Raw genomic sequence first — 72089 nt, forward strand, 5'->3', positions numbered from 1 at the left:
GACCCCAGGGAGACGACTGGGGTTGGCTACATGAAGACAGCCTGAGGGGGCTAGTGTGCCACAGCTGAGGGAGTCCGGGAAGAAATCTGAGCCCACCAGATAGGCAAGGGACCATTGTTGTGGGGTGCTCAAGGAGAAGGGTGGGCTCGCCATAGGATCTTCTTTCTCCATGCACTCACAGACAGCAGACCACCACCTACATGAGCTTTAGGGGCGGATGCAAGCTGTGACTGATATCTCAGTCCCCAGAGGTGGGCATGAGGGCTACCACTGCTGCTGCTGCCACCAAGGGTCTTGTGAAAAAGCACAGGTCACTGCCCACACCTTCCTGGGAGCCTGTGCAGCCTGCCACTGCTGAGGGTCCTGCGATCTGGGGCCAACTTCCCTGGGAGAGTGAACAGCATGCTTCAGGCTGTGGCAACTTCTCACAGACCTCTGCCTCTGAAGGCACTCCATGCATATCCCAATTATAACTGTCATATCCCTCCCTCTCCCCGGCCTGAGTGAGCAAGTGGGCCCTAATCAGAAGCTGCTTTTGCCCCCTCTTGCTGGGGTGGGGAACAGATGCCTGAGGGTGGTCCACATGCAGAGGTGGGGCCAAAACCAAATCTGAACCCCAGGGGTGGTGCAACCAAGGAAGAGAAAGGGAACTCTCTCCATGCAGCCACAGGAGCAACAGATTAAATCCCAATGATCGGCTTGGTGAACCCTGCATCTGTGGAATACCTGAATAGAAAATGAGTGTTCCCACAATTGAGTCTGTGGACTTTGGGGGCAACTGTGGACTTTGGGGGCAAGTACACACAAGAGTTGGGCCAGGTCAGAGTCTGAGCTGGCTCCACAGTGCCCACAGCAGGTCCAGAGACCTACCTAGTGTTTGCTTTCTGCTTTTGGTTTGTTTTGGGTTTTGTTTTTGTTAGTCTAGTTTTTAGTGTTTCTTTTCATTGTTGGGTTCGTTTATTTGTTGGTTGCTCTCTTCTTTTTTGTTTTCTCTCTTTTTTGGGGTGTGTGTGTGTGTGTGATTCTTTGTGTGTTTTTGTCTGTTTTGTTTTGCTTTTACCATTTGTCTTGGGTTTTGTTTGCTCATTTTATTTTTGTTTTGTTTTGTTTTGTGTGTGCATCTGTGTACGTGTATGTGTTTCTTTATATGTGTCTTTCTTTTTTTTCTTTTCTTCCACACTGTGTGAATTGCAGGGTCTTTCAGCTCCAGACAGGGGTCAGACCTAAGCCTGAGGTGTGAGAGCCGAGTCCAGGACATTGGACCACCAGAGAACTCCCAGCCACAGGGGATAATTGGTGAGAGCTCTCCCAGAGGTCTCCATCTCAACACTAAGACCTGGTTCCACCCAACAGCCAGCAAGCCCCAGTGCTGGATGCCTCATGCCAAACAACTAGCAAGAGAGGAACACAAAACTATCCATAAGCAGGCAGGCTGTCTAAAGTCATACTAAGCTCACAGACACCACAAAACACATCATTGGACGTGGCCCTGCCCATCAGAGGGACAATTCCAAGCTCTACCCACCAGAACACAAGCACCAGTCCCCCTCACCAAGAAGCCTACACAAACCACTGGACCAACCTCACCAACTGTGAGGAGACAACAAAAAGAGCAGCAGGAATTATGAACCAGCAGCCTACAGAAAGGAGACCCCCCAAAAATTAAACAAAATGAGAAGACAGAGAAATATGGTGCAGATGAAGGAGCAAGGTAAAAACCCGCAAGACCAAATAAATGAAGAGGAAATAGGCAGTCTACCTGAAAAATAATTCAGAATAATGATAATAAAGATGATCCAAAATCTCAGAAATAGAATAGAGAAAATACAAGAAATGTTTAGCAAGAACCTCTAAGAAAAAAACAAATAGTAATGAACTACGCAGTCACAGAAATTTACTCTAGAAGGAATCAATAGCAGAATAACTGAGGCAGAAGAACGGATAAGTGACCTGGAAGATAAAATAGTGGAAATAACTACTACAGAGCAGAATAAAGAAAGAAGAATGAAAAAAATTCAGGAAAGTCTCAAAGACCTCTGGAACAACATTAAATGCACCAACATTCGAATTATAGGGGTCCCAGAAGAAGAAGAGGAAAAAAAAAATCAACTGAGAAAATATTTGAAGAGAATATAGTTGAAAAGTTCCCTAACATGAGAAAGGAAATAGACAAAAGTCCAGGAAACACAGAGAGTCCCATACAGGATAAATCCAAGGAGAAACATGCCAAGACACATATTAATCAAATTATCAAAAATTAAATACAAAGAAAAAATATTAAAAGCAGCAAGAGAAAAGCAACAAATAACATACAAGGGAATCCCCATAGGGTTCTCAGCTGATATTTCAGCAGAAACTGCAGGCCAGAAGGGAGTGGCAGGATATATTTAAAGTGATAAAACGGGAAAAAACCTGCAACAAAGATTACTCTACCCAACAAGGATCTCATTCAGATTCGATAGAGAAATTAAAAGCTTTACAGATAAGCAAAAGTTAAGAGAATTCAGCACCACCAAACCAGCTTTACAACAAATGCTAAAGGAACTTCTCTAAGTGGGAAACAAAAGAGAAGAAAAAGACCTACAAAAAGAAACCCAAAACAATTAAGAAAATGGTAATAGGAACATACATACTGATAATTACACTAATGTGAATGGGTTAAATGCTCCAACCAAAAGACACAGACTGGCTGAATGGATACAAAAACAAGGCCCATATATATGCTGTCTATAAGAGACCCACATCAGACCTAGGGACACATTCAGGCTGAAAGTGAGGGGCTGGAAAAAGATATTCCATGCAAATGAAAATCAAAACCTGGAGTATCAATACTCATATCAGATAAAATAGACTTTAAAATAAAGGCTGTTACAAGAGATAAGGAAAGATACTACATAATGACCAAGGGATCAATCCAAGAAGAAAAGATAGCAATTATAAATATTTAAGCACCCAACATAGGAGCACCTCAATACATAAGACAAAGGCTAACAGCCATAAAAGGGGAAACTGACAGTAACAATAATAGTGGGGGATTCTAACACCTCACTTAAACCAATGGACAGATCAACCAGACAGAAAATAAATAAGTAAACACAGCTTTAAATGACACAATAGACCAGATAAATTTAATTGCTATTTATAGGACATTCCACTCGAAAGTGGAAGAATACACTTTCTCTCAAGTGCACATGGAACATTCTCCAGGATAGATCACATCTTGGGTCACAAATCAAGCCTCAGTAAATTTAAGAAAATTGAAATCATATCAAGCATCTTTTCTGACCATAATGCTATGAGATTAGAAATCAATTACAGGAAAAAAAAAACTGTAGAAAACACAAACACATGGAGGCTAAACAATATGCTACTAAATAACCAAGAGATCACTAAAGAAATCAGAGGAAATAAAAAAAATACCTAGAAGCAAATGACAATGAAAACACAACAACCCAAATCCAATGGGATTCAGCAAAAGCAGTTCTAAGAGGAAAGTTTATAGCAATACAATTCTCCCTCAAGAAACATGAAAAATCTCAAACAATCTAACCTTACACCTAAAGGAACTAGAGAAAAAGGAACAAAATAAAACCCAAAGTTAGCAGAAGAAAAGAAATCATAAAGATCAGATCAGAAATAAATGAAAAAGAAGTGAAGGAAATGATAGCAAAGATCAATAAAACTAAAAGCTGGCTCTTTCAAAAGATAAACAAAACTGATAAACCTTTAGCCAGACTCATCAAGAAAAAGAGAGAGAGGACTCAAATTAATTAAATTAGAAATGAAAAAGAAGTTACAATGGACACTGCAGAAATACAAAGGATCATAAGAGACTACTACAAGCAATTGATGCAGAAAAAGCTTTTGACAAAATTCAACACCCGTTTATGATAAACATTCTCCAGAAACTGGGCATAGAGGGAACCTATCTCAACATAATAAAGGCCATATATGACAAACCCACAGCAAACATCATTCTCAATGGTGAAAAACTGAAACCATTTCCTCTAAGATCAGGAACAAGACAAGGGCGTCCACTCTCACCAGTATTATGCAACATAATATTTGAAGTTTTAGCCACAGAAATCAGAGAAGGAAAAGAAATAAAAGGAATCCAAATCAGAAAAGAAGAAGTAAAGCTGTCACTGTTTACAGATGACATGATACTATACATAGAAAATCTTAAAGATGCCACCAGAAAACTACCAGAGTTAATCAATGAATTTAGTAAAGTTGCAGGATACAAAATTAATGCACAGAAATCTCTTGCAGTCCTATGCACTATCAATGAAAGATCAGAAAGAGAAATTAAGGAAACAATCCCATTCACCACTGTAGCAAAAATAATGAAATACCTAGGAATAAACCTACCTAAGGAGGCAAAAGATCTGTACTCAGAAAACTATAAGACACTGATGAAAGAAATCAAACATGACACAAACAGATGAAGAGATATACCATGTTTGTGGATTGGGAGAATCAATATTGTGAAAATGACTATACTACCCAAGGTAATCTACAGATTCAATGCAATCCCTATTAAATAACCAATGGCATTTTTCACAGAACTAGAAAAAAAATCTTAAAATTTGTATGGAGACACAAAAGACCCCCAAATAGCCGAAGCAATCATGAGAAAAAACCCCCAAAAAACACAAAACTAAAAAAATGGAGCTGAAGGAATCAGGCTCCCTGACCTCAGACTATACTACAAAGCTACAGTAATCAAGACTGTATGGTACTGGCACAAAAACAGAAATAGAGATCAATGGAACAGGATAGAAAGCCCAGAGATAAACCCATGCACCTATGGTCACCTAATCTATGACAAAGGAGGCAAGAATATACAATGGAGAAAAGACAGTCTCTTCATTAAGTGGTGCTGGGAAAACCGGACAATTACATGTAAAAGAATGAAATTAGAACACTCCGTAACACCATACACAATAACAGACTTAAAATGGATTAAAGACCTAAATTTAAGACCTGACACAATAAAACTCTTAGAGGACAACATAGGCAGAACACTCTTTTACATAAATCACAGCAAGATCTTTTCTGACCCACCTTCTAAAGTAACGGAAATAAAAACAAAAGTAAACAAATAGGACCTAATTAAAGTTAAAGCTTCTGCACAACAAAGGAAACCATAAACAATATGAAAAGACAACCCTCAGAATGGGAGAAAATAATTGCTAATGGATCAAGGGATAAAGGATTAGTGTCCAAAATATCCAAGCCACTCATGCAGCTCAATATCAAAAAAACAAACAACCCAATCAAAAAATGGGCCGAAGACCTAAACAGACATTTTTCCAAAGAAGACAGACAGATGGCCAAAAATGTACATGAAAAGATGCTCAACGTCACTAATTATTAGAGAAATGCAAATCAAAACTACAATGAGGCATCAACTCACACCGGTCAGAATGGCCAACATCAAAAAATCTACAAACAGTAAATGCTGGAGAGGGTATGGAGGTAAGGGAATCCTCTTGCACTGTTGGTGGGAAAGTAAATTGATACAGCCACTATGGACAACAGTATGGAGGTTCCTTAAGAATCTAAAAATAGAATTACCATATGACCCAGCAATCCCACTACTGGGCATATACCCTAAGAAAACCATAACTCAAAAAGACACATGCACCCCAATGTTCATTGCAGCACTATTTACAGTAACAAGGTCATGGAATCAACCTAAGTGTCCATTGACAGATAAATGGATAAAGAAGATGTGGTACATATATACAATGGAATATTACTCAGCCATGAAAGGAATGAAATTGGGTCAATTGTAGAGATGTGGATGGACCTAGAGACTGTTACACAGAGTGAAGTAAGTCAGAAAGAGAAAAACAAATATTGTATATTAACTCATATATGAAGAATCTAGAAAAATGGTACAGATTAACCTGTTTGCAAGGCAGAAATAGAGACATAGACATAGAGAACAAATGTATGGACACCAAGGGGGGAAAGGGGGCTTGGGCTGAATTGAGAGATTGGGATTGACATACATACACTAACATGTATAAAATAGATAATTAATGAGAACCTGCTCTATAGCACAGGAAACTCCACCTCGTTGTAGAGTAAAACTAACATAACATTGTAAAACATCTATACATCAGTTAAAAATATATATAAAGACAACAAATAATTTTTTCAGTAAAACAATTTCTAACTATTAAAGCAGAAACACATCAATGTAATCGTTGTTCCACCTAGAAATAAAGAGATATCTTTTATTGGGTAGTGAATTAGAAACGTTAGCCAAGTCTTCCTCTAGTATATCTCTTTAAAGAAATCTTTTCATCCTTAGAATAATGTAAGCGTCAAGTAACTTTTTCTCAGCCTTCATTATCATTTATAAACATCTCTATGAAGAAACCCTGTGGAGAGGGGGATGGGGAGAATGTACAGAGAAGAGGAGGTAAAGAGCTAAAAAACCTGTTTTCAGCTGAAAACCAACATGCTTGATGAAATGGAACCCAAACTGATAGGAGTGTATTGTCACCCATACAATTTCTTATCCAGTCACATGAAAGATGAAGATGGGAACCACACTTCATGAAAGATAAATACCTCTGAACTATTTGATTTGTTGAACTCAATGGAGAAAATTTTCCACATGCTTGCATGGTTTTCATTTTTTTTCCCCTCTGGTTATGTAGAATGCTGTCTTCCCTTATCCAAGCTGCTGATTGCTTATTAAAGACATAAGGTGGAACAGATCTCTCCATGTGAGACACACCAACCTAACCCTCAGAGGGTTCTCATCAGTACTGGGAGAAAGATGCTCCACGACAGTGCATTGCCCTGACATTTGGTTGAAAGACATTTGTGGTTCTGTACAACACCCAAAGGTACTATTGTGCTGCACAGAGTTGAGGCTGAGTGGTTTTCTTCAGACAAAGAGAGAAGAGGGGATTTCAGACAAAGTTTAGGCTTTGGTACAAACTAATTAAAAAGTAACCATAAGGAAGAGAGGGTGAAATCCTAATCATTATAACTATAATGGAATTCACTCTTTTTAATTGTGTCCCAATGTGGCTGGTTTTCTAGAACAAATCATTTTTCATAGTTTAAATATCATGAAATTTTATCAAATACTCATGTGCATTTTTATGGGCAAAGAAAGTCATTTTAATAGTATATTTTAATGATGGAATTAAATAATGGCTCTGACTCCAAAATTCAATCGCGTTAGGTTATCATAAGAAAGATGATAAAATATTCATTTCTTTGTAATTAGTCTGAGTTAGAGGTAAAATGAGAAAAAGACCTGTAACCGTTTTCTGGTTTAAGAAGGATGCTTTCTACCAAAGTGGAAGAGTAAATGCACTGTGTTTAATAAAGAACACAAGGTCATAAAACATAGCTGCTTCCCTAATCTGCTGTCCAAGTGTCAATTTGTCTGCAAGCAAATATCACCAGTTAGGGCCCACACTGTTTCATCACATATTTTATTACTATCCCATGTTTATTTTAGTTTTCACATAGCCTGCAGTTCAAAAGCAGAAATTCTTTGAAACCTAACCTATCCTCCCACCCACTGCCATAATTATGGGGAATTTGAGATTATGGCTTAGTTGTTGACTTTTTATCCACTATAAAGTTAAAGTTCTTTGTGTTTTCTGTGTCATAAACCCCTTTGAGAATTTGAAAAAAAGACATAGATGTCTCCTTTGAAAGAAACCTCCACACATTTGCAGACTGACACTAAATTTGCATATACTATCCAGGGATTCATGGGCTCCTCAGCGTGCATCTTTGGACTCCAGAATGAGAGCAACCGATTCAAAAAGTAGATGGTTATTTCCAACTTGGAGTAGATTCGGGGAGTTGAGTGGAAATTCAAGATGAGGGAGAAATAAAAAGACTTCTTAGTTTTTCTGGATTTAAATATTTATAGATTGGTTTTAAAATGAAGTTCTAGGATCCTAAACATACCCATACCCAAATATAATTTTAAAGTGATGATTTCTTGGTACCATGTCTCTAAAGGGCAAATTGGTGATATGTATCAACAGCCTTAACAATGTTCATAGATTTTGATGCAGCGATTCCAATTTCAGAAATCTATCCTGAAGAAATATTCAGAGATGGAGACAAAGGTCTATGTCCAAGGAAGTTTATGACAGTATTATTTATGAAAACAAGAATTTGAAACAACTTAGATGTTTAGGGGAAAAAAGTGATGGGCAATTAAATTAATTGCACCTATGCAATAAATTATTTGCAGCTATCAAAATTTATGTTTTACAAACAAACAAACTCATAGAAAAAGAGGTCTGATTTGTGGTTACCAGAGGCAGGGGATAGAGGGGTGGGGGGTTGGGGTAATTGGATGAAGGCAAAAAAAATTGAGAAAGAAAAGAAGCTATGTAAAAAATGAAACTTTGCAATCTCTGTTTATAGATATACTATTATTTTTGAAAAATAAAACTACTGAAAACAAACAAAAATTTATGTTTTAATAAGAACATTTAATGGCATGGGCAACTACTTAATATCTAAAGTCTGGTTAAAATGGATAAAACTTATTTACATTATCTAAAGTATAGAATTAAAAATTGATGGGAGTGGGTTTTAAAAACTGTACAAGGACCTAATGAAACTTAAAAGCTTTTGCACAACAAAGGAAACCATAAACAAGATGAAAAGACAACCTTCAGAATGGGAGAAAATTTTTGCAAATGAAGCAACTGACAAAGGATTAATCTCCAAAATTTACAAGCAGCTCATGCAGCTGAATAACAAAATAACAAACAACCCAATCCAAAAATGGGCAGAAGACCTAAATAGATATTTTTTTCAAAGAAGATATACAGATTGCCAACAAACACATGAAAGATTGCCCAACATCACTAATAATCAGAGAAATTCAAATCAAAACTACAATGAGGTATCACCTCATACTGGTCAGAATGGCCATCATCAAAAAATCTACAAACAATAAATGCTGGAGAGGGTGTGGAGAAAAGGAACACTCTTGCACTGTTGGTGGGAATGTGAATTGATACAGCCACTATGGAGAACAGTATGAAGGTTCCTTAAAAAACTAAAAATAGAACTACCATACGACACAGCAATCCTACTACTGGACACATATCCTGAGAAAACCATAATTCAAAAAGAGTCATGTACCAAAATGTTCACTGAAGCTCTATTTACAATAGCCAGGACACGGAAGCAACCTAAGTGTCCATCGACAGATGAATGGATAAAGAAGATGTGGCACATATATACAATGGAATATTACTCAGCCATAAAAAGAAACGAAACTGAGTTATTTGTAGTGAGGTGGATAGACTTAGAATCTGTCTTACAGAGTGAAGTAAGTCAGAAAGAGAAAAATACCGTATGCTAACACATATATATAGAATCTAAAAAAAAATTAAAAAGTGGTTCTGAAGAACCTAGGGGTAGGACAGGAATAAAGACGCAGATGTAGAGAATGGACTTGAGGACATGGGGACGGAAGTGTAAGCTGGGACGAAGTGAGAGCGTGGCATGGACATATATACACTACCAAATGTAAAATAGGTAGCTAGTGGGAAGCAGCCGCATAGAACAGAGAGATCAGCTTGGTGATTTGTGACCACCTAGAGGGGTGGGATAGGGAGGGTGGGAGGGAGACACAAGAAGGAGGAGATATGGAGATATATGTATATGTATAGCTGATTCACTTTGTTATAAAGCAGAAACACACAACTGTAAAGCAGTTATACTCCAATAAAGATGTTAAAAAAAAAGCTATACATGTGTAAATGGTGGGATTGCACATTATTTAAAATTTTTTCGTCTCTATATTTCCATATTTTTCAAGTAGTTTTACAATGAATTGTTTTATTTCATTAATTGAATAAATGAATATTCATTGTATGCCTATTATGTGCTAGATACTATGCTCTGCATATATCTAAGTAATGTTAGCATTGTTAGGAGAAAATAAAACAAATGAAACCTGTATGTTTCATCTAAAACACCCATAAGACACCTGAAATTTCTCTTGTACTGATTCCTGTGTATGTTTTACCTATCCATTATGATGTAACTTCTTGTAGGGTAGAGGATTGCATTTAACCCACATTTATTGGGTATTTTTTTGTATTGGGCACTGTTCTAGGCACTGAACTTGTTCAGCACTTTTTAAAGTTCTCAGCACTACTCAAAGTCCTGTAGAGAACTTTGTAAATTCCTGTTGAATTATATTCTAATGGCAAAGAGAAATACATTTGGACTTTGGTATCAACTGAATAAGATCAACCCTAGCTCTTGCTCTTAATGATTTTGAGATAATGATATCTTACCTCAGTAAGAGTGTTTCTTCTTTTTAAAAATGGAGCTAGTATTACCTACCTCAAAGTGCTGCTGGGAAAATTAAATGAAATAATGCACATAAAATATCCATCATAGTATCAAGCAAGTAGCTGACCTTAATAAGGGTTTCTTTCCCATTCTTTAGCTACAGGTTGAACCATGTGTACCTAGTGCTAGTCAACCATTTTTAATCTACAAAAATGGCAGTTTCATATAGTTCAATCTAATAATAACTGATAGATATGCTATATAGTAGGGCCCTTGATGAATTATATAGAGAAGGTATAACTACAGATTGGAACACAGAGGAAGAGCTTGATATAACTATGATGAAATAATTCAATGAAATTCTGAGAACTCAAGATGTTGCCTAATTTTAATCTGGGGATATCATTCATACCAGCTATGTTTTTAAAACAAAAAGAGCAGTGATATCCAGGAAACCATATGCACTACTGAGGGGTGGGGAATGTCTTCTTAACTAAGACTGGAAACCTGTAATAAAAGTCAGATCTATTTGACCACATAAAACTTTTAAAAATCATATTAAAATACTATGAATAATATTAATTGATTGATTGATTGACTGTGCTTCATCCCTAGAATGTGAGGTTCTAGAGGGAAGGGATTTTTGTCTAATTTGTTCACTGTTAAATCCTCAGTAAATAGAATAATGAATGTCGGGCACATAGTAGGTATCATTACCAACAAAATACTATAAGCAAAGTCAACAAGTAAATAATAGATGTGGAACAAATATTTACAATGAGGGAACAAAGGATTAATATTTCAAATGCAAAAGAATCCTGAAAAATTAACAAGATGGGGATAGGAAAATAGGAGTTCCAATATCCAGGGGGTATATGAAAATATTCTCAAACTAATACATAGCATTACTACTTCAGACTTGCAAAAATTAAAAAGACTGACAATTTGTATTGTTGATAGGAATGTGGGGGCAAGTGTACTACCATACAGGGCTGGTGAGAAGATGAATTGCCTCAGCTACTGTTGGGATGCAATCTGATGAATTCTGTTAAAATTTAAAACGCATATACATTTTGATCCACAAAAGTTTCTTCTGGGCATCTGTTCCATAGCAATGAAAGCAAAAATACCATTATAACTTACATACAGAGATGTTTATTGCAGCATTATTTTAGAGACATAAAAGAAAAAAGTAGAAACAAAGAGATTGCCTGCCCATCAATAATGGAATATTTGAATAAATTACGACACATTACAATATAAAATTCTATGCAGCCATTAGAAAGAAAGTCATTGTTGAGAAAATACAAGATTCAAAAATACAGATTCCAATTTTTGCAAAATAATGACAAACCTCTCTATGCGTATGTGTATTTCTATATAGTATGAATATGTATGTAGTTATTTACTTATGAATACATGACCATAAAGGGTAATATGAAAGCATAGACAGTAGGTTGTTAACATGTGTAACTTCATGTCTATGAGGAGATAATGTGGATTGAGAGAGGGGTACATGGGAAAGGAAAAGCTAAAGCAAAATAAAAACTGCATTAAAAAAACAGGATGTATGATATGATCACACATCTTGAGTTTATGTAAAATTATATGTGACTGTTTACATGTACAAGTAATTTAAAAGAAAAAAGTAACAGAGCAAGGGAAATTAGTTTCACTGAGCCTCTGGCCGTTTCAGCGCAGCCTACATGTCTTGGTACGGCCATAAAGAGCACTGTAATTCGACATTGACATGGAAAATAACACAAGGCAGCACTGCCACGCCCACTGTGAGGGGTGGAGAGGGATGCAGTCATGAGATGAATCAAAATGAGTTAAGAAAACCCAAAGAACAAGCTTCTGCAGACCATAGAAAAAGTCAACTAGCAGAAAAAAACCAAAGTAGAAGATAATAAAGACCTCCTCTGTGAAGCACATTTGTTAGAGGCCGATGCTAGACTCTAGTTAAACTCCATGACAGAGAGAAGCCCTGGAGAGAAGAGGAAGACTTGAACTCTATCTCCCACTGGCTGATTCCTAAGGTATATTCAAGCTTGAAAAGTCCGTGATTGCAGAATTGCAATGGGAATGCTCTAACATTTAGGATACATACATAGAATTTTGGAGCCGGATGGGCTTTGGAGGATAGTCTAGTAGTAGGTCCAAAAGGTTCTTTAATTTAAATTTTTTTATTGTTGTGAAATGTATCTAACATAAAATTTACCATTTTAACCATTTTTTTTTTTTTGTGGTACGTGGGCCTCTCACTGTTGTGGCCTCTCCCATTGCGGAGCACAGGCTCTGGACGCGCAGGCTTCACAGCATGTGGGATCTTCCCCAACCGGGGCACGAACCCGTGTCCCCTGCATCGGCAGGCGGACTCTCAACCACTGCGCCACCAGGGAAGCCCCATTTTAACCATTTTTAAGCGTACATCTGAGTGGCGTTAAGTACATTCACGGTGTTGTGTCAAATGTCTCATTTCAGTGGGCCCACTGGGGGACACTGGGTGAGGGTATACAAGACCTTTCTGTGTTTTTTTTGCAACTTCCCATAAATTTATAATTACTTCAAGTTAAAAAAACTTTTTTTTTTTAATGGGGTGCTTGTGTGTGCTTCAGGAGCTTCCCTGCTGGTGCAGGAGAGGCAGCATGAGGAAGATTCCAGGCGTAACCTCTACTGCCCAGCTTCACTCGGAGCGACTTCGCTTCATCTCCTTTACATGCTGTGGTGCTACAGGAGATTTCTGAAGTTTCATGTTAAGAAACAGGTCCATTATAAAAAATAGTTTTGAAAACTGCTGACTCTATTATTTTACTGGTAAAGAAAGATTAGTTTTCCAATGTTGCTAAGCTAATAAATGACAGCTAGGATGCAATTTCAGGTCTGCTTACTCCTGGTCTGGTCCTCCCTACACTATACAATTGCCTCCATTGAAAAATGAAGCTTTTTTCCCTTCCCAGCTCTGCCACCATTTATCACAAGCTAAAGTGAACATCTTCAGATAGCAACACAGGTAATGTGTGTATTATAGACATGGAAGAAACTGTAGTTGAGAACAAATCTAGATGCTCAGAAACCTAGGATATCAGATACCAGTATCTCCAAGTTTGTAACCTCAATCAAGTATGCCTTAGTCCTGAAAGTATATGCAGTGAAAGATAATATATCTGACTCGGGTCTCAGAGGAATTTAAGAGAAAAATAAATGAATGCCTGTTTTTCAGTTCAATTAGCAAATATTTAATAAGTGTCCACGAAGTGCCAGGGACCATGACAGACACTTGGGATGCGATGGTAAGAAAACAAGACACGGCCTTTTCTCTCATGAGCTCACTGCCCGCGAGGATGGAATACACAGTTATTAATCCAGTAATCAAACTAATGAATAGATATTTCCACTGAGTTAGAGGAGAAAAAGGGATGAAACCTAGTACAATTAACATGTTGTAAACAGAAAATGACCTAAAAATGGTCAGAGCAAGCTTCCCTGAAGTGGTTTGAACTGAATCCACAAGATAAGTGTGCATTAACAGGATGTGTTTGTGAAAAGCTACTTGTAAATAAAATTATAACTTAATTATTTATTAGGGAGGCTTTACTTTTTTTTTAACATCTTCATTGGAGTTTAATTTCTTTACAATGGTGTGTTAGTTTCTGCTGTATAACAAAGTGAATCAGCTATACATATACATATATCTCCATATCTCCTCCCTCTTGCATCTCCCTCCCACAGCCCCTATCCCAGGGAGGCTTTATTGAAAAGATAACTTTTGTAGAGAAGACAGTATTGTTTAGGTTGAGCAAATATACTACCTTCCTACTGTCATGCTCCCTATTAGTCAACCAATCAAATTCACCCTTCTTTTCTGATAAATACTGATACACCATCATGATAGAGGTTTTAGACAGCCCTTGCCAAGCAATCATATTTGGCACTCAAAATGAAATGTATTTTCCATCTTAGGTATAGTGAAAAAATATCTCTGGTCTCAAATTTGGAAGTTCTGATTTGTAGCTGCATGGCTTCAACTAATGATATAAGGGGACCGGCCAACATACAGGACATTCACCTCAGTCTCTGTGGGGGTTACTTTTATGTGTCAACTTATTTGGGCTAAGGGATACCCAGATAGCTGGTAAAATGTTATGTGTCTGTGTCTGTGAGGGTGCCTCTAGAAGAGATTAGTATTTGAATCAGTAGATTGAGCAAAGAGGATAACCTTCACCATGGTGGATCGGCATTCTACCTAAAGCCTGAGTAAAACAAAAAGATGGAGGAAGGGTGAACTTGCTCTGTCTGCTTGAGCTGAGACATACATCTTCTCTTGCCCTCAAACATCAGCACTTCTGGCTCTTGCACTCAGACTGGGACTTAGACCATCAGCCCCCAATTCTCAGGTGTTTGGACTTGAATTCAATTACATCACCAGCTTTCCCGGTTCTCCAGCTTGCAGACTGCAGCTTGTGGGACTTCATGGTCTCTAAAACCATGTGAACCAATTTCTATAATGAATACACATATCTTATTGGTTCTATTTCTTTGAAGAACCCTGATGAATACAGTCCCCAAAGAAACAACAAATACTGCTACCCAATCTTATAAACTGCATGAGGGAGTCTATGGGGGTGAGCCCTCTTTGAATACTACCCTCAATTTATGGGTGGGAGGGTTAGCCCAGAAAATGTGTCCTTGGGCAGTACCATTTGTGAATTTGCCTGGGGAATTACAAAAGTATTTTGCTGAGACTTGCAAAACTAAAACTAAGAAGACTGCAAGTATCAAAGGCGTTAAATTTCAAGACAGAAGGTCTGATATTAAAACTTTACAGAGATATTGTTGGCACATAACTTAAAATTTGTGGGTACTCCCTCCTCTTCAGATCACAGCGCCGTGGCAATCTTCTCGGAACAGTAAAAAACCGATTATACCTCAAACTTTGGCTGATTTGGAATATGGCTGCTTTCAAGAACTTCTGTTTATTTTGGGCTTGAAAATGAATATTAACACCATTTTTATAGTTTTTCTCCTAACCTCTACTATCTGTAAGAATGTGTGCTTGCCAACTGAAGTTTTGCCAATCATAATACTCCAGCAGCTGGTAGAGGAATACTGGATTTCAAAAAATTTTTTCTTTTTAAAATTTTTATCTCAACACATGGTAATATCTTTAACACTGGCTGTTTACAATTGAATAAGATGTTCTTCATATCCCATGTTCTCTTTAGAGCCGCCCTGGTACTCTTTCACTTTAATACCTTTGTTACCATCAGCACAGCCCTAGTAAGATGGTCCATGGGCTCCAGTGTGAACTTGTCCTCAGTCTGTCTAGTTGAAGAGACAGACACTTGATTCAGGATGAAATTTTTGTGCTTTTCACTTCTATAATCTTATGATGGATAATTGTCATTATGCTAATAATAATAATTGTCATTAGCATTTGATTACGTACCTTACCCAGCTACACATTCATCAACTGCAGTCTTTCATATCAGTGTAAAATTGTATGAGTACAGAGGGGATTTCAATTTAATAGGTGTAAAGGATGCTAATAGTAAGTTCACTAAGTGTGTTGGCAAATGAGTCAAAATGACACAAGTAACTCTGGATATTGGCACAATTTCATTTACTCCAAAGAAAAATGAAGGTTGTATCTTCTGTTTATCTATTGTTTTTACCTTCCTCTCCTCCCTTAAGCTCTCAGTTTGAGAGGTGTAGAGGGGTGGAAAGGCAAAAGTTAGATAGTGGTGCTCATCGGCGTTTAGGATGTGAATATAGTATTGCTTTGGGTGCATATATCAAGAGTGTCAATGCACAGAGGCAGAGCAGAGCTTCTCCTGTGGCCTACACACTTAGGAAGCTGCATTTGCATATCTGAGTGTGTGTGTATGAGTGTGGTGTGTGGTGAGTATGTGTGAGTGTGTGTGTGTGGTATGTGTGTGTGTGGTATGTGTGAGTGTGTGTGGTGGATATGTGTATGTGTGTGTGGTGAGTATGTGTGAGTGTGTGTGGTGGATATTTGTATGTGTGTGTGGTGAGTATGTGTGAGTGTGTGTGCAGTGATTATCTGTGAGTGTGTGTGTGATGGGTATGTGTATGTCATGTGATGAGTATGTGTATGTTGTGAGTGAGTGTGTGTGTGTGGTGGCTAGTGATGCTCATCAATCTGATCACTCTTGCTTGCTGATCCACCTGTTGGTGTTTGCTGCTTTGTTGTCACTTCCCTGCAGAGTTGTCTCTTCTTTTTTGTCCATTGCTTCTCCCATCAGCTGACTACTGATCAAACCTTAGGAAAACAAAAACACGCACTCAGCTCCCTGTGGTAAAATGTTGAAATGCAAGACTTATGTAATTAAAACCCAGACAACTCTGCACCTGTGAGAGGCAGCCCACCCAGAGTTCACACAGGTGTCTTTTTTTAACATCTTTATTGGGGTATAATTGCTTTACAATGGTGTGTTAGTTTCTGCTTTATAACAAAGTGAATCAGTTATACATATACATATGTTCCAATATCTCTTCCCTCTTGCATCTCCCTCCCTCCCACCCTCCCTATCCCACCCCTCCAGGCGGTCACAAAGCACCGAGCTGATCTCCCTGTGCTATGCGGCTGCTTCCCACTAGCTATCTACCTTAAGTTTGGTAGTGTATATATGTCCATGCCACTCTCTCGCTTTGTCACAGCTTACCCTTCCCCCTCCCCATATCCTCAAGTACATTCTCTAGTAGGTTTGTGTCTTTATTCCTGTCTTACCCCTAGGTTATTCATGACGTTTTTTTCTTAAATTCCATATATATGTGTTAACATATGGTATTTGTGTTTCTCCTTGTGACTTACTTCACTCTGTATGACAGACTCTAGCTCTATCCACCTCATTACAAATAGCTCGATTTCATTTCTTTTTATGGCTGAGTAATATTCCATTGTATATATGTGCCACATCTTCTTTATCCATTCATCTAATGATGGGCACTTAGGTTGTTTCCATCTCCAGGCTATTGTAAATAGAGCTGCAATGAACATTTTGGTACATGACGCTTTTTGAATTATGGTTTTCTCAGGGTATATGCCCAGTAGTGGGATTGCTGGGTCATATGGTAGTTCTATTTGTAGTTTTTTAAGGAAACTCCATACTGTTGTCCATAGTGGCTGAACCAATTCACATTCCCACCAGCACTGCAAGAGTATTCCCTTTTCTCCACCCCCTCTCCAGCATTTATTGTTTCTAGATTTTTTGATGATGGCCATTCTGACTGGTGTGAGATGATATCTCATTGTAGTTTTGATTTGCATTTCTCTAATGATTAATGATGTTGAGCATTCTTTCATGTGTTTGTTGGCAGTCTGTATATCTTCTTTGGGGAAATGTCTATTTAGGTCTTCTGCCCATTTTTGGATTGGGTTGTTTGTTCTTTTGTTATTGAGCTGCATGAGCTGCTTGTAAATTTTGGAAATTAATCCTTTGTCAGTTGCCTCATTTGCAAATATTTTCTCCCATTCTGAGGGTTGTCTTTTGGTCTTATTTACGGTTTCCTTTGCTGTGCAAAAGCTCTGAAGTTTCATTAGGTCCCATTTGTTTATTTTTGTTTTTATTTCCATTTCTCTAGGAGGTGGGTCAAAAAGGATCTTGCTGTGATTTATGTCATAGAGTGTTCTGCCTATGTTTTCCTCTAAGAGTTTGATAGTTTCTGGCCTTACATTTAGGTCTTTAATCCATTTTGAGGTTATTTTTGTGTATGGTGTTAGGGAGTGATCTAATATCATACTTTAACATGTACCTGTCCAGTTTCCCCAGCACCACTTATTAAAGAGGCTGTCCTTTCTCCACTGTACATTTCTGCCACCTTTATCAAAGATAAGGTGACCATATGTGCATGGGTTTATCTCTGGGCTTTATATCTTGTTCTATTGAGCTATCTGTTTTTGTGCCAGTACCATACTGTCTTGATTACTGTAGCTTTGTAGTATAGTCTGAAGTCAGGGAGCATGATTCCTCCAGCTCCATTTTTCGTTCTCAAGATTGCTTTGGTTATTCGGGGTCTTTTGTGTTTCATACAAATTGTGAAATTTTTTGTTCTAGTTCTGTGAAAAATGCCAGTGGTAGTTTGATAGGGATTGCATTGAATCTGTAGATTGTTTTGGGTAGTAGAGTCATTTTCACAATGTTGATTCTTCCCATCCAAGAACATGGTATATCTCTCCATCTGTTTTTATCATCTTCAATTTCTTTCATCAGTGTCTTATAATTTTCTGCATACGAGCCTTATGTCTCCTTAGGAAGGTTTATTCCTAGGTATTTTATTCTTTTTGTTGCAATGGTAAATAGGAGTGTTTTACTGATTTCACTTTCAGATTTTTCATCATTAGTGTATAGGAATGCCAGAGATTTCTGTGCATTAATTTTGTATCCTAAAACTTTACCGAATTCATTGATTAGCTCTAGTAGTTTTCTGGTAGCATCTTTAGGAATTCTATGTATAGTGTCATGTCATCTGCAAACAGTGACAGCTTTACATCTTCTTTTCCAATTTGGATTCCTTTTATTTCCTTTTCTTCTCTGATTGCTGTGGCTAAAACTTCCAAAACTATGTAGAATAAGAGTGGTGAGAGTGGGCAACCTTGTCTTGTTCCTGATCTTAGTGGAAATGGTTTCAGTTTTTCACCATTGAGGGTGATGCTGGCTGTGGGCTTGTCATATATGGTCTTTATTATGTTGAGGAAAGTTCCCTCTATGCCTACTTTCTGCATAGAGAATCAAAAATGGGTGTTGAATTTTGTCAAAAGCTTGCTCTGCATCTATTGAGATGACCATATGGCTCTTCTTCAATTTGTTAATATGGTTTATCACATTGATTGATTTGCATATATTGAAGAATCCTTGCATTCCTGGAATAAACCCCACTTCATCATGGTGTATGATCCTTTTAATGTGCTGTTGGATTCTGTTTGCTAGTATTGTGTTGAGAATTTTTGCATCTATGTTCATCAATGATATTGGCCTGTAGTTTTCTTTTTTTGTGACATCCTTGTCTGGTTTTTGTATCAGGGTGATGGTGGCCTCGTAGAATGAGTTTGGGAGTGTGCCTCCCTCTGCTATATTTTGGAAGAGTTTGACAAGGATGGATGTTAGCTCTTCTCTAAATGTTTGATAGAATTCACCTGTGAACCCATCTGGTCCTGGACTTTTGTTTGTTGGAAGATTTTTAATCACAGTTTCAATTTCAGTGTTTGTGATTGGTCCATTCATATTTTCTATTTCTTCCTGATTCAGTCTTGGCAGGTTGTGCATTTCTAAGAATTTGTCCATTTCTTCCAGATTGTCCATTTGATTGGCATAGAGTTGCTTGTAGTAATCTCTCATGACCTTTTTTATTTCCGCAGTGTCAGTTGTTACTTCTTTTTCATTTCTAATTCTATTGATTTGAGTCTTCTCCCTTTTTTTCTTGATGAGTCTGGCTAATAGTTTATCTATTTTGTTTATCTTCTCAAAGAACCAGCTTTTACTTTTATTGATCTTTGCTATCTTTTCCTTCCTTTCTTTTTCCTTTATTTCTGATCTGATTTTTATGATTTCTTTCCTTCTGCTAACTTTGAGATTTTTTGTTCTTCTTTCTCTAATTGCTTTAGGTGCAAGGTTAGGTTGTTTATTCAAGATGTTTCCTGTTTCTTAAGGTGGGCTTGTATTGTTATAAACTTCCCTCTTCGAACTGCTTTTGCTGAATCCCATAGGTTTTGGGTCATCCTGTCTCCATTGTCATTTGTTTCTAGGTATATTTTTATTTCCTCTTTATTTCTTCAGTGATCACTGTGTTATTAAGTAGTGTATTGTTTAGCCTCCATGTGTTTGTATTTTTTTCAGATCTTTTCTTTTAATTGATATCTAGTCTCATAGTGTTGTGCAGAAAAGGTACTTGATACAATTTCAATTTTCTTAAATTTTCCAAGACTTGATTTGCGACTGAAGATATGATCTATCCTGGAGAATGTTCCATGAGCACTTGAGAAGAATGTGTATTCTGTTGTTTTCGGGTGGAGTGTCCTATAAATATCAATTAAGTCCATCTTGTTTAATGTATCATTTAAAGCTTGTGTTTCCTTATGTATTTTCATTTTGGATGATCTGTCCATTGGTGAAAGTGGGGTGTTAAAGTCCCCTACTATGCTTGTGTTACTGTCGATTTCCCCTTTTATGGCTGTTAGTATTTGCCTTATGTATTGAGGTGCTCCTATGTTGGGTGCATAAATATTTACAATCGTTATATCTTCTTCTTGGATCGATCCCTTGATCATTATGTAGTGTCCTTCTTTGTCTCTTGTAATAGTCTTTATTTTATTTTATTTATTTATTTTTTTTAACATCTTTATTGGGGTATAATTGCTTTACAATGGTGTGTTAGTTTCTGCTTTATAACAAAGTGAATCAGCTATACATATGCATATGCTCCCATGTGTCTTCCCTCTTGCGTCTCCCTCCCTCCCACTCTCCCCATCCCACCCCTCCAGGCTGTCACAAAGCCCCGAGCTAATATTCCTGTGCCTTGCGGCTGCTTCCCCCTAGCTATCTATCTTACTACGTTTGTTAGTGTGTATATGTCCATGACTCTCTCTCGCCCTGTCAAAACTCACCCTTCCCCCTCCCCATATCCTCAAGTCCGATCTCCAGTAGGTCTGCGCCTCTACCCTGTCTTATCCCTAGGTTCTTCATGACAATTTTTTCCTTAAATTCCATATATATGTGTTAGCATACGGTATTTGTCTTTTTCTTTCTGACTTACTTCACTCTGTATGACAGACTCTAGGTCTATCCATCTCATTACAAATAACTCAATTTCATTTCTTTTTAAGGCTGAGTAATATTCCATTGTGTATATGTACCACATCTTCTTTATCCATTCGTCCGATGATGGGCGCTTAGGTTGTTTCCATCTCCGGGCTATTGTAAATAGAGCTGCATTGAACATTTTGGTACATGACTCTTTTTGAATTTTGGTTTTCTCAGGGTATATGCCCAGTAGTGGGATTGCTGGGTCATATGGTAATTCTATTTGTAGTTTTTTAAGGAACCTCCATACTGTTGTCCATAGTGGCTGTACCAATTCACATTCCCACCAGCAGTGCAAGAGTGTCCCCTTTTCTGCACCCCCTCTCCAGCATTTATTGTTTCTAGATTATTTGATGATGGCCATTCTGACTGGTGTGAGATGATATCTCATTGTAGTTTTGATTTGCATTTCTCTAATGATTAATGATATTGAGCATTCTTTCATGTGTTTGTTGGCAGTCTGTATATCTTCTTTGGAGAAATGTCTGTTTAGGTCTTCTGCCCATTTTTGGATGGGGTTGTTTGGTTTTTTGTTATTGAGCTGCATGAGCTGCTTGTAAATTTTGGAGATTAATCCTTTGTCAGTTGCTTCATTTGCAAATGTTTTCTCCCATTCTGAGGGTTGTCTTTTGGTCTTGATTATGGTTTCCTTTGCTGTGCAAAAGCTTTGAAGTTTCATTAGGTCCCATTTGTTTATTTTTGTTTTTATTTCCATTACTCTAGGAGGTGGGTCAGAAAGGATCTTGCTGTGATTTATGTCATAGAGTGTTCTTCCTATGTTTTCCTCTAAGAGTTTGATAGTTTCTGGCCTTACATTTAGGTCTTTAATCCATTTTGAGGTTATTTTTGTGTATGGTGTTAGGGAGTGATCGAATCTCATACTTTTACATGTACCTGTCGAGTTTTCCCAGCACCATTTATTGAAGAGGCTGTCCTTTCTCCACTGTACATTCCTGCCTCCTTTATCAAAGATAAGGTCTCCATATGTGCATGGGTTTATCTCTGGGCTTTCTATCCTGTTCCACTGATCTATCTTTCTGTTTTTGTGCCAGTACCATACTGTCTTGATTACTGTTGCTTTGCAGTATAGTCTGAAGTCAGGGAGCCTGATTCCTCCAGCTCCTTTTATCGTTCTCAAGATTGCTTTGGCTATTCGGGGTCTTTTGTGTTTCCATACAAATTGCGAAATTTTTTGTTCTAGTTCTGTGAAAAATGCCAGTGGTAGTTTGATAGGGATTGCATTGAATCTGTAGATTGCTTTGGGTAGTAGAGTCATTTTCACAATGCTGATTCTTCCCATCCAAGAACATGGTATATCTCTCCATCTATTTGTATCATCTTTAATTTCTTTCATCAGTGTCTTATAATTTTCTGCATACAGGTCTTTCGTCTCCTTAGGTAGGTTTATTCCTAGATATTTTATTCTTTTTGTTGCAATGGTAAATGGGAGTGTTTTCTTGATTTCACTTCCAGATTTTTCATCATTAGTATATAGGAATGCCAGAGATTTCTGTGCATTAATTTTGTATCCTGCTACTTTACCAAATTCATTGATTAGCTCTAGTAGTTTTCTGGTAGCATCTTTAGGATTCTCTATGTATAGTATCATGTCATCTGCAAACAGTAAAGTGACAGCTTTAGTTCTTCTTTTCCGATTTGGATTCCTTTTATTTCCTTTTCTTCTCTGATTGCTGTGGCTAAAACTTCCAAAACTATGTTGAATAAGAGTGGTGAGAGTGGGCAACCTTGTCTTGTTCCTGATCTTAGTGGAAATGCTTTCAGTTTTTCACCATTGAGGATGATGTTGGCTGTGGGCTTGTCATATATGGCCTTTATTATGTTGAGGAAAGTTCCCTCTATGCCTACTTTCTGGAGGGTTTTTATCATAAATGGATGTTGAATTTTGTCGAAAGCTTTCTCTGCATCTATTGAGATGATCATATGGTTTTTCTCCTTCAATTTGTTAATATGGTTTATCACATTGATAGATTTGCGTATATTGAAGAATCCTTGCATTCCTGAAATAAACCCCACTTGATCATGGTGTATGATCCTTTTAATGTGCTGTTGGATTCTGTTTGCTAGTATTTTGTTGAGGATTTTTGCATCTATGTTCATCAGTGATATTGGCCTGTAGTTTTCTTTCTTTGTGACATCCTTGTCTGGTTTTGGTATCAAGGTGATGGTGGCCTCGTAGAAGGAATTTGGGAGTGTTCTTCCCTCTGCTATATTTTGGAAGAGTTCGAGAAGGATAGGTGTTAGCTCTTCTCTAAACATTTTATAGAATTCACCTGTGAAGCCATCTGGTCCTGGGCTTTTGTTTGTTGGAAGATTTTTAATCACAGTTTCAATTTCAGTGCTTTTGATTGGTCTGTTCATATTTTCTATTTCTTCTTGATTAAGTCTTGGCAGGTTGTGCATTTCTAAGAATTTGTCCATTTCTTCCAGATTGTCCATTTTATTGGCATAGAGTTGCTTATAGCAATCTCTCATGATTTTTTTTATTTCTGCAGTGTCAGTTGTTACTTCTCCTTTCTCATTTCTAATTCTATTGATTTGAGTCTTCTCCCTTCTTTTCTTGATGAGTTTGGCTAGTGGTTTATCTATTTTGTTTATCTTCTCAAAGAACCAGCTTTTAGTTTTATTGATCTTTGCTATCGTTTCCTTCATTTCTTTTTCATTTATTTCTGATCTGATTTTTATGATTTCTTTCCTTCTGTTAGCTTTGGGGCTTTTTTGTTCTTCTTTCTCTAATTGCTTGAGGTGCAAGGTTAGGTTGTTTATTCGAGATGTTTCCTGCTTCTTAAGGTGGGCTTGTATTGCTATAAACTTCCCCCTTAGAACTGCTTTTGCTGCATCCCATAGGTTTTGGGTCGTTGTGTCTCCATTGTCATTTGTTTCTAGGTATTTTTTTATTTCCTCTTTGATTTCTTCAGTGATCACTTCATTATTAAGTAGTGTATTGTTTAGCCTCCATGTGTTCGTATATTTTACAGATCTTTTCCTGTAATTGATATCTAGTCTCATGGCGTTGTGGTCAGAAAAGATACTTAATACAATTTCAATTTTCTTAAATTTACCAAGGCCTGATTTGTGACCCAAGATATGATCTATCCTGGAGAATGTTCCATGAGCACTTGAGAAAAATGTGTATTCTGTTGTTTTTGGATGGAGTGTCCTATAAATATCAATTAAGTCCATCTTGTTTAATGTGTCATTTAAAGCTTGTGTTTCCTTATTTATTTTCATTTTGGATGATCTGTCCATGGGTGAAAGTGGGGTGTTAAAGTCCCCTACTATGAATGTGTTACTGTCAATTTCCCCTTTTATGGCTGTTAGTATTTGCCTTATGTATTGAGGTGCTCCTATGTTGGGTGCATAAATATTTACAATTGTTATATCTTCTTCTTGGATCGGTCCCTTGATCATTATGTAGTGTCCTTCTTTATCCCTTTTAATAGTCCTTATTTTAAAGTCTATTTTGTCTGATATGAGAATTGCTACTCCAGCTTTCTTTTGGTTTCCATTTGCATGGAATATCTTTTTCCATCCCCTTACTTACAGTCTGTATGTGTCTCTAGGTCTGAGGTGGGTCTCTTGTAGACAGCATATATAAGGGTCTTGTTTTTGTATCCATTCATCCATTCTGTGTCTTTTGGTGGGAGCATTTAGTGCATTTACATTTAAGGTAATTATCAATATGTATGTTCCTATTCCCATTTTCTATATTGTTTTGGGTTCGTTATTATAGGTCGTTTCCTTCTCTTGCGCTTCTTGTCTAGAGAAGTTCCTTTAGCATTTGTTGTAAAGCTGGTTTGGTGGTGCTGAACTCTCTCAGCTTTTGCTTGTCTGTAAAGGTTTTAATTTCTCCATCAAATCTGAATGAGATCCTTGCTGGGTAGAGTAGTCTTGGTTGCAGGTTTTTCTCCTTCATCACTTTCAGTATGTCCTGCCACTCCCTTCTGGCTTGTAGGGTTTCTGCTGAGAGATCAGCTGTTAACCTTATGGGGATTTCCTTGTGTGTTATTTGTTGTTTTTCCCTTGCTGCTTTTAATATGCTTTCTTTGTATTTAATTTTTGATAGTTTGATTAATATGTGTCTTGGCGTATTTCTCCTTGTATTTATCCTGTATGGGACTCTCTGTGCTTCCTGGACTTGATTAACTATTTCCTTTCCCATATTAGGGAAGTTTTCAACTATAATCTCTTCAAATATTTTCTCAGTCCCTTTCTTTTTTTCTTCTTCTTCTGGAAGCCCTATAATTCGAATGTTGGTGCTTTTAATGTTGCCCCAGAGGTCTCTGAGACTGTCCTCAGTTCTTTTCATTCTTTTTTCTTTATTCTGCTCTGCAGTAGTTATTTCCACTACTTTATCTTCCAGGTCACTTATCCGTTCTTCTGCCTCAGTTATTCTGCTATTGATCCTATCTAGAGTACTTTTAATTTCATTTATTGCGTTGTTCATCATTGCTTGTTTCACCTTTAGTTCTTGTATGTCCTTGTTAACTGTTTCTTGCATTTTGTCCATTCTACTTCCAAGATTTCGGATCATCCTTACTATCATTATTCTGAATTCTTTTTCAGGTAGATTGCCTATTTCCTCTTCATTTGTTAGGTCTGGTGTGTTTTTATCTTGCTCCTTCATCTGCGGTGTGCTTTTCTGTCTTCTCATTTTGCTTATCTTACTGTGTTTGGGGTCTCCTTTTTGCAGGCTGCAGGCTCGTAGTTCCCGTTGTTTTTGGTGTCTGTCTCCAGTGGCTAAGGTTGGTTCAGTGGGTTGTGTAGGCTTCCTGGTGGAGGGGACTAGTGCCTGTGTTGTGCTGGATGAGGCTGGATCTTGTCTCTCTAGTGGGCAGGTTCACGTCTGGTGGTGTGTTTTGGGGTGTCTGTGGCCTTATTATGATTTTAGGCAGCCTCTCTGCTAATGGGTGGGGTTGTGTTCCTGTTTTGCTATTTGTTTGGCATAGGTTGTCCAGCACTGTGGCTTGCTGGTCGTTGAGTGAAGCTGGGTGCTGGTGTTAAGATGGAGGTCTCTGGGAGATTTCCACTGTTTAATATTATGTGGAGCTGGGAGGTCTCTTGTTGACCAGTGTCCTGAAGTTGGCTCTCCTACCTCAGAGGCAGAGCCCTGCCTCCTGGGCTGGAGCACCAAGAGCCTTTCATCCACACGGCTCAGAATAAAAGGGAGAAAAAGTAGAGAGAATTATTAGAAGTATGAGGAAAGAAAGAAGGAAAGGAGGAAAGGAAGGAAGGAAGAAAGAAGCAAAGAAGGAAAGAAAGGAGGGAGGGAGGAAGGAAGGAATGAAGGAGGGAAAGAAGGAGAAAATGTAGAGAGAATTAGTAGAAGTATGAGGAAAGAAAGAGGGAAAGGAGGAAAGGAAGGAAGGAGGAAAGAAGCAAAGAAGGAAAGAAAGGAGGGAGGGAGGGAGGGAGGAAGGAAGGAATGAAGGAGGGATAGAAGGAGAAAATGTAGAGAGAATTAGTAGAAGTATGGGGAAAGAAAGAGGGAAAGGAGGAAAGGAAGGAAGGAAGAAAGAAGCAAAGAAGGAAAGAAAGGAGGGAGGGAGGGAGGGAGGGAGGAAGGAAGGAAGGAGGGAAAGAAGGAGAAAATGTAGAGAGAATTAGTAGAAGTATGAGGAAAGAAAGAAGGAAAGGAGGAAAGGAAGGAAGGAAGAAAGAAGCAAAGAAGGAAAGAAAGGAGGGAGGGAGGAAGGAAGGAATGAAGGAGGGAAAGAAGGAGAAAATGTAGAGAGAATTAGTAGAAGTATGAGGAAAGAAAGAGGGAAAGGAGGAAAGGAAGGAAGGAGGAAAGAAGCAAAGAAGGAAAGAAAGGAGGGAGGGAGGGAGGGAGGAAGGAAGGAATGAAGGAGGGATAGAAGGAGAAAATGTAGAGAGAATTAGTAGAAGTATGGGGAAAGAAAGAGGGAAAGGAGGAAAGGAAGGAAGGAAGAAAGAAGCAAAGAAGGAAAGAAAGGAGGGAGGGAGGGAGGGAGGGAGGAAGGAAGGAAGGAGGGAAAGAAGGAGAAAATGTAGAGAGAATTAGTAGAAGTATGAGGAAAGAAAGAAGGAAAGGAGGAAAGGAAGGAAGGAAGAAAGAAGCAAAGAAGGAAAGAAAGGAGGGAGGGAGGGAGGGAGGAAGGAAGGAAGGAAGGAGGGAAAGAAGGAGAAAATGTAGAGAGAATTAGTAGAAGTATGAGGAAAGAAAGAAGGAAAGGAGGAAAGGAAGGAAGGAAGAAAGAAGCAAAGAAGGAAAGAAAGGAGGGAGGGAGGGAGGGAGGAAGGAAGGAAGGAAGGAGGGAAAGAAGGAGAAAATGTAGAGAGAATTAGTAGAAGTATGAGGAAAGAAAGAAGGAAAGGAGGAAAGGAAGGAAGGAAGAAAGAAGGAAAGAAGGAAAGAAAGGAGGGAGGGAGGAAGGAAGGAAGGAGGGAAAGAAGGAAAAAAGACAGAAAGAAAGAAGATACAGTAAAAATAAAATAAAGTATAATATAGTTATTGTACTAAAAAATACTTAGAATAAAAAAAAATAAAAAGGGACGGATAGAACCCTAGGACAAATGTTGGAAGCAAAGCTATACAGAGAAAATCTTACACAGAAGCATACACATACACGTTCACAAAGAGAGGCAAAGGGGGAAAAAATCATAAATCCTGCTCCCAGAGACCACCTCCTCAACCTGGGGTGATTCGCTGTCTAAAGGAGGGAAGGAAGGAAGAAAAGAAAGAAAGAAAGAATGAAGGTAAAGTACAATAAAGTTATTACAATTAAAATTACTTATTAAGAAAAAAAATTTTTTTTTTAAAAAAACCATGGACGGATAGAGCCCTAGGACAAATGTTGGAAGCAAAGCTATACAGAGAAAATCTTACACAGAAGCATACACATACACGTTCACAAAGAGAGGCAAAGGGGGAAAAATCATAAATCCTGCTCTCAGAGACCACCTCCTCAACCTAGGGTGATTTGCTGTCTAAAGGAGGGAAGGAAGGAAGGAAAGAAAGAAAGAAAGAATGAAGGTAAAGTACAATAAAGTTATTACAATTAAAATTAATTATTAAGAAAAAAAATTTTTTTTTAAAAAAAAAACCATGGACGGATAGAGCCTTAGGACAAATGGTGGAAGCAAGAGTATACAGACAAGATCTCACACAGAAGCATACACGCACACATTCACAAAAAGAGGAAAAGGGAAACAAATCACAGATCTCGCTCCTAAATTCCACCTCTTCAATTTGGGATCTCTCCCTGTCTATTCAGGTATTCCACAATGCAGGGCTCATCAAGTTGATTGTGGAGCTTCAATCCGCCGCCTCCGCGGCTGCCGGGAGAGACCTCCCCCTCTCCTCCCTGCTCTCACAGCTCACAGGAGCTCAGCTTTGTACCCGGCCCTGCCCCTGCGCACAGGTCGCTGGAGGGCGTCTGTTTTTTGCTCAGACAGGACGGGGTTAAAGGAGCCGCTGATTCGGGGGCTCCGGCTCACTCAGGCCGGGGGTTGGGGGATGGGGGAAGGAGGGGCACTGCGTGCGGGGCCGGCCTGCGGCGGCAGAGGCGGCGTGATGCTGCGGCAGAGGCCGGCGTGACGTTGCACCAGCCTGAGACCCGCCGTGCGTACTCCCGGGGAAGTTGTCCCTGGATCCCGGGAACCTGGCAGTGGCGGCCTGCACAGGCTCCGCGGAAGAGAGTGACCTGTGCTCGCACACAGCCCCCCTGGTGGCGGCAGCAGCAGCCCCAGCGTCTCCCGCCCGTCTCTGGGGTCCGCGGTTTTAGCTGCGGCTCGCGCCCATCTCGGGGGCTCGCGCCCTCAGCCGCGGCTTGCGCCCGTCTCTGGGGTTCGTGCTTTTAGCCGCGGCTCGCGCCCGTCTCTGGAGTTCCTTTAAGCAGCGCTCTTAAACCCCTCTCCTCGCGCACCAGGAAACAAAGAGGGAAGAAAAAGTCTCTTGCCTCTTCGGCTGGTGCAGGCTTTTACCCGAACTCCCTCCCGGCTAGTCGTGGCGCACCAACCCCTTCAGGCTATGTTCAAGCCGCCAACCCCAGTCCTCTCCCTGCGCTCCGTCCAAAACCGAAACCCGAGCCTCAGCTCGCAGCCCCGCCCGCCCCGGCAGGTGAGCAGACAAGCCTCTCGGGTTGGTGAGTGCCAGTCGGCACCGATCGTCTGTGCAGGTATCTCCCCGCTTTGCTCTCCGCACCCGTCGCTGTGCACCACTCCGCGGTCCCGAAGCTCCCCCCTCCTCCTCCCGCAGTCTCCGCCCGCGGAGGGGCTTCCTAGTGTGTGGAAACTTTTCCTCCTTCACAGCTCCCTCCCACTGGTGCAGGTGCCGTCCTTATTCTTTTGTCTCTGTTTTTTCTTTTTTTCTTTTGCCCTACCCAGGTACGTGGGGAGTTTCTTTCCTTTTGGGAGGTCTGAGGTCTTCTGCCAGCCTTCAGTAGGTGTTCTGTAGGAGTTGTTCCACGTGTAGATGTATTTCTGGTGTATCCGTGAGGAGGAAGGCGATCTCCACGTCTTACTCTTCCGCCATCTTCCCCCGTCCAGTCTTTATTTTAAAGTGTGTTTTGTCTGATATGAGAATTGCTACTCCAGCTTTCATTTGGTTTCCATTTGCATGGAATATCTTTTTCCATCCCCATACTTTCAGTCTGTATGTGTCTCTAGGTATGAAGTGGGTCTCTTGTAGACAGAATATATATGGGTCTTGTTTTTGTATCCATTCAGCCTATCTGTGTCTTTTGGTGGGAGCATTTAGTCCATTTACTATTAAGGTGATTATTGATATGCATGTTCCCATTCCCATTTTCTAAATTGTTTTGGGTTCGTTACTGTAGGTCTTTTCCTTCTCTTGTGTTTCTTGCCTAGAGAAGTTCCTTTAGCATTTGTTGTAAAGCTGGTTTGGTGGTGCTGAACCCTCTCAGCTTTTGCTTGTCTGTAAAAATTTTAATTTCTCCATCAAATCTGAATGAGATCCTTGCTGGGTAGAGTAATCTTGGTTGCAGGATTTTCTCCTTCATCACTTTAAATATGTCCTACCACTCCCTTCTGGCTTGCAGAGTTTCTGCTGAAAGATCAGCTTTTAACCTTATAGGGATTCCCTTGTGTGCTATTTGTTGTTTTTCCCTTGCTGATTTTAATATGCTTTCTTTGTATTTAATTTTTGACAGTTTGATTAATATGTGTCTTGGCGTATTTTCCTTGGATGTATCCTGTATGGGACTCTCTGTGCTTCCTGGACTTGATTAACTTTTCCATATTAAGGAAGTTTTCAACTATAATCTCTTCAAATATTTTCTTAGTCTCTGTCTTTTTCTCTTCTTCTTCTGGAACCCCGATAATTCGAATGTTGGTGCGTTTAATGTTGTCCCATAGGTCTCTGAGACTGTCCTCAGTTCTTTTCATTCTTTTTTCTTTATTCTGCTCTGCAGTAGTTATTTCCACTATTTTATCTTCCAGGTCACTTATCCGTTCTTCTTTCTCAGTTATTCTGCTATTGATCCCATCCAGAGTATTTTTCATTTCATTTATTGTGTTGTTCATTGTTGTTTGTTTGTTTCTTTTTTCTAGGTCCTTGTTAAATGTTTCTTGCACTTTGTTTATTGTATTTCCAAGATTTTGGATCATCTCTACTATTATTATTCTGAATTGTTTTTCAGGTAGACTGCCTATTTCCTCTTCATTGTTAGGTCTGGTGGGTTTTTATCTTGCTCCTTCATCTGCGGTGTGTTTTTCTGTCTTCTCATTTTGCTTATCTTACTGTGTTTGGGGTCTCCTTTTTGCAGGCTGCAGGTTCGTAGTTCCCGTTGTTTTTGGTGTCTGTCCCCAGTGGCTAAGGTTGGTTCAGTGGGTTGTGTAGGCTTCCTGGTGGAGGTGACTAGTGCCTGTGTTCTGGTGGATGAGGCTGGATCTTGTCTCTCTGGTGGGAAGGTCCACGTCTGGTGGTGTGTTTTAGGGTGTCTGTGGCCTTATTATGATTTTAGACAGCCTCTCTGCTAATGGTTCGGGTTGTGTTCCTCTCTTGCTAGTTGTTTGGCGTAGGGTGTCCAGCACTGTAGCTTGCTGGTCGTTGAGTGAAGTTGGGTGCTGGCGTTGAGATGGAGATCTCTGGGAGATTTTCACTGTTTGATATTATGTGGAGCTTGGAAGTCTCTTGTTGACCAGTGTCCTGACGTTGGCTCTACCACCTCAGAGGCACAGCACTGACTCCTGGCTGCAGCACCAAGAGCCTTTCCTCCAAACGGCTCAGAATAAAAGGGAGAAAAAGTAGAGGGAAAGAATTAGTAGAAGTAGGAAGAAAGAAAGAGAGAAAGGAAGGAAGGAAGGAAGGAAGAAAGAAAGAAGAAAAGAAGAAAGAAAGAAAGAAAGGAAGGAGGGATGGTGGGAGGAAGGAAAGAAGGATGGAAGGAAGGAAAAAAGAAAGAAAGAAAGAAGATAAAGTAAAATAAAATAGAGTAAAATATAGTAAAGTTATTAAATTAAAAAATAATCATTAAGAAAAAAATTAAAAGAAAAAAAACGGACGGATAGGACCTTAGGACAAATGGTGGAAGCAAAGCTATACAGACAAAATCTCATACAGCAGCATACACATACACACTCACAAAAATAGGAAAAGGGGAAAAAATCATAAATCTCGTTCTCAAAGTCCACCTCCTCAATTTGGGATGATTCGTTGTCTAAAGGAGGGAAGGAAGGAAAGAAAGTAAGAAAGAAGATAAAGTAAAATAAAATAGAGTTATTAAAGTTAAAATTAATTATTAATAAAGAAAAGAATTAAAACAACAAAAACGGACGAATAGAACCCTAGGACAAATGGTGGAAGCAAAGCTATACAGACAAAATCTCACACAGGAGCATCCACATACACACTCACAAAAGAGGAAAAGGGGGAAAAATCATAAATCTTGCTCTCAAAGTCCACCTCCTCAATTTGGGATGATTCGTTGTCTATTCATGTATTCCACAGATGTAGGACACATCAAGTTGATTGTGGAACTTTAATCCGCTGCTTCTGAGGCTGCTGGGAGAGATTTCCCTTTCTCTTCTTTGTTCTCACAACTCCCAGGGGCTCAGCTTTGGATTTGGCCCCACCTCTGCATTTAGGTCGCCGCAGGGCGTCTATTTTTCGCTCAGACAGGACGGTGTTAAAGGAGCCGCTGATTCGGGGGCTCTGGCTCACTCAGGCCGGGTGCAGGGAGGGGCACGGAGTGCAGGGTGAGCCTGCGGTGGCAGAGGCCAGTGTGACGTTGCACCAGCCTGAGGCTCGCCGTGCGTTCTCTTGGAGAAGTTGTCCCTGGGTCCCGGGAACCCAGCAGTGGCGGGCTGCACAGGTTCCCCAGGAAGGAAGTGTGGATAGTAACCTGTGCTCGTACACAGGCTTCTTGGTGGTGGCAGCAGCAGCCTTAGCGTCTCATGCCTGTCTCTGATGTCCGCGCTTTTAGCCGCGGCTCACGCCTGTCTCTGGAGCTCCTTTAAGCAGTGCTCTTAATCCCCTCTCCTCGAGCACCAGATAACAAAGAGGGAAGAAAAAGTCTCTTGCTTCTTTGGCAGCTCCAGACCTTTTCCCGGACTCCCTCCCGGCTGGCCGTGGTGCACTAACCCCTTCAGGCTATGTTCACACCGCCAACCCCAGTCCTCTCCCTGCGCTCCGACCAAAGCCCGAGCCTCAGCTCGCAGCCCCACCTGCCCCAGCGGGTGAGCAGACAAGCCTCTCGGGCTGGTCAGTGCCGGTCGGCACCGATCCTCTGTGTGGGAATCTCTCCGCTTTGCCCTCCGCACCCCTGTTGCTGTGCTCTCCTCCACGGCTCCGAAGCTCCCCGCCTCCGCCACCCACAGTCTCCTCCCGCGAAGGGGCTTCCTAGTGTGTGAAAACCTTTCCTCCTTCACAGCTCCCTCCCACTGGTGCAGATCCCATCCCCATTCTTTTGTCTCTGTTTTTTTTTTTTTTTTCTTTTGCCCTACTCAGGTACGTGGGGAGTTTCTTGCCTTTTGATAGGTCTGAGGTCTTCTGCCAGTGTTCAGTCGGTGTTCTGTAGCAGTTGTTCCATGTGTAGATGTATTTCTTGTGTATCTGTGGGGAGGAAGGTGATCTCCGCGTCTTACTCTTCCGCCATCTTACCCTCGTCCCCCACAGGTGTCTTTTTATAAACTCTTCCACTTCCCTTCCATTTCTAGTTTGGAAGGTATAAAGGTCCTTGGGAAGGAGCAGCCACTGGTGATAGCACCCCAGCTCTACAGGAAGCTGTTCTGCCCCCTGGTATCTCTGTGAGAGCTTCTTTGGGTGATTGGTAGGATTTGCATTTTTGAAAATCAGTGGTTTTAGAAAGCACAACTTTAACCAAGACACAAAATAGTTTTAGTTTTTGAGTAATTTAAATAATATGTTACTATGATATTTTGTCAACCTCTTGCTTCCAGGGCTATTTATAAAGCCAGCTGTGTGACTTGGGGATGCCCACTTCCCTCTCTGGACATCAGACTCTACTATAAAAAACCACATCAGTGGTTTTCACTCAAGGGCCACCTTGGAGGTCAAAGAAAGCTTCCAGTACTCCACCATCCACCTGAACAGCTCAGCTTCTGCTTGGTTTATGTTTTGAGATTCCTCATAAGATTTAAATTAAGAGAGACAGAAGAAGAAGAAGGAGAAGGAGAAGGAGGAGGAGGAGGAGGAGAAGAAGAAGAAGAAGAAGAAGAAGAAGAAGAAGAAGAAGAAGAAGAAGAAGAAGAAGAAGAAGAAGAAGAAAGAAGAGGAAGAAGAAGAAGGAGAAAAAGAAGAAGGAGAAGGAGAAGGAGGAGGAGGAGGAGGAGGGGGAGGGAAGAGAAGAAAGAAGAAGGAAAAGGAGAAAAAAGAAGAGGAGGAGGAGGAAGAGGAAGAAGAAGAAAAAGCATTCTGTGGCTTAAGGTTGTTTGAGAAAACAACTGAACTACATAATTGTAGATATTTTTCCAGCTCAAAGAATCTAGATTCATCCATGAGATATAAGGGGACTTGCAGTACTTGATTACTCACATATTTTAACAGAGTTATGACAAAAGGGGAGATGTAGCTTCTAAAGGGTGTCTGTCTTATAACTTGATAGAAACTTGTAGGAGGTGTGAGGGGTGTTGTCACTCAGTTACTAATATCCTGTCTTCCAGGGTCTACTCTATATCCTTTGACCTTATGATTGCTTTCTTCTCTGTTGTTTTCCTGACCTTCACGAAAGATTTCAAAGGAAATTGAAGGAACTCCAGCCACATGGGGTCCCACATGAGCAGGTGAAGACACAAGGATGAAGACTAAATCAGTGTTGTCCCGCAGCCTGGTAGCCAGCTTCCAAGAGGTAGGTTAGCTGAGAATCACTTGAAAGCGTGGAATCCCTCGAAGATCCTTCCTCTGAACCTCTCTCCCAAAGTCTCCTTGCAGTCTGCCAAGGCCCCTCTGAATCCCCTCACCCCGCTCTGTGGCACATGCTGAACATGACACTCCAGCCCTTACCCCTAGTCACTGAATATATCCTAAATTTTTCATAGATATCTAGATCTATCCTTGTGATTAAAAATAAGAAAATTATAAAAAGGAATATAGTGTTAGGAAAGATAGTGAACTTGCAATTAACTTCAAAATAACTATCATTTTATTGCATATAATTTTTTTCAGTTCTTAAAAATGTCAGAAATTGGGTGGGGTAATAAAACAAAATGGACAAAATACTGATAATTATTGAAGGTAGGTGGTATGCATATGGGAGTTCACTGTACTATTTTCTCTACTTTTGTGTATGTTTGAAGTTTTCTATAATATAAAGTTTTTTGAAAGTGTTATGGAACCTGCTGGAAGGAGCATTGGGCCAGGAGTGAGGGCACCTGCTTTTGTCAATACATTTAGATCCTACTGGCAGGGGAGCTGCTGGGCTTGTCAGAGGAGGAGCTGGATGAAAGCAGGGTGTGATGGTTCATTGGAATCTCCTTATTGTAGAGGGCTTCAGGAACCAGGAGGTAACCTTCCATGGAGGGAGGCACCCAAGAAGAGCCCTGTAAGGGCTGAGTAGACAGAAGTGTGACCCTCTGAGACCAGGTTGCCAGGGTTGGGGAGTAAAAAGAGGAGTAGGAGAAGGGGCCAGACTCTTTTTGATGTTTCTTCTCCTTGTGTCCCCTTTCTCCCTTCCTCCTCCCTAGAACTTTCTGACAGGTGAACTTTAAATCTCTTCCCAGTCCTGGGGCTCAGATTCTATGCCCAGCTTCTGGCCTGACTGTCCTCACTTTCTTGACACCCACTTCCCCCTCCTCATCTCTGATTCCTGGGTTGTCCTTCTGCGGATCTGGGCAGGCAGGTCTGGGTGCAAATCAGACAGATGCAAGGCTGCTGAATGCTGCTTGGTTATACACAGGATAAATACTTTGATATTTCACAGAAAAGCGTTGTTGCTTCATAAAATTTAAATAAGAGGAAGCTTGGGACTTCCCTGGCAGTCCAGTGGTTAAGACTTCACCTTCCCCTTCGCCCGCAAGGGGTATGGGTTTGAACCCTGGTTGGGGAGCTAAGATCCCACAAGCTTCATGGTCAAAAAACCAAAACATAAAGCAGAAGAAATATTGTAACAAAATTCAATAAAGACTAAAAATGATCCACATCAAAAACATCTTTTTAAAAATTCGGAAAAAAAATTTTTTTAAGTAATAAATAAGTAATAAATAATAAATTAGTTTATAAATAAACTAATAAGAAAAAAAATCCCTCAACTGGTTAGCATACTGATTTATAGGAATCTCTCCATTCTATTAATCAAAAATATTGTATTTAAAACTGCATGTCACCACACCATTAGTACATTGTGAAATCAGTTAGTAAGTCCAACCAGCAATTTTGCAGTATAATAAAATAGGATCAAATAGAAAATATCAGGTTCATCACATGTAGTTAAGAAAAAGTGTTGTTGCATGAAAAGTTTGATTCACTTAAATGTATACAAAGGTATGAGTATTTAGACAGGGATGCAAAGTATTTCTTACTGTGGGTGTGGGCAAAATGCCTGAAAATTACTGAATTCTAACAATTGCTCCTGGAAGTCAACTTGGGACCATGTACAGGCTTCCATTGGTCCTGGGAAGGTATCTGAAATGTCCAGGTAAATGTTTCCTCCTGATAGAACTCACTGCTGCCTGGGGGCCAAGGTAAGTCTTTGGGCTCATGAATGAAGTCCTCTGCCTCCTGTGGTAAAATACTCACCTATGACTTTGGATATATCTACAAGTCACTTTGGAACTGGACAGAAGCCTCTCCCTCATAGGTAAATGGAGTAATCAGAGAAATAGCCAACTTCCTTTGAAGATGGATGGACCAAACTGTACAATCTTCCACTCCTGTGAAGGCAGCTGTGGCTGTGACTGGCTTCTCCTGGTTTCAGGAGGGTCCTCTGCTATCCATCTGTCTCTAACCTGGACCATGTTACAGCTCCACTGAAAGATAATGGCCTCAAGAAGCTGCCTCTCACATAGTCTGATGGCTAGTGAGGTTAAATTTGGTGAAAAAACCCCCCAAACATCCAGAAATATCTGTTATGTTTTCACCATGAGAGATGTTCCACCAGTTCATGGCTAGTTTGTACCGTCTCTTCAACCACCAATCCTACACTTTCTTTTGCCCCTTCATCCTTCTCTGCTTTACAGCCAGCTGTAAATATATACTTCCTGAGAGTCATACATATAACTTCTGAACTTGGATACATATACATATCTCCCTAGGCCCACAGATGACCCATCCCAGGTCCAACACAGTCCACTGCCAAGACCCTAATGGCATTCAGGCTCTAAAGATGACTTCCCATTGCCACTCCAGGAAGACTGCAGAATTCTTCACTAGCTCCATACAGCGAATATTTAGAACATTTTATATGCTCCAAAATCTAACATAAGTTTTAATTTGACTATCAGGCTTATTGATTTTCAAAACTTTACTGTTCAAGCTGCTCTGGTATTAAACCTTTTGGAGCTAAACCATTGGAAGATATGTACTAAGAATAGATTGGTGTTTGCCATAAACGAAAGTCCACTTTTAAGCCATAGATTTCTGCAGTTTTGGCATGCAAGTTAAAGATTCCTGCCTACTTTAGTTTTTGTTAATGTGTCTCAATAGATGAAATGGCCAGTGAAATGGAAGCCAGCAAACTCAGACTTACATGAGGCCAAACCACCCACCAAGCCAGGCTACCCCCATGAGTGTTGTGGTTAATTGCCATTGGTGCTAAGATCTGGCTTGTAGTCTTTTTCAGACAGCACCTACAAAAGGCAGGGTATATTTTAGGTGCTTAGTAACTGTGAGTTGTTGGTATTTTTATTCCCTTTTGTAACTTTCATCACCCCTGAAAGGGTCTACTTCAGATGTATGGTTTTCGTCATGATAGGGAATTATGAGTATGGAAGGTTTAGTACAAAATCTCACCCATTTAAGAACTAAATAGCTCAATCTGTATTTTCTACTACTGAGTCATCAATGCCATTATTTAAAATTTTACAGTGTATTACCTCAAAAAGAAGAAATGGTATTGTAAATGGGGCAAAGATATTAAAGCCCTCCCAGGTCCACTCTGCCCCCCCAAATCCTGAGTGACTTGGATTCTCTGAGGAACATTCAGCAAATTTACTGTTTCAGAGCATAGGAATTTCAGCATCTTCCCCTGGAGCCAAGTTTTCTCATAATCTTTTCATCAAACATTCCAGCAATAATATTTTTTTCTCTCCTTCCCACATTCTAAGATTTCTTGAAAGAAAGCTTTCTACATTCACAAGTTCCTCACCTCCTGTGTTAGTTAGGGCACAGGCTAAGTAAGCTTCTGTGACAAAGAGATCTAAAAATACAGTAGCTTATATAAGTTAGAACTCCTTTCTTGTCATGTAACATTCTGGCAGTAGGTGGTCCAGCCTGTAAGGCAACACTTGTCCATTCAGGAGCAGAGGTTCCTTTTATCCTGTGGCTCCACCATGCTCTGGAGATTTATCTTCATCTGAGTGATGAAGAATGGCGTTGCCATTAGGTGAAATGGAAGATGGTTTAGGAGGCAGACATGAGGAGCTCACTTAGGCATGTTACATTGTGTTTCCAAGTAAAAATATATGTAGGTAGTTGGATAAACTGGGTGGGAATTCAGAGGAGAGGTCCATGTTATAGACATGACTTGAGGAGTCATTGGTCATGGACCTTGATGAAATCAACAAGGGACTGAGTGTGTATAAAGAAGAGAAAATGATTAAATATTAAACCCTGGGTCACTCAAAAATGTGGAGGTTGGAAACATGAAGAAGAATCAGCCAGTGAGTGTAAAGGAACAAATGATCAGAGACAGAGAAATCAAGAGAGTGTGGTGTCCTCAAAGCCGAGAGAGGAGCATGTGTCAAGGAGGAGGGGACAGTCACTTGTCAAATGCTACTTATGGGTCAAGTAAGGTGAGGATTGTGATATGACCATTGGATTTAGCTTCAGGTGGCAGCAAACACATCTGAAGAGCAGAGGTGAAACTAAGTGGAAGAAGGGCTCCTGTTTTATTGAGTCATTTTTTTAAAATTCATTGAGTCAAGAAAAATTGAATATCTACAGTGCTCGTACATTCATGACATATGCCTTTAGGTAGATATTCAATAAGTCTCTTCATAAATTGTTCCAAGTGTCTTAGATTCACTTTTGTAAGTAGTGCTGTTTCTCTCCAAAGGTCCCCTCCACTCTCTCCTTCACAATCAGCTCCCTCCTTTTACTGGACACACCAGTTGCCTCGGTGACCAGCCTGTGGCAAAAATGGTCACCCTGCAAGAGGAAGACCCTAAAGATAAACCACAAAATTCAACAGAGAAGACACAAACCAATACAAAAATCTGACTGAGTGTTGAAAAGGGAAAATGCACAAAACTCTGGGAGCAACTAGGCTGCAGTTAAAATCCTCTCCAGTTTCATGGGTCAGAGACCACCAAGAGGATGTTATCGCAATGAGTGCACACAAGCCTTCACTCCTGATGATTGCTGTAATGAAGTGGAACAATGGCATATATGAGCCAAATCAGCTTTGAAATCACTACATGTGCTTATGTTTGTATTAAAATGAGCTCGCTTCTCTGAACACATATCCCCACGGAGGGAGGGCCTGTGGTCAGGAGGGTGCCAGGGGGATGATAATGCAGGACAATGCAGGACATTAAAATCCACCAGAGAAAATCCACAGGACAAAAAGATAAAGAAGGGGGTGTGATCATCTAGCTGGTATTAGAAAGGCTGCACTGAAGCAAACAGGTCTCTGATTAAAGGGCCAGAAGCCTCTGGTTCTGGTAAAAGCTGTCACTATTTCTGGACCTTCTGCAGTAAACTGAGGGAGTTAGACAAGATGGCCTTTGAGATTTCTTGCACCTCTTACATTTCAAAACCGAAGTCTCCCAAATGTGCGACAAGATTCACTTCATTGATAATTAGGAAGTGCCTTTCCAGTCCCACTGTGAGTTTTGACCTGGATGCATGCATTAGTAGAGTTGTTAATGATTTTACCCTTGGAAGAAGCCACATGTGTACACACTTTACAGATTTGGAGGCCTAACAATGTGGAGAGGGGACATTTGCTGCCTCTAACCTACATGCTCAGAAGGATTTGTCTCCTATGTAATGGGCCAGAGCAAGACAATGGGCTGGCTGTTGCTAGGAAGTGAAACATTGTTACTTAGCACACACACAAAGAAAGATGACAGCAGATGTTGGGGATCAGCCCTGTGGCAGAGCTCTGACAGGGTGACGCTCCTAACGTGTGCAAACAAACAGTTTCCTTTTTCCCTCTGTGATTTCTTGCTAAACCTTCCAAATTCATTCTTGGTGTGTTTTGTAGATGAATGTGTTGTTCTGTGCTGGGCTCTATGTCTACTGCCTGAATTGCATACAACACTATGGAACTGTTGTTTGTTAATCAAGTCTATTAGTAGAATTTATACAAAGCCATCCCAGCACATCATTCTATTGTGGAAACTGAGTGAGCCTAGGGAAGATGTAGTCTTGAAAAGTAAATGAGGAGATATATATTTATATATCCTTCCCAGATGACAGTCACAGCCTGCTAGTTTATCTCATGTCTAAATGGGGTGGAGAAATAATCACATGATGGCATGGATCTCAAGCCCCTTGCAGGGGATTTTCCCCCACATTCTCGAAGATAGGGATGGACTCCCCCCAATTCACACATTGACAAGTAGTAAAATTGGAATTTGAAATCAGATTTATTAACTTTAACTCTCTCACACATCCCAAACCACAATTATAAAACACAATGGCCCAATTTTTAGGCAACTAGCATTGGCACCATTTGAACTTTGGGTGTAACCAGGCTCAAGGTGAGTTCAACCTTTGTATTCTCCAGTTAAATGAGCTGATAAATTGCCTTTTTGCTCAAGCTACTTGGACATTGGTTTCTGTCACTTGTCAATAAGTTTTCATAATGATATATGAACTTTCCCATTCTGGAAACAAGTCTGTGTGCCTATAAAGGAAAGATAATTGCATGTGCTGATGGTGACCTATGTGCCCAATGATGTGCTGAAGGTTTTGCATATGTATTCATTTACCCTCAAAACAGTGAGATAGATATTTTTAATTTCCCCATTTTCCAGGTAAGGAAACTGAAGCACAAAGGGGTTAAGTATATTTCCCAGGGCCATGTATCTAGTAAGTTTCAGAATCAAGATTTAAACATTGGTAGTCAGATGCCACAGTCTCCACTCAAAACCGTGTTGCCATACAACCCCTGTATGTGTGTACACAAGTGTGATTAACTGTGGTGTGAATAAGTAGACTAAGGGGGAAGAAGTGAAGCTTCTAGCTTGTTAGTCATTTTCTGCAGAGCAGACTCTGACCTCAGGACGCCCAGCCACACAGCATGCTTAGAACAACTTCTCGGGAGAAGTCAGCAAGTTGGGACTAAGCCACTGGACAGTGGATCACAGCAAGGATGTGGTGGGTGCTTTTGAAAGTGGTGGCTCATAGCATGTGGTCATTGAACCGGAAGTTTGAGTGAAGTGAAAGGACTTCTGGAAGCAGAATCTAGCTCAGGAAGGCAAAAAGGATTAAACTGACAGAAGGGTCAGTCGGGCCCCCTTGTCCACACCCCACCCTCCATGTGCACCTAAAACTTAAGCAGTATTTATTCTTATACCTTTTAATCTTTGAAAATATAAGGTATAAAAACATATTACTAAAAAAAATTACTATCTGATTTTAAGTTACTTTTATTTTCCTCATGAAATTGTTCCCATGGTTGGCAATTGGCTCACTGGCCATTTTAAATTTTTCTCTCGTGAATTGTTCAGCAGAAAATATATTAGGCCATATTATTTGATGGCAAATGACAGGAACCCAAAAAACATGAGGACTTATTAGATCTTATACCTGGGAAACGTAGATGTGCAGCTACTTTTGGGCAAGTCTAGATCCAGGACCTCAGACCACATAATCATGAAATTCTCTCTCTCTCTCCCTTTCTCTTCCACTGTCCCTCCCTAATGGTCTGTCTTCTTAGCCAGTCTCTCCCCTATAGCAGCAAAGATGGCTCTAAGCTTACATTTGTCCTCAAGGTAGTGATTCCAGAAGGAAAAAAAGGAGGGGTTCCTTTTATTTTATAGCATATGCAACAGCTTATAGCACCTGCAAAAGACTGACTCATTAGGAACATGCCAACCCCTGGACTAATCAGTGTGTCTGAGGGGTGAGGTAGTCTGATCAGTCACATGCCAATTCTTGAGATAGGGAAGGTGGAGACATGCTCTTGACAGTTTCATGAGACAGTAAAGGGCATTTTCCCAAAGCAGAATTATGCAAAGTAGAGGGAAAGGCTATAGGTTGGCAAAACAAAAGATCACTAAAATACTCTTTTCTATTTAAAAATGAGGTATTCAACTTTTTATTGATTTGAAAGAGCTCTGTATATATTAAGAATGCTAATGCTTGGTTTGTACTATACAAACTCTGTATGTTTTTTCACAGTTTGTCACTTGTCTTTTCACTTTGTTTATGGTGTATTTTTTCCTCTTATAGTAATTTAAAATTTTAATGTAAGCCCCCACAGTTTAGTGAGCTTCTCAGAGATGCCACTTGAAAAGATCCTCACCCATGTCTCATTATCACTCACCATCTTACCCTACAGCCCTGAACAGTTAATATGCTAAAGTTCTAGTTTCCTACCTTCCTCAAAGAGATATTCAGGCATCAAATCGTTTTCCTATCTGTAAAATGGGGAACCATAGTACCAGAAAGATATACAGTTATGTAGCAGAATGTCCTTATTTTTTGGAATTGCATGCTAAATTGTCAGGATGTCAATGGTTTATTTTGAAGTGGTTCACCTAAAAAAATAAAGAATGAGAGTGAGGTGGGTGGGGCAAATAGTATAATCTATTAACAATGTTGCATCTAAGTGGTGGCTAAATGGATGTTCATTGTATATTATTTCTACTTTTCTTTATCTGAATTTTTTTCTAATTAAAAAGTTACTGAAAAGAGTGAGAAGAAGGAGTTGTGGAACCTGTGGGTTATTTATTATACACATCCTCCGCTCCACTGATGGTGTATCCCAGCGGCCAGCTGGGGGTTTGGGTTCCAAGTACAGCACTATGGAGTACACACTGCAATTATTGCTCTGGTACAGCCATTGCTGTGAATGTGGATTTGCGGGGAGGGGGAGTTGTGCCACACAGGGGTGGTGAGCCTCTGAGAAGCCTTACTTCCAGCTAATCTTCAGAAAGTTGTGCAAGGTGCTGGCCATGCTGCCTGATGACCTGGTCTAGACTTTGACTTGTCTAAGCTTCTTATGGGAGCTAGAGTCACATATTTCACAGATCTCATATTTTGTTCAGCATATTTAGGTCAAATAAAAGCCAGTTTTTATTAACAAGGAAAAAATTTGCCCCAGAGCATGCTAACATTGATTCAGAAAATATGTGAACTCCTTGACAGCTCAGCTCTGTTCAGAAGGAATATGAAAAGCTGGAGTCATCTTTGAAGACTACTAGCCTAGAGAAAGGGTCATCAGAAATCTGGAGCCTAGAGGAAACTGAAAAGTTTAAGAATGAAATAACTTCCTGAGAATAAGACTTGAATGAAGAAAGCCCTATGTGCACAGAACAAGAGAAGTTGGTGACTGAAATTATAAGGATGATCCATTCAAGAGAAAATTAGTTGAGTCATCACATCACAAGCAGCTTTTCCAACAGAATAGAGGCCAAGAGACAGTCCCCACTTGGTCCCTCACCAACAGCTGGGCCTTCGTGTTGAAAACAGAACTTTCCTCTCCCCTCCACTCGGTTCTCTCCTTTGCTACTGGACTATGATCACACTTCTCTTACTCCAATCTGAATTCATTATTGCCAGTGGATCCAAGGGGACAATTTTTGCAAAAAGGACCTTTCTCCTTCTTCCCTTTCTCTGCTTCCTCCTCTTGATCCCCACCCCTTCACCATCTTCACATCCTGAAAATTAAAGAGGATTCACTCTAGATTAATTCAACCTTCAAGCAAATCAAATATTTCAGAACTGTGCTGATAACTTCCAGAACCATACTGAAAAACTTGGGCCCCCCTTTTGTCTCTTTCTAAAGAAATAGTTTGGAATTATATATCTTTCACTATTGGTTTAAGAACCTGCTGTTACTTAGGAGACTAAACTTTGGCTTAAATTGAATCTTGGTGGGACTCTGGTTCTCAATGTTTTGAAAATAACATTTACATACCAATCCTTTTCTTAGTATAAAAGCTGGTATTTAATTTTTAATTACCATCACTATAACCCCAATAGTAATAGGAGTAATATATGTGTAGCTCAGATATTGGAGTTGTTTTAAACTGCAAATACAGTTTTTGTTTGCCCAGAGGCGTTTTCTTGTTTTATTCTTTTTTTGTTTGTTTTTTGCGGTATGCAGGCCTCACACTGTTGTGGCTTCTCCCGTTGCGGAGCACAAGCTCCGGATGCGCAGGTTCAGCGGCCATGGCTCACGGGCCCAGCCACTTGGCGGCATGTGGGATCCTCCCAGACCGGGGCACAAACCCGCGTCCCCTGCATCGGCAGGCGGACTCTCAACCACTGCGCCACCAGAGAAGCCCCCAGAAGTGTTTTAACTACAGTTATAAAACAAATGTAAAAGTTTATATTTACCTAAATAAACAGTGGTTAGTGATTGGTCTTGAAGAGATAACTGCACTCCTATGTTCATTGCATCATTATTCACAATAGCCAAGATATGGCAATAACCTAAATGCCAATCAACCAATGAATGTATAAACCAAATGTGGAATACACAGGGTGAATAAACAATATGTGGTATAATATATACATTGGGCCAACCCAATAACATACATCACTTCTGCCCACATTCTACTGGTCAGGATTCAGTTCATGGGCACAGCAAACTGCAAAAGAATCTGAGTTTAAGATGTGGTAACAGGAGGGAAAGAAAACAAGCTTTGGGGAACACAGAGAAGTCTGCTGCAATTTTGTTGTAAGATGAGAAGTAGATACCCTTATCGTTTGAAAATTAGGGGTCACTTTGAATAAATCATCCCCCGCTTCCTCCATTATCTTCATCTTCAATTTGTTTTAGCTGACAGCTTTACCACCCAGATCTTTGATTGTTTTCGGATTTTTGTATTGCTTTGTTTTCTTTTCCTTGTAGTGTGAAGTATGAATCCAACTTCACTTTTCTCTATATGGTGAACTCAGTTTTCCCAGTACCACCTATCTAAATAATATAAATGTCATAATTTTAAAAATTCATTTAAAAATTGAGATGCCAACACATATCAAGTTCCCACATATACAAGGCTTCTCTATGCTCTTCTAGTGGCCTATTTGTCTGTTTTTTTGTTCATTACCATACTGTTTTTATTGCAATAACTCTTGTTACTGTAATAACATGTCCTGCAGGCCCAGGTCTGGGGAAAGCTGCTAGCAACCTAGGTTACTTCATCATTGTCTCTGGATTGCAAAATCTCTAAATTGGGTCTTAAATTATGACATCATTCCATTAATAGAGGGAGCATCAAGGCAGGTGAGATCTAACCACGAGGTCTGTAGGGCTATATGGTGAGTATATGGCCTCTAAGGCAACAGATGGGTGTCCTTGTTAAGTCAAGACCATGACAGCCAGGATGAGGGTTTGCTTATGCCAATGGAACAGGATAACATCTCTCTTATCAATTAACACAATCCAGAATTCTCAGTAAAATTGCTTTCGCAATCTATCTCCAACCTACTATTCTATTCTCACTGCTAGAGATAGCATTGTGTTCATTTTATCCAGTTCCTTATTTTAACCTTGTGAAAGCCAAAACACTTTAAATCATTTACTTTGGATTATTCAGCAAGTTTTGGGAAAAGCCAGGACCAGAATTCAAATCTCCCTTCAGGTCTACTGTTCTTCCCAAAACCATCAACATGGATCCTGCAGGGGAAGCTTTCTCCATACATCTCATCCTTCTTCCTGAACACTTGAGAAATACTGCATCAGTTGATGATAGATGCTGAGACCAGGGAGCAGGGCCTATTTTTCTTCTCCTCTTCCCTCTGAATGATTCTTACTTCTAGGAAAGAGGTGGATGAACATACTGCAACATTCCTCATCCTTACTTCCTTCACCAGGTTGTGGAGGTGAGGTTGAAGGCCAGCTGAACATAAAAGTCTAACTGTGAAATCTGCAAGTCTTTACACCAAAAATACAAGGGGAGGTCTCCTTATCACATCATCACATCAGTGAATACCAGGTGCTTAGCCCCTTTATTCCTTTCTCTTATCACCATTCTTCTGTGTATGGTTTGGCAAGGTGGGTACTGTGGTGGAATGTATTATTCTCAGGACCCACATGAATTATATTTCAGTTGAGAACATGGTATCCTCTATGGAACAGCATTTGTGCATAACCATGAGTGGTCTGGAACTCCTAGGGATGAATTAGACTAGGGTGGAAAGTTTATATGATGCCTCCATTCTCTTGCCTCTTTTAGAAGTTTTTTAAAAGTCCCTGTCTAATCATTTGAAAAAGGAGATGCACATTGAGATCCAAGAAATATATTGTCCACTTATATTCTCTCTGAGAATCTCAAGTAGAGCTAGATAAAAATTAAATCTCACCCCAGGTGTTAGATGGGTAAGGATAAGAACCTAGTCATCAGAAATGGAAGCAGAGAGGCAGTGATATGTCCAAAGCCAGATAATAATGGAGTTCCTGAGTCCTTTTTCACCCTTGTACAATTTTCATTAAAGCCAGAAGCTTCATGTCTTTATGTCTTGTTTCCAAGTAAGATCAGTTTGGAGGGAAATGTACTCAGGATGGAGAGTTCCCACACTCCTCCTAACACCAGCATATATTTCTTGAGACATTATTTAACCTTCTCAGGTGAGAAGGAAAATGATTTGGAAGCAGTAACAGTTTCTGAGATTCAAGTGCTCTTCTTTGCAGACTTACATTAAGCATCTTTCAACTAAGGGGCTTAAAACTCCTTCCAGCCAGCAATCTGCTGGATTATGGTCTACGAAAGCTTTGGCCTGTCTGAGGAGGATGCTGAGGAGAAGTGACACAGAGGCGCATGTGGGTCAGCAATCTGGGGCTTTATAGAGGTATGAGTTACCAGCATCTGACACTATTTTTAGGAATTTCAGTCTTCTAACTATTCCTCCACATATGACAGCCATTTCTGTGTGTCTGTGCATATTCCTCTGATGTGAATTAACAGTCTAAAATGAAATCCATCTCCTTTTGTACTCACTGCTCTTCTGATTCTGCCACTGCTACTGAAAAAAAAAAGAAGAAATGTTACACAGATTAATTTTTAATAATTCCCTTAAAAGGGAGGCCAAGGGAGCTTTCCTGGGCAGTTCCTTGAGGGCTGTCTGGGGTACTACTTTATCTTTCTCAGATGATGCCGGGAATGTTGAGGCTGCTCTGTCAAGTGTTGTGGAGTGAATGATTGTCCCCAATTCAGAATATCTGTAACAGGAATAGAGTCCCAATCTATCAAGCGTGGTTTGGATGCCATTCAACAGAAAGATCATTTAAGTCAAGGGTCAGGCACCCCATTTTTTTTTTCTTCTGTACCAACAAGCACCTTCCTGTAATTCTGAGAAACGTCATGGAATAATAGTGAGATCATGAACTTTTAAGTCAGAAAATTGGAGTTTGAATCTTGATATTGCCACACATTATCTGTGGGAGCTTAGAAGAATTAATTTTTCTGAACTTCCCTTTTTCATCATAAAATGGAGTTGCTGAGAGAATGAAGTAACCGAATGTACAATGTGTAGATGGTATGGCTTTATAAAATATATTTCTTCCCTACTCTTCGACCCAAATTTAAGAAGTGCCAAATAATGATGTCAGAGGTGGAGGTCAATGTAAGCAGTGGAACAAACAAAACTCAGCTGATATAATTTACACATTAATCCATTTAATTATTCATTCAGTCAGTACACATTGATTGTGTGCTGTCTTGGTATTGTCCTGAGAGATGGGAATTAAACATGAGTGGAGAGAGACTTTTACCCTGATACCCCACCCCCAGCCCCAGCCCTGGAGCAAGTGAGCAGCAGGGGCAGGTGCTTCTCAGCAGTATCAAGCTCAGAAGTGTAAGTGCTGAGCAGATTCAAAGCTAAAATAGGGCTGATGTCCCGAGGCCATTCGTGCTGGTCAGCATCCTCAAAGCCCGCCCTGTCCAGGCTCCTCTGTCTCCTGGTGACGACATAGCACCACTGTTTTGCTGACTGACGCACATAGGGTTCCTAAGATGAAAGTGGCTTAATACTGCCCTGGTTTATTGAGTGGACTGTGGAAATTGCTGAGACTTTCTTTTCTTTTGCACTTCTCATTTCAAAAGCTTTAGAGGGCGGATAAGATGACCTCAGACTAAAGCTGGAAGACCTGCTGGGTCTACATGAAATATGTTTGTCTTCTTTGGCAGGCTGGGAATCGGGGCAGGCATGTGTGCAGCGTGTGCTTTTGCCTGTGACATGGCAAATGTTTACTTTGAGTGAACTCACAGGAAAAAAACAAGCTTTCCCTTTGACTCTGGAATCTGTAATTTATAGCATTCTTTAAGCTGTCTGTTTTTAGAGTCAATATTTGTTTTAGACCAATTAAAATGTACATGAAGTAAATAGCATCATGAATTGTTTATAAAAGAAAAGCTTTCGTCATAATGATAGCAATTTTTGAATGCTTACTTATCTTGTTTCACTGTTTACATTGATCCACAATACAAGTGTATGAGGTAGGTATGACAATCTTTATTTTGGTAAGTACTTTGAGAGGTAAGTACTTTGTTCAAGGTCACACAACTAGTAAATGGCAAACCCAGGTCTGACTCAGAAGCTCACAACCTACAGAGTACCTTCTGCCATGGGACTGGCTCTGTATAATGTGAATAAAATATGTGTGTAATACATGTGATATGATTTACAAAATGAGTATGTACAAAGTGTCACAGAAACCCTGCCATAGGAACAAGTTATTCTCCTAGGGAGGGCAAAAATGCTTCACAAGACAATCATCTCATTTTAGAGGCAAGAAAATGAAGCAATGAAACTCAGAGAGGTTGTGACTTGCCCACAGTGGCAAAGTGGCAAAGTTAAAACAGAACCAAATGCTTAAGCAGTGCTTTCCTACAAACAAGAACATGCTATCTCACTGTGCCCAAAGTGTTGGGACCCCATAGCAGCTAAAATAATTTATAAGGTAACTAAGAAGTAAAAAGGCAGAAGTTTAGACGTGCTGGGAGGAAACTGGTCCCCAAGCTATCTGGTTTACCCAAGACTGGGTGTTCCCAAATGACAGTTCCTCCCTGCCTTGGATCAGCTTTCCAGTTAGAAGTTAAATGTGGCTGTGACTGGGAGATGTTCAAAGAAGAGTTCATCTCTTTCCAGCTCCAAGACCAGGGTGAGAAAGTTTGAGGAGCAGGTGAAATGGCATGGTGGATGGTGGAGAGGGGGTAGACTAGCTGCTCTGTGCTAATACAGATGCTTTCTGCATCATCTGACGTGTCTGGCTGTTCTAGTTATCTATTGATGCATGACCAAAATACTCCAAAACTTAGTGGTATAAAAATCATTTCTTATGACCATGGATTCTGTGGATCAAGAATTCAGACAAAGCACAGCAGGGATGGCTCATCTCTGTTCCTTGATGTACAAAGCCTCAGCCAGGATAACTCAAAAGGCTGCTGCCTGGATGGATACCTCTTTCCCCACATAACCTCTCCATGTGGCTAGCTTGGGCTTCCCCATAGCCTGGCATTCTCAGGTAGTGGAACTTCTTATATGGCAGCTCAGGACTCCAAAAGACCCAGGCGGAAGCTGCCAGTCCTTTTAAAATCTAGTCCCAGATCACATTTGTCATAATATATTTGTCACACTGTCATGGGTCAGCCCAGATTCAAGGGGAGGGTAGATAGACCCCAGCCTTCAATGGAAGGAGTGTCAAATAATTTAGGCCTATCTTTAGTCTATTACATTATCTCAGGAGAAGGGAACATGAAGAAGACTGTCTCCACCTCATTCACTGCTCTGGTAAAAACCTAGACTTGGCCAATCCAGCAAGAGAAAATAATAATACCAATTCTTCACTTAGGATAAGACGTACAGTGAGTTTCTTCTAAGTGAAGAAATTCAGGAAAACCCAAGGCAATTAAGAGGTGAAAAAGGAAATAAGACAAGTTGTGTCTTTGAGGCAATATATTGGATAATATAGCAGAGAGAAGACTGGTTTGAAAGTTGAGACAGCTACTTATTATGATGTGATTGGGGGCAGGTCCTCTCAAAGCCAGAGTTTCCATGTTTGTGGAAAGGGGTTGTCCTCTCTGTCTTGGGGGAGTGGTTGTGAAGGTTAGATAAGATGGTGTCTTAGATTGGGCCCCTGCAACAAACCTTGAAATTAGAATGCATGTGAAAATTATTTACTAGGAATTGTTATTAGTAAAAACCAGTAGAGAAGTGGGAAATTGAGACAGGTAGGGGAAGGGGGCCACATAAGAGTGAGTTATCAAGTCATGTATCACAGAGAGTAATTTTGGTGCAATCCCACAGTTTCTTTACAGGAGAACATAGGAGGCGGGAGGGAAAGGGGAATTTATACCCCTTCGGCTATACACTCCCATACCTGTGCCATTAGATAAAGACTGCCCGGGGGTGGGGGGGATGTAAATTCCCAAGCATTTCCAGTTCCCACTGTGGCCAGAAAAGTGGGCTATAGCAACCTGAGGGCAGGCCTCCAACAAAAGGATGCAGTTTTAGGGGGTAAAAGCTATACCAAAAGCCAGTGTGCAAGAAAACAATAATGGAATTGGCAGGGATATGGGCAAAAAACTGTAGCAAAGCTATATGTCAGCGGTCCCCAACCTTTTTTGTCACTAGGGACCAGTTTCATGGAAGACAACTTTTCCACGGGGGAGGGGAGGATGGTCCAGGCAGTAATGCGAACAATGGGGAGCGGCGGATGAAGCTTCGCTCCTTCACCCACCGCTCACCTCCTGCTCTGCGGCCCAGGTCCTAACAGGCTGTGGACTGGTACCTGTCCTCAGCCCGGGGGTTGGGGACCCCTGTTATAGGTGGTCTAGATAAACTGCCCCTCAATAAGTAGTAACAATTCTTGTTTCTTCTGATGCTGTTATTGGTAGAAAATGTAAAATGCTTTGTGTTCCCCTAAATTCTGGAGGAAAGGACACTGGTAGATAAGGTAGAATACAGTTTTCCTCAATCAAGGCCTCCTTTGCTGAAGTCCCACAGGCCCTATTATCTCTTCCTGAATCATCCGTTCACATCTCTGTTTTGGTGGAAGGGAAAGCTATCTTTCACAATTCGAAGCCAGGGGTGAAAGAACAGCTTTTCATTTATTTATCTCTTCTACCAGCCACCTCTGCTTGTCAGTGGATTGTGTGGGCTACTGGGTCCAAACTGTTTCTAAAGTTTAATCATCACCCTTCAGACATGGAGAGGGGAAATTGGCTCCAGCATCTGATCTCTTTGGAATCACTGAAATCACACCGCCATTTATGTTTGTCATCAAAATTTCAGTAACATAAAGCGAGTGTGTTCCAACACTCCCAGTCCGTTTTTCTTTTAGAACACCTTCAGCGCCTTGGCCCAGGCTTACCCGGCAGAGAAATTCCCTCAGCATGGCTGTTGTGTGTGCTTCTAAGCCTCACCCAGGATGTCTCTAAGTTCTCCTCCCATAAGTTTCATAAAGGATGATGTTATGGGTTGAATTGTGAATCTCCTCCCCCAAAATATATGTTGAAGCCCTAACTCCTCCTACTGCGACCTTATTTGGAAATAAAGTCTTTACAGAAGTAATCAAGGCAAAATGAGGTCATTAGGGTGTGCCTTAATCCAAAATAATTGATGTCCTTATGAAAAGGGAAATTTGGACACAGAGTTAGACATGCACAGAGGGAAGATGATGTGCAGACACACAGGGAGGATGCCAAGTTGACGATGAGGCAGAGATTGGAGTGAAGGATCTACAAGCCAAGGAACTCCAGGAGGATTAGTGAGAACCACCAGAGGCCAGAAAGAGTTCTCCCTCAGAGCAGTTGGAGAGAGCATGGCTCTGCTGAAACCCCGCCTCCCGAAATGTGAGAGAATAAATTGCTGTTGCCACTCAGTCTGTGGAATTTGTTACAGCAGCCCTGACAAAATTGAGATCTCTGAGAATTCTGAGACCTGACTGAAGGACCTTTGCAAGCCACTTCCCAAGTTCTCTAGACCTCGGCATCCTCATCCGAAAAATGTGGAGAATTAATTTAACAGCCGTGGCAGACTGTGTTTTCCCAAAACATCTGCAACCATGCTTCTCATTCCATATGCTTTTCTACAATTGATCATATTGACACTCATTCTGATGAGGTCCACATCCTCTCCCCTTGAATATGGGTGAGCTTATGACTCAATTATAACCAATAGATTGAGACAGAAGCCGTACTGCATGACCTGCTTTTTAAAATTTTTATACAATTTTAATGGTTACTTTCAATTTATGGTTACTACAAAATATTGGCTATAGTCCCCATGTTGTACAGTATATCCTTGAGCCTTTCTTATACCCAATAGTTTGTACCTCCCACTCTCCAACCCCTACATTGCCCTTCCCCACCCCTCCTCACTGGTAACCACTAGTTTGTTCTCTATATCTGTGAGTTTATTTCTTTTTTGTTATATTCACTAGTTTTTTTTGTATTTTTTAGATTCCACATGTAAGTGATATCATACAGTATTTATCTTTCTCTGACTTATTTCACTTAGCATAATGCCCTCCAAATCCATCCATGTTGCTACAAACAGCCAAATTTCATTCTTTTTTATGGCTGAGTAGTATACCATTGTATATATGCCACAGCTTCTTTTTCCATTCTTCTGTTGATGGACACTTAGGTCGTTTCCATGTCTTGGTAATTGTAAATAACACTGCTATGAACATTGGGGTGCATGTATCTTTTTGAATTGGTGTTTTTGATTTTTTCAAATATATACCCAGGAGTAGAATTGCTGGGTCATATGGTAGCTCTATTTTTAGTTTTTTGAGGAACTTCCATATTGTTTTCCACAGTGGCTGCACCAATTTACATTCCCACCAACAATGAACAGGGGTACCCTTTTCTCCTCATCCTGAGGCTAAGACATGAAAGTTTCCACTTTATCTCCTGGGACACTTGCTTTAGACCTCTGAACCATCATGGAATAAGCCTGACTATCCTGAGGCTGCCATGCAGGGAGGAGGCCCTGGCGACATGGGGAGGCCACAGGTACTCCAGTCAACATCAGCAGGCAGTCAGCATCAATCCCCAGACATGTAAGTGAGGGTCCTCAGATTACAGGCATATCTCATTTTGTTGTGGTTCACAGATACTGCATTTTTTATGAATTGTAATTTTGTGGCAACCCTGTGTTGTCAGATGATGGTGAACACTTTTTAGCAATAAAGCATTTTAAAATTAAGGTATGTACATTTTTTAGACAAAATGGTTATACATTTAGACTACAGTATACTGTAAACATAACAATGGGAAACCAAAAAATTCATGTGACTCACTTTATTACGATATTTGCTTTATTGTAGTGGTCTGGATGGAACCTGCAATATCTCCCAGGTATGCCTGCAGTCTAGCTCTCACCCATTGAGTCTCCTCCAGCCATAGAGTCTTCCTAGCTGAGACTCCAGACATCCACAAGCAAAGACAAGCCATTTCCGCTGTGTTCTTTCTGAATTCCTGACACACAGAACCCATGAACATGATAAAATGGTTGTTATTTTATACCACTAAGTAGATAATTGGTTGAGCAGAAATAGTAACTGGGACACTAACTCTTCAAGGTTTCTTCAGATCTTGCTGCTTAAAGTCTAAGAACTGGCCCACAGTATTCTGAGTAGAGCAGGAAGAGACTCTGGGGAGACCAGGCTATCTGTAAAGAGTGTGGGGGCCCTGGGACAGGCCCTGTTCTCCTGCTTTTCACCTCTCTATTGCCAGAGATGAGGAACCAATATCAAACTAACTTCAGGTTTTCAGGACACCTCCAGTTAAGTCTTAAAGCATCTACACAAAGTTGGTGTGAGTCTGCTTTTCACCAGCCTTTACAAGTATCTCAGCCCAAATTCCATTCAATCCACAAATCTGCAGTGACTTTCATGCTACATTCCAACCACTGCTCTTTTACTCATTTGGGATCAAATTCATTCATTTGACAAAATTATTTTATGTCAACTGTGTATAACCATTGTGCTAGGCTTTGGGGGGCATCAGGAAGGTATACGGAGATGAATCAGCCACTGATCTAGCTCTTAAAGGACTTTATATTAATATTAGAATCAGAGAGTTAAGGCACATCCAAAGAACTCCCACTTAAGGCAGAGGTATGATGACATACAAGAAAGCAGGCAAAGTGCTGAGAGTGCTGTGCAGAGAGAGGTTACTCCCTGGGGGACAGGTTGTTTAAGTTACTGCCTCTCAGTTCCAAACCTGCCCTTCCATACTCTGCTTTCTTACACTGAGGTTGGGACTCTGCAAACTGTCAATACATACATTTCTGCTTTTCCACCCACTCTCTGTTAGGCTCTGCCAATAGGGGGCGCTAGAGGAAGATTGCAGGGCTGGAGAAGGAAGAAGGGACTCACTTCACCTGTTTGCTTTCTGTTCGCGAGAGCACCACCCCAGCAATGCTTCTTCATCCTGTCAGCCGTACTTTGGCAATGGCAGTGAGTTCCTGTAGCAGCAGCTGAATCCAGTTCGCGGTGTCTCCAACATCACTGAACCAGCCTCACTGTCACCTCTCGGAGGTACCAGAACCAGACATCTTGTGACCACTTCTCAGGGGTGTGGATCCCAGCCCCACAGGAGCCTCCTCTAAGTCTTTAAATTTTATTAATTTCTACCTCTTCCCTTCATACCCTCAGCCTGAAGAATGTTAGCAGCCGCCTGCATTGTTACTTCCTTAAAACCTTAGTATTTCCTTTTTATCCTTTCAGTTACCTAGTAAACGATTTTTTTATATTAAATTCTCTCTGTTCAAAAAGCCTGGTGTGAGGCTGGTGAGGATGTGAAACTGGACCCCTTGTGCACTGCTGGTGAGAATGTAAAATGGTGCACAAGCTAGGGAAAAAGGTATGGAGGTTCCTCAAAAAAAAAATATATATATATATATAATAGAACAACCATATGACCCAGAAATTTCACTTCTGTTTATATATTTGAAGGAATCAAAAGCATACATATACATATGTATATATATATATATGTTATTTAGTTTTAAAAAAAAGAAATTCTGACACAGTCTACAATATGGATGAAACTTAATGACATTATGCTACAAAATAAGTCAATCACAAAAAGACAAATACTGTACTATTCCATTTACATGAGCTTTCTAGAATAGTCAAATTCATAGAAACAGAAAGCAGAATGGTGGTTTCCAGGAACTGGGAGAGAGGAACATGGGAGTTGTTTAATGGATATAGATTTCAGTTTTGTAAGATGAAAAAATTCTGGAGATTGGTTGCACAACAAAGTGAACATACTTAACACTACCAAACTGTACATTTAAAAATGGTTAAGATGGTAAATTTTATGAGTATTTTACCATAATTTTTAAAAATGGTATGCTTTCTGTCTCCTGAGCAGACCTTGAATCATGTGGCAATTAAAGAAACTTTTGTATTACTTATTGGGCAGGTGTAGGGAGTAAGTGAATAATTGAAGGAACAAACAATTTAGATCCCAGTGGTTTCACTCAGTAAAAGTTAGTTGAGGGCTTCCCTGGTGGCGCAGTGGTTGAGAGTCTACCTGCCAATGCAGGGGACACGGGTTCATGCCCCGGTCCGGGAGGGTCCCACATGCCGCGGAGTGGCTGGACCCGTGAGCTATGGCTGCTGAGCCTGCGTGTCCGGAGCCTGTGTTCCGTGGCGGGAGAGGCCACAACAGTGAGAGGCCCAGCGTACCGCAAAAAAAAAAGTTAATTGATTCTCTCAGAGTTCAATGGGGCCAGCAGGGTGGTTCTGCTCCATGGGTCATTCAGGGACTCAGTCTCCTTCCATCAAGTGAGCTCACCATCTTGAGCACATGGTCTCTAAGGCCACCACAGAAGGTAGGAGGGTATGTAGAGAATGTCCCAGAGGGTTTATGGCCAGGGTGGTCATGCAGATATCACATTTGCCAGATCTCTCATCGGCCAGAATTTAGTCACATGACTTGAATTTAACTATAAGGGAAGCTGGGAAGTTGGTTTTCTAGACAGCACAGAAGGAAAATGAAATGAGTTGGGTGAATACTCAGCAAGTTGGTAGTTTGCTCCCATGGCTCAGTGATAGAGGATGAGCCAAGAATCATGAACCCAAACTGGAACATAGTCTGGCAGATGATCCTGAGTCCACACACTGCTCCTCAATCAGTGTGAACCCTTGGTCCCTCCCAGTTTCCAACACAAGTACTGAGTACATGGAGAGTAAATCATGCCTATCTTGAGGCATGCCTAGCTTGTCTCATTGAACCTGTGGCTTCCACGGGCTTGCCCATATAAGAAGACATTTATTCTTTTATTTTTTTGTCTTGTTTGAGGAGATATTAATAAAAATAAAGCCAGTAAAAGCAAAAAGATTGTAATTAATGCTAATAAAGGGAAGAACCAGATTGTTGAGTGCATCTATTCAATCTGGCTTTTTGAGTAGTTGGCAGGGATTTTATTATTGGTAAGTGGGAGATAGTGAATTCAGGGCCATTACCCATTCCTGATATGCTTACACACAGATAATGATGGCACAGTTTCTGTCCCCAGACCTTGGACAGCTGCCCAGTATGTTTTATGTAACAAGGTGATTGAATATAATCTGGGTGAGGAGTTATTCTTGATGTTCTGTACTGCAAGTACCCCTACGTGGAGTCTGTGTTTTGGCTATCTACTACTATGTAACAAACTTGCTAAACTTAGTGACTTAGCAGTTCATTGTGCTCATAGATTCTTTTGGTTAGGAACTTAGAAGGGCACACTGGACATGCTTATCTCCTCTCTATGACATCTGAGGCCTCAGCTGGGAAGACTTAAATGATTTAGTGGAATCATCAGGAAGCTTCTTCTCCCTGGTGCCTGGGCTGGGCTTACTTGAAGGCTGGGCTCAGCTGGCACAGTCACCTGGGGCATCTACACCTTAGCCTCTCTATTTGCTTGGACTTCTTACAGCATGAAAGCTGGGGTCCAAGAAGGAGGCAGGCGTTCCAAAAGACCAAGGAGAAAAATGAATGGCCTATATGACCTAGCCTCAGAGGTCACCAAACATCACCACTACTCTATTGATCAAATAGTCACAAGCCCATGTGGATTCAAGGAGAGGAGATATAGACCCTCAAGATGGATGGAGTATCAAAGGATTTTCAGCTGTTTTTTTTTTATACCACCGCACAGATTCATTCTTCTTTGTGGTAACCAAATTCTCTTGGTCTGAACTTTAAAACATATCTTAAATCCAACCACTTCTCACTACCTCCATTGTCATCACACTGGTCCCAAAATTCTTCCCCCAATATTATTACCACAGCCTGTTAAGAATCCTCGCCCCCATCTTACCTGCCTAAAGACTATTTTCAACAGAGCTACCAGAGTGATCCTATTAGTCATTAGTTATATCATAGCATTCCTTGGCCCAAACCCTCAATGGATCCCCATTGCTCTCAGAGTGGAATTAAGTTCTTATGGTGGCACCTATGGCTCCCTGTTACCTCTCCTCCCTCATCTCCTATTACTCACCCCTGTGCTTCTTCTGCTCTAGTGGCACTGGCTTCTTGCTGCTCCTTGAATATACTAAACACAATCCCAGCTCAGGGCCTTTGCACTTGCTGTTTCCTCTGCCTAGAGTGCTTTTCCCTCGGATGTCTGCATGGTTTACTCTTTCACCACCTTTAAGAGTTGACTTTTATGTCAACTCAGTGAAAACTTTGCTCACCTATCTCAGAAGAACATCTCACCTCACCTCATCCTCTGCTTTTCCATAGTGCCCATCACCATCTAACACATAACGTATTTTCTTATTTGTCTTATTTCCTGACTGCCTCCCCCATTAGAATGTGATCTCCATGAGGACGGATTTTCTCTTTTTTATTCACTGTTGTATCTCTAGAACATAAGCACAATACTTGGTATATATTAGATATTCAATATATATATTTGTTAAGTGAACAAGGGAATGAATGAATGAGAGAAAAATGTAAGCTCTATCAAATTGTGCTCAAAAATTGTTCTGATATAATAAAATGTTTCAAAGAGGCTAATAAAGGAAAAAGGTTTAACTCCATGGAGAAAGTATGGGTGGTCTGCTTTCCTTTATAGGGAAAATGTGTCAGCTTAACATAGAGTTGGGTTTTCTCCTCATCTTTAGATACATGTGTTGAAAGGGCAGTGTGGAGACATTGCTGTGTAGCAGAAAGAGGTATAGACATGAACTTCTATTAATTAGTTGTATAGTCAAAGATAACCCACTTAGTCTCCCTGGGCCATAGTTTCCTCTTCTAGAAATTGAGAGAAATTGTATTTGAACAAGATGGTCCATCTTTAAGATGCTCTAGTCCTGACATTTACTTCTTTGTCTTTGCTCACCAGATCATTCTCCATTGAATTCTAGAGGAAATCTAAGGGCAGCATCCCGTGCCCTGGGAATAAAGAGGAGGAATCAGGAAGACAGAAGTAGTCAGCTAAGGGATCAGAGTAACCCTGAGCAAAATAATATACACGCTGCACTGGAATGTTTCATGAAGGGAACAATATGGGACACCAAATTCTAACATTTGATGGAATCAAAATATTGATCACCTTGTGGAAGGGGGGTTGAGTAATGGCAAGGAGGGGTTATGAGGGAGGCTTCTAGGGTACTAGAAATACTACTTGTTGATTTCAGTTGTGGTTTATATGGTGTGTTCTGTAAAATTCCATCCATCTCTCACTTACGACTTATACATGTTTCTCTATATATGCTACACTTCAGTTTAAAAGTTCACCAACGGCTTCCCTGGTGGCGCAGTGGTTGAGAGTATGCCTGCCGATGCAGGGGACACGGGTTCGTGCCCCGGTCCGGGAAGATCCCACATGCCGTGGAGCGGCTGGGCCCGTGAGCCATGGCTGCTGAGCCTGCGCGTCTGGAGCCTGTGCTCCGCAATGGGAGAGGCCACAACAGTGAGAGGCCCGCGTACCGAAAAAAAAAAAAAAAAAAAGTTCACCAAAAACTTTCCACACAGAGAAGGATTTATATATATGTCTAAAGCCTTTTATATATCTATGTACATATATATATATGTATATATATATATATATATATATATATATATATATATATATATATATATATATATATATAAGCCTAAGGAAAATTTGGACATTTTACCTGACTAATGACCTGGATACAAATGAGAGAAAGATAGTGTAAGTGATAGGAATTGGCAGGGGGAGTTCACTTCATGCCTTGGAAAAAAATTAAGATGATGAACCTTAAAGTGGTTTAAATTTGATGCTCTTAAATATGGATTCTTCTCTTCTCATTTTTCCTAGACCTCCCTCTGAACTCTCTGGTCTATGCAGAGGGGTGAACCTGGAATGCTTCTGGAATTCCTAATTAACTACTGGACTCATTCTTGTTCTAATTACTCATAGCATCATTTCCAATCTACACTGGGAGGTGCTTTCAATACAGTCTATTTCTGTGAATTTTTTGATCTGTCAAAAGCCTTCAGGACTCTAAAAGCCCATTTGAAAAAGCAAGGGAGGACCATTTACAGATGGTAAAGGGAGAGAGGCTGCATGCCTTTCAGAAGAAGTCCCACAAGTTGAAAATTACAGCTAGTCTTTTGAAACGATTGTCCAGGCAGGATTTGGTGAGTAAGAGCAAGGTGTTTGAAGAAGATGGTTTGATTTCCCACTGTGAGGGACTCTGAACAAAATAAAGACATTTTAAGCTCAAGGCTGACATTATACACCTCACTTATTATCCAGAGCAGAGAGAAATCCCTTTCACAAAGTTCCCAGTTACAGAAGCTAATTGCAGTAGTTCCCCCACACTTCCTTTTATTATTGAAACTTGGGGCAGTACAGTGTGCTGATTATATTGACAATCACAGGGTAGTTGGTCTGCTTTGTGAATGGAAGATCTATTCTTTCATACTCAAACTCATTCATGTTATTCGGTAAGATGCCTCACCCTAATTCTCACAGCTCGTCTTTGGTGCTGTTGACTTTAAGATTTATATTAGTTAGACATTGCATCAGTTATCTATTTCTATGTAAAAAGCTACCCTAAACAAACATCTATTTTGATCATGAATCTGAAATTTGGACAGAGCTTGGCAGGGATGACTCATCAGCTGGGGCAACTTGACTGAAAGCTGGATGATACATAGTCAAGCTGGCCCACTCACATGACAGGCAAGTTGATGCTGGTTGTTTGGTGGGAATTCAGCCAAGGGTATAGGTCAAAGGACTCTGTTCCTCTCCACATGGCCTCTCCACAAGCTGCTTGGGTCTTGATCTTGGGTGTCCAAGAGAAACTGTCCCCAAAGAATAAGATAGAAGTACATGACATTTTTATTATCTAGCTTTGGAAGTAAGAGTGTCACTTCTACCATACCCTACCCATTAGGGCAGTCAAAAACCCACCCAGATTCAAGAGGAGGAGATATAGACCACTTTCTCTTCATGAAGGAATGCCAAGGTTCTAAAACAGCATGGGGGAAGGGAGATATTATTTTGGCCATCTTTGGTAAATAGAGTGTGCCACAGATGTTGAAATAGTAGCTAACCCAGAGGAGTGACAAGATGCTCATGAAACATACATGTGTGTATAGGCGTGTGTGAGATGTGTGTGTGGAAGAGAACCTTTGGTCCCCCTTCCACATATATTTATGAAAGATTGTCTAGGCCAATCATCAGGAAGAGGTAGTATCAAAGGACTACCTATGATCTCTCACTCTCCTCTCCTCTATCCTTTCCTCCCCAAGGAACAAAGTATGGCTAATTTCTAGGGCCATTGCACTGAAACTCAGACAGGGCTGAGTTTTTCTTCCTTTAAAGAAAGACTGAGGCAAAATATGTACAATAGACAGTTGGAGCTTGTACTTTTTGTCTTTGTGGGAAAAAAAAATCAAGTAGAGTTTAACTTGTGGCTCAAAATTAGTCACTCATTTAAAGGCAATAGAGTTTGGAATAGGCTGCAAGGCAAAGATTGGACTGCTTGAGTTGGTGTTGAAAAGGTGGGAGGGCATGTTAGGAAAAGGATGATGGGGTTTGTCTGGAGACCTAGAGGAAATTGGTCAGTTTTAGCCTTTCTCTTAGCCCTGTCCCATCTTTTGGCAGGAGACTCCAGGCACCTGCAGGCTTGTTGCCACCCATTCTCATGAGCCCCTACAGATTGCCTGAACTAGATGTCCAGAGTACTAACCCCACCTCTTCTGCTCCACAGTCCAGGATTGATGTACCCAGGGAATTCAGCCTTCTTCTTTGGCTCCCTTTTTCCTGGAACATTTTGGCATCAAAGACTTTTCCAACTTCACTTGCTGAGGTTATGGCTCTTGGGGGAAGCCTACTCTATACCCAATGCACATCTAGCCAGTCATCATTACGTATTGAATTCCACTGTGCCAGGAATGGTGCTGGACACTGGCTATAGGTTATGAACAAAACAGATCTAGTCCTTGGCTTCATAGAGTTTAAAAACCTAGTGGAGGAAGCAGACAGTAAACCATAAACAGAGAAAAAAATCCCAAATAATATGTAATTACAAATTGTGACAAATGCTTTGAAAGAACTAAACAGGGTGCACAGAAATATGATAGAGCAGGTGAAGCATCAAACTGAACAGACTCAGCATCTTGTCTTATTCTTGCTAACACTTTTTTGTGGGGTTACATCCATATTTTGTCCTACACTAAATAATAATATCAGTGGTAGTATTGTAATAATAACCATACTTAACACTTGTATAGCACTATGTCCCAGGCACTTTTGTAAGTGACTTAAAATATTGACTCATTTAACATATTGGCTAATGGCTTGACTTGCACCAGAACTTAAGGTCTATTACCCATATCTCTCAAATTCCATGCATTATTGTCTTGCTCCTCTCACCCCATCTCACACACATAGGCTCCCCCTCTTCCCCATCAGCTTCTCCTTGCAACTGAGACCTGTGTGAATGAATAGCATATCTGTTTGGTCTGTGGTTGTGATGGCTGACCTCTTCTTGGGGCACTGCTTCTGTCCCTGTATGTGTCCTGCACAATTTTCCCACTCCCTGTTGCTTTCTCCTTACTTGGTGTTCCCCAAAATTGCACAGTTGCAACAATGATCAACCTTTTCAGGGAGCCAATCCTATCAATATCCAGCTGGAAAGAAAGATGACTACTGCAGAGATATGGGAAACAAAGTTGGGTCTGGAGATTTCAAAATCACACAGAGAGATAAACTTGGGCATACTAGTTTTCTAACATATTTTTAGCAGCTGGATTCCTTTTCAAATGAAATATTATTTGGAATTTCCAATACATAAGACAGTTAAAGAGTGAGTGGGAGACCCATGGTCTAGGTCTACCCTTTCTCATCCTTAGGGGACACAAGTCAGCCACGTGGAACTCGATGGCTCTGTAGAACTCAGTTTTAAAACATTGCACCTAGCAGTTACAAGGAGCAATTATGAGTAATTAAGTAGAGGATTACATTTTTTAAAGTGCAGTTTTAGGAAATTAGTTGGCAGTAATATACAGAAATAATTGAGTGAGGAAAGATGGAGTTGAAGAGACTCTAACAGATTGTTGCTGATCTCCTGCTTTGAGGTGATATTAATAATGCCTTATCTCTATATAGTACGTTCTGATAATGAGAAATTTATCATGCACATTATCTTACTTGCTCCCACAACACGGCCATGTGATATGCAAAAGGGCTGTTATTATCTCCATTTATAGTTGAGGAAGACTCATTCATAAAGACAATATGAAAATATTGTCTGAGAAATGTAGTTCTCAGTTTTTAAAATAAGATTTTTCTTTTGTTTCCAAGGCGGTAGCTTCGCCGTGTGGACGTGGAGAAATGGAACACAGGACAGATATATTTTAATTGGGAAAGGAGAAGAATTGACCCAAAGCAGTATTTCCAAAGATGTGTTCTTGGGATGTTTATAAGTATATTCATGGGTGTTATTTGGAGAAACTGAATCTATCTTCAAATGAGGTTGGGTAATACCAGGTTCAACTTACGTTTTCAAGCCATAGTACTGCTCAGAGATTTAATAAGCTGAAAGTGTGTTAGCTCCCTCTAAGTGAGGCATATAATATAAAGAATCTCCCACACTTTTTTGGCACAGAACTCTGTCTTTAGGGGCATTTCATAGAGTTTGATAAGGTTCTATGAAGTGACTTTTGGGAAACAGTGGTCCAGACCAGGGGTTTGACAAACACTTTATGTAAAGAGCTTGATAGTAAACATTTTAGACTGCAGGCCCTATAGTCTATGCTGCAACTACTCAGCTCTGCCACTGTAGCAGGAAAGTAGCCATCAACAATAGGCAAATAAATGGGCATGGCTGTGTTCCTTTAGAGATACTGAAATTTGAATTCCATATAATTTTCATGTGTCATGAAATATTCTTCTTTTGATTGTTTCCAACTGTTTAAAAGTGTAAAGTCTGGACTTCCCTGGTGGTCCGGTGGGTAAGACTCTGCACTACCAATGCAGGGGTCCCAGGCTCAATCCCTAGTCGGAGAACTAGATCCCACATGCATGTCACAACTAAGAGTTCACATGCTGCAGCTAAGAAGTCTGCATGCCTCAACTAAGAGGCCTGCATGCTGCAACGGAGATCCTGTGTGCTGCAACGGAGATCCTGTGTGCTGCAGCGGAGATCCTGTGTGCCGCAACTAAGACCCTGTGCAGCCTAAATAAATAAATAAAAACTTTTTTTTTTCTTAAGTGTAAAGTCCATTCTTAGCTCTTGGGCTGTGAAAAAACAGCAGCAGGCTGGATTCTAAAACTTAGGGCACTACATGGGAAGGACTGGCTGCTGGGTGGGAGAATTCATGCAGAGACAGACATGAGGTTGGGATATCTGTGGTGTGGGAAAGAGTGGGGATGGTGGTGAGGGCTGACCTTAATGCCCTCAGAATTCTGCCCAGGGCTTAGCATTGTTGTAAAGTGTAACTTTGTGAGAACTTCAGCTCATCTCAGCTTCTTGTTTAGCCTGGGGCATTTACCCGTAGCAACAACATTTGGGGTAAACTCTCCACATATGTCAGTCAATATCAGTGACCGAAGCAACAGTAGCAAGACAGCTCATTGACTCTCTTGTCTGATGAAATTTTGTTAACCTTGTCTGCCATCTTGCTCCTTGGTGAGCCCTAATTTCTGCTATCAAATCCCCTCCTCAGTGGCAGGCAATTGTATTTTGGCCCTCTCTTGGGATTATCACACTGTAAATACCACTCATTTATCTCAAGGCAATGTTTGAAGTGAAGTTATTCTTTTGTTAGCCATACTTTCCATTCCTTCTGTCAACTGAAAAAAAAGAAAAAGCATAACATGAGAGTGGTGAGTTAAGTTTTATTTGCGGCCAAATGAGGACTATAGCCTGGGAGATAGCTCTCAGATAGCTCTGAGGAAGTGCTCTGAAGAGGTAAGGGGAGAGGTCAGTATATATGTGATTTTGGTGAAGGGGGATACATGCAATCAAGCACACATTTGGTAGAAGCTTGCTCTGGTCATGAGGAGCAGATGAATCCATTAATGATTTTAGTGCTTTTCCAGATATGAGAAGATGCAAGAAATTGGCTCAAAAAATCTTCTGAAAATATCTAACTTTCTGAAGGTCTGTTCTGCCAGTTTTTCCAAGACCACAGAGTGCCTCATTCCTGATCTTTGCCCTGAATTCCTTTCAGGATGTGTTGAAGATCAGCAACTGCAGTGGCTAGTGACCTATTTCTTATAGAGGCATATGGCAAGTGACAAGTTTTAGTTGGTGGGGTCCCCTCATGGTCATAAATTCGACCATGGTTTAGGAAGCACTTCATGACCATTTCGTCTCATGGTGCTAGGAATGCTCATTCCTAGGTCAGGCGAGGGTTTCTTTGATAGGCCATTCAATGTGCTATTACTGGACTAAGCCTTATTAACAGTAGCCAAAAGTCTCTGGACCACCTGTATTACTAGTCTGTTTTGGTTCAGGAAAAGATTCCCTCTTGTTTCTTCCCATATCTAGAGTTACACTATTGCAATCATTATCTCATATAGAACTATATATCTGGTCAACTGCTTCAAGTCACCTAGTCATCATTTTATTGAAGGCTCAGTCACATATTTGGTAATGCAAGAAACAATGATTTTGTAAAACAGGCAAAATAGCTAGTAGTATTAATAAGGTCATAAGTAAGAATTTTAGCCAAGAACTTCCATTAGGTGCAGCTCAGTATATCCCCAGGTTGTTTGACTTTGTTTGTTCTGTACCAATCCTTATCTTTAAGGGAAATTATATATTGGCATTGTTAATAAGGCACCCAGCCCAATTTCATAGTGTTATTAAGCTGATTATCCTTAGTATGGTTTAATTGTTCCCAACATAAAGAAGCCTTTAAACTTAACTAACCATAGCCTGGTGTTAACCACATAAATCCATCCCATAATTGTGAGAGGTTTCCTTCTAATAAATAGGAGGTTATGGTTTTTGACTGAAATTCAGCTCATTGTTCTGACTGAGCTTGAGTGACCCTAAAAGCAAATTCATATTTATGGCCAGGGTCAGAGCAGATACTATTAATTGGCCAGCAAAGGAGATCCCACCTAGTAATATCAATAGTGGCCTGAACAGGACTATAATTTCTTCTAAAATAAATTTTCTAAGGGCAATCCAATCAGAGCCTTGGAGTGGAGAAATCTACTGAGGTAACCCAGAAGTATTGACTCTATGTAATTGACCATAAACCTAACAACTGGATTAACTTTAACTCTGGTAAGATTGTGAAATGCATTTGGTTCATAAGCAAAGGTGTGAGCAATTATCAAAGTAATTGTTATACAGACTTGGTTCAGCATCTTGGGTCTACTTCAGATGTCTTCCTCTCATCCTGGTCTGGTAGCTTCTCCTCTGTTTGAGCATTGTTTTAAGGTTATTTTAAGGTCAGCAGTCCTCTCTATAGGCGAATCCAGTGCAGGGGCCCTTTCTAAATGGAAATATTAATCCAAGAGTCAGTTCCCCTCAGTTTCACTGTGCATGAGCTAATTAAGAGTACCGTATAAGTTTCCTTTCATCTAGGTGGGAGATAGTCCTTTTTCGTAAATTGAAGTAGAGTTGATTTATAATGTTGTGCCAATCTCTGCTGTACAGCAAAGTGACTCAGTTATACACACATATACATTCTTTTTTAAAAATATTCTTTTCCATTATTGCTTATCCCAGGAGATTAGAGTTCCCTTTGCTACACAGTAAGACCTTGTTGTTTATCCATTCTAAATGTAATAGTTTGCATCTACCAACCCCAAATTCCCAGTCCATCCCCCTCCCTCCCCTCCTCCCCCTTGGCAACCACAAGTCTGTTCTCTATGTCTATGAGTCTGTTTCTGTTTTATAGATAGGTTCATTTGTGCCATATTTTATATTCCACATATAAGTGATATCATATGGTATTTGCCTTTCTCTTTCTGACTTACTTCACTTAGTATGATAATATCTATTTACATTCATGTTGCTGCAATTGGCATTATTTTGTTCTTTTTTATGGCTGAGTAGTATTCTACCATATATATGTACCACATCCTCTTTATCCATCCATCTGTCAATGGACATTTACGTTGTTTCCATGTTTTGGCTATTGTGAATAGTGCTGCTATGAATATGGGGGTGGGATGTATCATTTTGAATTATAGTTTTGTCCAGATATATGCCCAGGAGTGGGATTGCTGGATCATATGGTAATTCTATTTTTAGTTTTCTGAGGAACCTCCATACTGTTTTCCATAGTGGCTTCACCAATTTATATTCCCACCAACAGTGTAGAAGGGTTCCCTTTTCTCCACACACTCTCTAGCATTTGTTATTTGTAATTTCCAGTATGCACAATACCCTGGTTGCAGGTCATGGGGCATCTGATCTTTATGCAAAGATAGATTACTGAGATAAGCTTCAGAAATAAGCTTAGAGTGTCCTTTTAATAGCTCAACTAAACTTATAATAATATAACGTAACAGCAAGGAACTATCTGGGAAGTGAATCTTATAGACCTCAGTTAACAAAACTAGAATTTAACACCTCTTGAAACATAATCTTTTTCTCTCTAAAATTACTCTTATTTCTGCCAAATATAGCCAAACTAAGACTTACTTGTTTGCAAAATAAGTCTGGTTTCAATAAAACTGGCCTGATATTTTATATAAGTGTAATTGATCATACAAGCTCTTTTAAAATTGGCTTTGCTAGAACTTTTTTATAAGGAATCTCAGATTGAATTTTAAAAAGGTTTCTGAGGGGAATCCCCTGGTGGTCCAGTGGTTGGGACTCTGCTTCTACTGCAGGGGGGCATGGGTTCGATCCCTAGTTGGAGAACTAAGATCCCACATGTCGTGCAGTGTGGCCAAAAATAAAAATAAAAACTAAAAAGTAAATAAATAAATAGGCTCCTGAGGCCAGTAAAGCCACACCAAGGGCTTGTCACAGACTTCACCTGTGATAGCTACAGATTTTGGTGAATTTCTCCCTTTTCAACGGTCCTACAAATACCTTGAGATTCTTGCACCTGTTAAGAGGTGGCCTTCCTAATTCACCTGATTAATCTGTTGAGAACCTAAGAGTTTCCCGTCTCTGGAGAGATCAGGTAGAGATAAAAGATAAATGTTTCAACTGTGCTTACAAAGGTATAATTTACCAAATTGCTATAAGTTATAATTAGCTTGAGGGGAAGGGTTTCCTTATATCTGGAAAACACAGATTAAAAGCCAGTAATGTTTCAGACAAAGCCCATAAAATTGTAACCATATTCACTAGTCCTATATAACTAATCCTTTTTGTTAACAGTTTTATGAAGCCATCAAGTTTTCCATTAGAATTCTTTAATTTCTTACCCAGTTCAGCAGTATGACCTGAAAGTTACCAGAAACCTGTACTTGTTATGAGTCTTCTTGAAGAGGAAGCATTTTTGCAGTCATCAGAGTAAAACAATAACTGTCAGTGACAAAAGACTTAAGAAGGCATGGTTAAAGACCTGATTACAATGCAATTGATAAAGAAATTTGGTTACTGCTGCAACATACAACATTTTAAGATAATAGAATTATGACTGGTAACATTTTACCAGGCCATATCAGATTTTTAGAAATTCTATATATTTTCTAGAATATCTATATTAATAACATTTACCCATAAAATAACCTAAGAAGATTTATTACTCTTTTGACAATGCTTCCTATGTAATTTAACATACCAAATGAACATAATTAGTTTAAAATCTCTCTTTGGGATGTTTCAGGGGCCCTTTGAAGCATCCCAAAGTTAGCCAGAGGTCAAAAGAAATTCATTAGAATTTGATTTGGGAAGTTTGTCAAAAAATATCAAAAAGGTTTAAAATACTTGGTCAAATAGGATCATAGGTCACTGTGAAACAATATTTATTCACTTAACCAAATTGGCAATAACAGATATTTTACTTGGAAATGACCTATTTAATAAACTTCCATCATTTAACTTAATTTAGCACAATTCTAAAATTTCAAGTTACAAAATATCCAGAGAGATTATTTTTAAGTAAACACTCCTAAAACAATTATTCCTAAACAGTTCACCCAAAAGATCTCATCTCATTTATATTTAATTTACTTGTAAAAAATTTCATCATACCAAGGTTTTTTTCTTGCTGACAAATTTGCAACAGATATAAAAGATCTTATTTGATTTCTATTAAACCTGGGTAAAATAAAGGCATTATACTTAATATTGACGACCCTAAAGACATGTCTATATTAATTAAATCAACAAACTTAAATACGAGGTATTAATCTAATATTGAATATTTTGCAGTTCACATGGCCCTGAAATTCATTCTGGCTAGTTTCCTTTTATATTACTGAGCATTTATATAAACACTTAATTTCCTTTAAACCAATTAAGCAGAGCTCATTTACAATTAATTTTGATAATACCATACACATAGATATATAGACAGACACAACCAGAGATCTCATAGCTTCATTTTAAAACTTAGTCATGAATCAGGTATTACAATATAAAACTTACTTGTTTATAAATAACAGTTGGAATAAGTTAAATGTTAGTAGGCCTCTTTCCCCCTTTTTTCCTCCTCATTCTCACAAATCAGAGGTGGTCTAGATAAGTGTTCCTGAGAGCCCTGGTCTCAAAACACAGGGAGAGAAAACCAAGGTCTCCTAGAAGGACTTGTTCTCTCAGGTCAGAAATCTGAAAAGATGTTTTATCAAGCCAGGTTTCTCTAACAACTGTGTATGCAATAAAAGAGCCCATTTTGACCATTTTCAGGGCAAGATTTTCTTTTAATTCCCAATTAAGTAAGTACTTGTATGTGTAAGTTTTTACATACATAAAACTGGCTGAAGTTGTTAGCTGGAGGTCGGCTTTCTGAGGCCCCTCGTTTCTCTATTTGAGAGGCTCTATTCCCCATTTTAAAGTTGAATTTGTCAGGGATAAAATTTACTAATGAAATTATATGGTGGCCAGTGTGCTGCTTGTGAGCTTAACTCCTCTAGGCATCATCCTTGAGTCATTTTGGGCCTCTTACATGTCTTGTTACTCCCTTTGGTGGTCTAAGACCAATGTGAGTGCTTGGCTCACTGAATGGCCAATTCTTTTTTTAATTTTTTTAACATCTTTATTGGAGTATAATTGCCTTACAATGCTGTGTTAGTTTCTGCTATATAACAAAGTGAATCAGCTATACATATACATATATCCCCATATCTCCTCCCTCTTGCATCTCCCTCCCACCCTCCCTATCCCACCCCTCTAGGTGGTCACAAAGCACCAAGCTGATCTCCCTGTGCTATGTGGCTGCTTCCCACTAGCTAGCTATTTTACATTTGGTAGTGTATATATGTCAATGCTACTGTCTCATTTCTTCCCGGCTTACCCTTCCTCTGCCCTGTGTCCTCAAGTCCATTCTCTACATCTGTGTCTTTATTCCTGTCCTGCCCCTAGGTTCATCAGAACCTTTTTTTTTTTAAGATTCCATATATATGTGTTACCATATGGTATTGGTTTTTCTCTTTCTGACTTACTTCACTCTGTATGACAGACTCTAGGTCCATCCACCTCACTACAAATAACTCAATTTCATTTCTTTTTATGGCTGAGTAATATTCCATTGTATATATGTGCCACATCTTCTTTATCCATTAATATATTGATAGACACTTAGGTGGCTTCCATGTCCTGGCTATTGTAAATAGAGCTGCAATGAACATTGTGACACATGACTCTTTGAATTATGGTTTTCTCAGGGTATATGCCCAGTAGTGGGATTACTGGGTCATATGATAGTTCTATTTTTAGTTTTTTAAGGAACCTGCATACTGTTTACCATAGTGGCTGTACCAATTACATTCCCACCAACAGTGCAAGAGGGTTCCCTTTTCTCCACACCGTCTCCAGCAATTATTGTTTGTAGATTTTTTTGATGATGGCCGTTCTGACCAGTGTGAGGTGATACCTCATTGTAGTTTTGATTTGTATTTCTCTAATGATTAGTGATGTTGAGCATGCTTTCATGTGTTTGTTGGCAATCTGTATATCTTCTTTGGAGAAATGTCTATTTAGGTCTTCTGCCCACTTTTGGATTGTGTTGTTTGGTTATTTGGTATTGAGCTGCATGAGCTGCTTGTATATTCTGGAGATTAATCTTTTGTCAGCTGCTTCATTTGCAAATATTTTCTCACATTCTGAGAGTTGTCTTTTTGCCTTGTTTGTGGTTTCCTCTGCTGTGCAAAAGCTTTTAAGTTTCATTAGGTCTGAATAGCCAATTCTTATTTTTTATTTTTAAAAGTTTTTTAAAAATTTGTTTATTTTATTTACTATTTTTATTTTTGGCTGTGTTGGGTGTTTGTTGCTGTGTGTGGGCTTTCTCTAGTTGCAGTGAGTGGGCACTACTCTTCATTGTGGTTTGTGGGCTTCTCATTGCAGTGGCTTCTCTTGTTGCAGAGCACGGGCTGTAGGCACCCGGGCTTCAGGAGTTGTGGCTCGCGGGCTCTGGAGTGCAGGCTCAGTAGTTGTGGTGCCCGGGCTCAGTTGCTCCATGGCATGTGAGATCTTCACAGACCAGGGCTTGAACCTGTGTCTCCTTCATTGGCAGGTGGATTCTTAACCACTGTGCCACCAGGGAAGCCCCTGAATGGCCAATTCTTATACATCATCCTGAGATGAGCAAGTCTTTTAATTAATGAGTGGGTCTATGGAACCACCGTATAGTATGAGGACTCTGCCTCCACCATTCCGGGAAATTTCTCAGTCTCCTATGAAAGCCATAACCAACCGGGAGGAATCTTGTCCCTCTTCTTTGGAGCAAAGCTCTCATGTAATATCTTTACTTTTATCCCAACAAGTTCTATTAAGTCAGCTGAATTGAGGAGAGGCATCAGATCATCCTCTCACCCAGTCACTCAGTCCAGACCACTCATTGTCATTCAGCTGAGCAAACTGAAGTGTCTTCCAATCAGCACCCCCACAGTATCCTTCAACTAAATGGGTACTTTCCCAGTATCTTTCAGCTGCCCCCTCCAGTAGCTTTCAACGGGGTGGGGTACCACCCTGCCCCCCAGTATCTTTCAACTGCGGGACCAGGTACCCGATATATACCGCCAGATAAAACTCAGGATCATCAACCAATATGAGAAATCTGAGAACCAGAAGAGATTCATCCAAACTTGTCTGGATTCTCTGAGGAGGTGGATGGGCACAAGAGGCCTCTGCTGGTACCAAGGCTCTGGTTCCTTGTAGTGTTCAGGTGAAGGAGAGAAGTCTGCTCTGCGTCCCTTTGTTGATCACCAAAACAGGCAACTGATAAAAAATGCACAATGTGAGAGTTGTGAGTTAAGTTTTATTTGGGGAAAAATGAGGACTATGGCCCAGAAGACAGCATTTCAAATAGCTCTGAGGAACTGCTCTGAAGAGATAGTGGGGAGGTCAGTATATGTGTGACTTTGGTGAAGGGAGATACATGCAATCAAGCATACATTTGGCAGAAGTTTGCTGCTGGTCATGGGGAGCAGATGTCTCTGTTAATGATTTCAGTGTTTTTCCCGATATGAGAAGATGCAAGAAATTGGACCCATAAAATCTTTTCCTAAAAATGTCTAACTCTCTGAAGGCCTGTTCTGTCAGTTTTTTCCAGAGCACAGAGTGCCCCATTCCTGATCTTCCCCGTGAACTCCTTTCAGGGGGTGTAGAAGATCATGACTGCAGTGGCAAGTGACCTAAT

The sequence above is a fragment of the Phocoena phocoena genome, chromosome 4 (genome assembly GCF_963924675.1).
Source record: "Phocoena phocoena chromosome 4, mPhoPho1.1, whole genome shotgun sequence".
Lineage (NCBI taxonomy): Eukaryota > Metazoa > Chordata > Mammalia > Artiodactyla > Phocoenidae > Phocoena > Phocoena phocoena.